Genomic DNA, 64,065 nt, shown 5'->3' with positions numbered 1-64,065 from the left:
TTATGGATTAACAATGGACCAAGAGAAGCCTGTCTGCTGCATTCGTCATTGCTTAGAGGTCCCCGACATCCGCTTCCAATACTGCTGTCTACACACAAAGTGATTTCTTTCTGATGCTATTTATAACAAGGAATGTGACCCTCTGGCTGGGCAGGGCTAAATGCATGGGCGGAACTCAAGGGGGATATTAAAACTGTATTTCTGCTTCAGTCTGGCATTTGGCTTCCCAAGAGTACGTATGGCAATGGGAACTTGGGATGGTTATTTGGGGTACAGCTCTCTGGGGAGGAAAAATGAGCAACATTCTTGAGATGAAATGGCAAATGTGGGAAGATACCCATTTTAGAAAAGGGGGTGGTGGACTTTCTCCTTCTGGGCAAGACTCACAACCTGACTTGATGATTCCCGAGAAACAGAGTGTTTCCGCCTTTAACTTGTTGCGTGCCCTAAGGTGAAATTTTGTACTTCCTTCCTTCCACTTAACTTTGTTTCTTTATAACATTGGGGGAAAGTCACACAGATGCAGAGTTTCCTGTCTTGATGATAGCAGCATTTAATCACATTAAATTGACATAAATCAAATATCCATGCCATCCTGCCTTGGCTGCTGTCTTCTGCTCTACCGGCCCCTCTACCAACTTCAGCTGCCTTTGGTGTTTCCAGAATTGAGAATTTGAACAGAGGCAGTAGCAGTTGCCATGAACCCAGGGGCCTCATTCTAACTCATTTGTTAGCAGAGACCAGCTTAAAATATCTGGTCCCCTGGGGCAAACCATTAACCAGCAAGTCCCAGGTCTGAACAAATTTGATGTTGCCTGAGAAGCGCTACTTGCCACTTTGCTCGCGGCTTGGGGCTGTGGGTGGTGCAGAGGAAAGTTTGAAGGGGTAGTTGATATTTGAAAAAACACCTGGGGGACCCTCGGCGGGCAACTAGCTGTGTTATCCACATTCTAGGGTTGAGTATTGATGATTTCGTGACACAAGCATAATTTAAGACTCTCTAAATGATGCCTTTTCACATCAGGGCTGGAGCGTGCAATGCTCACTTTCCTGTTTTTTTGACCATCCAGTGTCCTCCATGGAATGAGCTCAGGACAGCAGGATTAGCAAATGTTTGCGTAGCTAGTAAAGGTCCAGTGTGGAGCACCACTTGTTAAAAACGTGCACCCAGGTTTGTGAGTGTTTTAATTTACATCATCTGATATGTTATCAAGATGAAGCCAGAAATGAATTTTTATTGTAACCTTCTAGTTCAGGGCAAAGGCCTTGTCTTACTCATCTTTTTATTCCCAGTATCTAGTACAGGGGCTGGCCCAGGGTAGAGCCTCCCAGCCCCTGATAAATTCTTAATCACGCTACAGTTCATTCACTCGTTTGAATGTGGATTGAGCACACATTGTGTGCAAGGCATTGTCCCAGGAGAGACAGCTAGGTCCCTGCTCTCAGGGACTTACAGCCCAGAGGAGCTTCACCTCCAGGAAGCTTCCCTTTCCCCACCATCCCTCCTGGATGTGCCCTGAAGATCCTGCAACTATCCCAAAGACCATACTTACTACAGGGTCCTATAATCACCTGTGCAGATTTCTTGAGTACAGCATGGTGAGTTATGCATCTTTGTAATCTCAGAGTCTAGAACCAAGCATGGTACTCTGAAGGTGCTCCTCAGATGCTAGTTAATCACTGAATCCACACCTTCTCACAGGCTGCACTGAGACAGAAAGAGGAGACACAGTAGAATGTGGTTTATCCCTCAGACTAACCAGCTGCTTGGTAACTGCCCATTTACTGACCTGTAAGTACGTGGTCATTGGACTTTAAGTTCCCTAAGAGTAAGGACCATATCTTACTTACTGTGTTGTATCCTAACACACAGCAATAGTAGGTACTCCATAAATGTTTGTTAGATCATTGAACAAATAAGTGAATTATGAATAAGATGAAAGATGCTTAGATATAAAAATGCTACCCAATTATACTTACAATGATAGAGCACTTAAAGAGTGATATAAGATTATTCTGGTGTCTTTGCCCTGCTGTTTGAGAGATGGTGATGGCACTCCTAATTTAGAGCAAACCTTTATCAGAGGATATATAGAAATCGGTCAATGATTGAACCATTATGGCTCCTACTATCAGATCATACAGTGTAAACACTTTAACCCCTCTTCACTTAACTGACTCGCCGGATTGATGTAGGTCTCTGTTTCTTCTCTAAAACACACTGGCTTGTCACCAGACACCCATTAAAGGGGTGCAGCTGGGAGGGTCTTCAGCTGTGTACCAGAGCTCTGCTCACACCGGATGAACCGTATGCTTTCCAAAACTTAGTCGAGATTGTTCCCGCTCCCATCTCTGTCCATTGTTACTGTTATTATAATTTTACAATTTAATTAAATATTATAAAGCCGATGAAATAGGAATACAAAACAAGAGTCGTTATTTTTTTTTTTTTTTTTTTTTAGACAGAGTCTCACTCTGTTGCCCTGGCTAGAGTGCCGTGGCGTCATCCTAGCTCACAGCAACCTCAAACTCCTGGGCTCAAGCGATCCTTCTGCCTCAGCCTCCCGAGTAGCTGGGACTACAGGCATGCGCCACCATGCCCGGCTAATTTTTTCTATATATTTTTAGTTGTCCAGCTAATTTCTTTCTATTTTTATTAGAGAGGGGGTCTTTCTCTTCTCAGGCTGGTCTTGAACTCCTGAGCTCAAATGATCCACCCACCTCAGCCTCCAGCCGTGAGCCATCGCCCCCGGCCAAGAGTTGTTATTTTCATAAAAATTAAGTTGAATGCTTTGGAGAAAGTTGATAAAATAAATCATTCATAATATTGTCAAATTAGGTGCAAACTAGTCAACTCTAAAAGTTTGGGGGCAGAAAAATCTATTAAGGTTCTGCACTCAAAATTGGAAAATGTGAATAATTTATGGAAACTGTGCAAAAGAGATAGAGTAGAACTTGAAACAGCAGATCCATGTTGAAATAAAAAGCCTTAAGGCCTAAACCAAAAATAGACAAACGAATCTATATTACATGTTGTAGAAAAATATTTAACGCTTATAAGTATCATATCACTTTTTACAATCCCCTCCTTTAGCCTCCTACCCTGATGACTGGAGTGATATAGGATGACCCTGGCCACATTTCCATCTTACTATTTTCTCTAAAATTCTGGATAAAGTAGAAGAGTCTAAACAACTGTAAGGCATTTAGGGATCTATTACCTTTTTCTTCTTTTTTTAGTGTCGTAAAAGCACTTTCCTTCAGGCATCTTTCAAATGCATTACTAAATACTAAAACCCAGTGTGATATAACATGGTGACAATGATTTACGCCCCACTCCTCACTTTGGTTAGAATGTTGGAGAGATTCAGTCAAAAGGATACTAAAGAATTTTGTGATAGAAACTTGGTGAGTGATTTGCAGCTTTAGATTAATTTTGTGATTCTCCTGGCGATTTCAGGGAAAGGCTTCCGTGGATCCTGACCATGTGATAATAATAGAGGACACGAAACAGAAGGTATTAGGTCAGCAAGGAAAAACCAGGACAGCAACCTTAACTTGTGTGAGACAGGGCCATTCGATACAGTATGGCTGCCTTACATTACAATTCTGTTTAGTTGACAAAACAAACAAACAAGTCAAAATTGAAAAACAATGACTGTTCTAATACTATTCAATCTCCCTTCCCCTGACCCTCCCTTCCCAATTGGGGGCCTTGGTGGCTGAGCTGGGGTTGGGCTTTTGTCATTGGGGAGCAGCAGGTCTCCCCAGGGGACTGTGCTTCAAGGTGGAGAGACTAGGAGACTCTACTCCTGCGGTGAACCAACGCCTGATCAAGAAAGCTGGCGAATCCAGGCAAGGCATGGGGGCCACACCAGAGAGAAGGAATTAGGGGCCTAGGGCTGCTATAACAAGGTCCCACACATGGGGTGGCATAAAAAACAGGAATTTCTTGTCTCACAGTTTTGGAGGCTAGAAGTTTGAAATCAAGGTGTCTTCAGGGGCTGGTTTCTTCTGAGGGCTGTAAGGAAAATCTGTTCCATGCCTTTCTCCTCACTTCTGGTATCCTTGGCTTGCAGGTGGTATTCTCCTGTACCTTTTTTCTTTTTTTTTTTAGAGATGGAATCTTGCTATGTTGTCTAGCCTGGTCTCGAACTCCAGGACTCAAGTGATTCTTTCACCTCGGCCTCCCAAAGTGCTGGGATTATAGGTGTAAGCCACCACACTCAGCCTAATGCATCATTTTAAACACACCACAAATTTGCATCCTGAGTTCTTTTAAATAGAACATACACAGTTCTAATTTATTTGGTCAACAAATATTAATCAAGCACCTGCAAAGTAGCAGGCACGATTCTAAGAACAGTGGCAAACAAGATGAAGCCCCTGTCCTCCTAGAGCTTGTTATAGTCTATTATTGTCGGAGGTACACAATAAATAAAACTATATAAAATTGAATTTCAGGTCATGATAATTACTATGGAGAAAAATAAAGCCATAATTATTCGTTCAATATCTGTCTTCTCTTTAGGTTATAACCTCCCTGGTCATGATGTCAGTGATGACGTCTATCTCAAGGCTAGAGCACAGCAGGCTTTTGATAAGGGTTGTTGGATGGATGGACAGATGGACTGGTAGATGAAATTCAACATTCATTTTAGATTTCTTTTTTTATTTTATTTTTCTCACCCACGGACACAGGTCGCATTTAGATTTCTAAGAAGCCATGCACATCCTTCACCGAAAATTCATTGGTTCAAGCATACAGTTAGTTTCCTTCACTGTGTGTCTTGCAAGAAAAAAAGGAAAATTAAAAAAAAATAGTACAAACATACAGTTAGTGAGCGTCCATGGTGCCAGACACAACACTAGACCCTCGGAATAAATATGAATAAGTCCTTGCCCTCGGGAAGCTCACACACAGACTTCTGGAGAAACGATGACGCTCTCATGAAGGTATACATGTGGTGCTCTGTGCTCAACCGGTGGCGGGGGAAAGGGAGAGTTTGGGGGCATGGTGGTGCCAGAAGAGGGTCCCAAAGGAAGTGAAACTCGAGCTAAATCTTGAAGGGACTGCCAGGTACAGAAAAGTATCCCAGGCAGGGGAACGTGCGGCAGGCGCCTAGAGATATAAAAAGCCAGGGAACACCAGGGCAGTGTTTCGGCAGGACTGGAACACAGCGAGGAGCGAGGGGGGGCCGGCGCCAAATGCTGATCCGGCTCATCGGCGCATGTCACCTCTTTCGCCGCGGAAATCTGATGAGCTTATGAGACGTTTTCTAAAGGTCAGCAGAGCTGAATGATTAGGGACATCGAAGTCGTTAAGTAAGATGTTGCCTAGGAACCTTGTTTGGCACAAAAGCATCCTTTTTCTCCACCCGTTGCTTTGTCTCCGCCCTGGGGTATCAGGTTCCGTGTCCTCCTGTGACTGAGGACCGCAGAGCCGTCCTCCCGGGGCGGGTGCACGGGAAGCCGCGCTCGCCGTCTGTCCGTCCAGCGACAAGTGTGCTAATCCCAGCTTCAGATCGGCTCTGCTCCCCACGCGCTGCGCCCGGCCGCCGCAAACCGGCTCTGCCGGTTTGTCCTCGCTGCTTCCAGAAAGCGGACACTTTCAGACCGGCTGGGCCGCGGTGCGGGGGAGGAGCGCTCTGCTGTCCTCCGTGCGCTGCCTGCACCGAAATGCAGCTTATCCTGAGGTCACTTGTCGTTCGCAATTCACAAAGGGGAAGAGCATCTGAATGAATTTTCTTCAATTGGGAACCCCCAAATTTAACTGTGCCCTAGTATTTCTAAATAATGTTAGCTTTTTCAATCTAAAAGAAATACATACACCTTGCAGAAAACACAGATTAAGAGAAATATAAAGAATAAAACGTAAATGAATCATGTAGAGAGAACTATTGTTAATATTTTGGAATATTTCCTTCTAGTTTTTTTTCCCGTGAACACACACATATATACAAATATAAATTCACATACTCGGCACCCACCACGGTGTCTGAAACATCTAGGTACTCTATAATAAAGTTTGATGAATAAATGAATAATAAATATAATTTTATTTGTATACATCTAACGTCATACCTGTATACAGTATGGAATTTTACTTTAAAAAATCTTGCTCAATATATGATGTGTATTTTTCTATGTCATATAGATTTTTAAAGCTTTTTTAAATGAATGCACTCATGCTGTTGTATAAAATAATGCTGACTTAAATGAACATGCAGTACATAACCCTGTGTTTGCATCTCTGAAGATTACCTTATGCTAGATTCCTAGCCATGAAATTAGTAGGTGAAAGAGAATAAACGTTTTAAGGTTCTCAGTGTCACAGTGTTTTCAAACTTTTCAAACTCAAGTGCTACTTCACGTGGAAACCCAGGCGGACCTCTGAGAGCAGCGGCTTGCCCACCTGCTGGGTGATCCTCCTGGGTGGACCTTGGCCCCATAATCTCCTCAAACCGAGGATAACCCTCCTTCTCCTGCATCTCTGGGTCATCCCTGGGCTGGCCTGAGCTGGGTTAAGCTGCAGCTCAGCCGCTCTGGTCCTCCACAAAGGCTCAAAGCAGAGATCTAATCTTTGCTGTGGCATTCCATTTAATTCTCATGTAAGCATTGTCTCTCATGTCTTTCTACTTCCTCTAACCATATCCGTTCTATACTAATTCTGTGTCAGGAAGCTATTTCTTTTTGTTTGTTTGTTTTCATACTGTGTGCAGTTTGAGATGGGATTTAAATAGATGGCTTTGTCCTCCCTCTAAACATAATTTGTATGCAAAAATATCGTTTGAATTATATTGTGTGTCTTTGGTAAAAATATGATATATGCCATTTCTAGTGCATTCATCAAACATGGATGTGGTACTGTGTTATGGACTGGAAACGCTTGTTTGCTTGTCCGTTTGTAATGACTAAAACCCTGCCTTACAGAGTTCAGATTCACCGCTATGACATCTTTACCTAAATGTTACTCCCCTGGAAGCTTTCCTTGACCATCCTATTTATATTTACAACACCCCTTCCTCCTCTGCTTAATTCTTTTCATAGCAGTTATCATCACCTCACCGACTATGTATTTTACTTATTAGTCTTGTTAACTATTTGTCTCATTCACTAGATGTATAACCATTCATTCAGTATATAACAAACACCTGCAGGTACCTAGAAATGTGCTAAGTATGGGGTGGGGAACTAAAAACAAAAAGTGTAAGACTGCTTTCCAGGAGCTTATAATTGAATTCGAAACATCAAACAGTTAAGCAAAGATACAGATCAGGGTATAATCTTTATGATTTTCTGTTGCCCAGGCTGGAGTGCAGTGGTCATAGCTCACCGCATCCTCAAACTCCTGGACTCAAGCCATCTTCTTGCCTGGGCCTCCTGAGTAGCTGGGACTACAGCCTCAAGCCCAGCTAATTTTTCTATTTTTAGTAGAGGGGGGGAGGGTCTCACTCTTGCTCAGGCTGGTCTCGAACTCCTGACCTAAAGCGATCCTCCCTACTCTGCCTCCCAGACTGCTAGGTTTATAGGCATGAGCCACTGCGCCCAGCCAACAATAATTTGTTAAGATTAGTCTGGTGGGCAAACAGTGAGAGTGAAAAACAGTGAGGACAAATAGGACGGATGGAACTCTGGTCTGAGAGATCAGCTGGGCCTGAGATGGGAAGGGACCAAAGGACGGTGATAAATGAGAATGGACAGAGAGGGTGAAGAAGGCACCCAGTCAACACACACTGGCCTCGACACAGGTGATTCTCAAAATAAAATGTTTAAGATCATTCGCCATTAAAGAGGGCCTGGTTAGTGGGTTACAGGAGACCCTGAGGCGGGCTGCCTAAATGGGGGAGAAGGGGTAGGAGATGCACAAAGCAGAGGGTAAAGTCAGCTGAGTTATTCTATACAAAGTAAAGCCCATTTAAAGAGCCCGGATAAAGAGGAATAAAAATGAGAAGAGAAAAAAAAATGAGGATCGCTAATTTTAGATAAATCCCATATGGGTTATGCTCTTAATTTACTTAAACCAGATGGCTGGGCCCAGGACCGACTAATTTATCACCATCCTGTCATTCCAAGCCAGAGCCTTCCCCAGGTTCCTAAGCAACTCTGAAGGGAAATGTCAGATTGCATGAAATTTCCTGAGCAGATCACGTGACCCAAAGCACATCCCACTGAAAATGATTCGACTCTTCAAAATCGCATGTTCCAGACCAAGCTGCCAGCTCTGCTCACTCCTGGCTTGTGGCAGGTGCATGGGCCTTCCCATGTTTGCAGGCATCGTGGTGGGAGTTCTAGGAATAAGAAAGACCAAAATAAAGGGTGGGGAGGTTTAGAAGAAAGCTTTAGAATTTGGTATTTCTGATTCTCTCTCATTGTACTATGTCCTTCCCAAAATTTTCTTATAAAGGAAGGAAAGTAGCAAAGCATTTTTTTTTTTTAAAAAAAAGCATGAAAATTTCTGTGGCAATTAAGCAGCAGCCTCTGAGTCAACAAACCCCATCTAGTATGAGATAACATGAAAGGACTGGAAAAGGTCAGGCAGGATCAGGAGCTAAGCTGGTTTATGATCCAAAGAGGAAAGTATAATGATGTAACAAAAGCAATAATGAACATTTTTTGCAGTGGAGTCAGTATGTGCCAGATTATGTAGGAACTACTCTTCCTCCCGTTTTATAGATGAGAAAACTGAGGATTTCTAAAGGATTTAAGTCAGGCGTCACACCTGTTAGGTACCCCTGTTATGGACCAGTTCTGTGGATCTTTCAGAGTATAAGAAAGTGATTGGTCAGAAAAAGGAAGAGCACCAAGCAGCAAATACTAGAGTTTGAGCACGTAAGGTGGTTCCCTGGGGCATGTCTCATGAGCAGAGCATACGTACAAAGCTAACAGAACAAGTGATTACCAAGTGCAGCAGGAGCATGTGCCAAATTCAATGGAGCGCCCTGGACTGGATCCTGGAACAGAAATAGGACATTAGTGAAATCTGAACATAATCTATGGTTTAGTCGATAGTAATGTACCGATGTTAGCTCCTCAGTCGTGACAAATGTACCATAGGAATGTCAGATGTGGGTATGGGATATAGAACTCTCTGTACTATCCTATGATGTTTCTGTAAATCTAAAATTATCCTAAAAAGCTTATTAAATTTTTGAAGAAAAGAGAGTATCTGTAGTGTGTTTACAAACGTTCTTCGGAGCAGTACTATCTAAAATGGAAACAGCGACGGTAGCACCACACTTTTGTGGCCGGTCATATTTCGTGACAAACAAGATTATTACTAATGACAATCACAGTAACTAACATCACTGCGCATTTAATAATATTTTAGCTTCTGTCCCAAAGATGTGACACACATGCCCGCATGTCACCTTTCAGACAACATTTGTGAACTAAGTAGTTGCTACTATTTTTCCAATTTACAGATGAGAAGAGCTCTTAGAATAGTGCCTGGAATCTGGCAGGTGGTCAAAAAATTAGATCATTTTATTATAGAGGCTAAGAAACGAACCCAGCTTCTGAGCAACAGAGTGACAACTCAGACCCTAAAAGGCTTCTAACCCTAGGCTTGCCACACTTACTATGTGACCTTGGGCAAATTTCGAAACTGAAACAAAGCTATTAATAACCAGTATCATGGAATGGGTTTGAAAGTTTGTTGAAAGTTGCATAATATCAATCTAAATCTATAAGAAGACAATTACTTATTAAATATCTCAAAATTGTTGAATTGAATTTCATTGATTAACTTGAAAATACCCAGTTCTGAGGCCAGGCGAGGTGGCTCATGGTTGTAATCCTAGCACTCTGGGATGCCGAGGCGAGAGGATTGCTTGAGCTCAGGAGTTCGAGACCAGCCTGAGCAAGAGCGAGACCCCATCTCTACTAAAAATAGAAAAATTAGCCGGGCGTCATGGCGCACATCTGTAGTCCCAGCTATTCGGGAGGCTGAGGCAGGAGGATCTCTTGAGCCCAGGAGTTTGAGGTTGCTGTGAGCTATGATGATGCCACTGCACTCTAGCTCAGGCAACAGAGCGGGACCTTATCTCAAAAAAAGGAAAAAGAAAAAAAAACGGGAAGTAGAGGCAATCAGGGAAACCATTAACTCCTGGCCACCATGGGAGCTCCAAGGAAAAAAAAGTGTTTCTAAATATTCCTTGGAGTCAAATGACTACAGCGCACTGGACCAGGCAGATTCCCATAAGCAGAAGATCTGAAGAGGGGAGAATGGAAGTCGCAAATTATGAAGATAGGCCTTCTGATGACTGATGCCCGGGGTGAAAATACAGGGCGGGGAAGAAGGCTGGTGGCCAGCAGCCTTTGCTCATCCACATGTGACGTATTCAGCTCGATCCCACAGACCTTGATTTAGCATTTTCTTGATGTCAAGAATGATGCTAATATTCAGACACCATGGTGTGCACCTGTAATCCTGGCTACTTGGGAGGCTGAGGCAGGAAAAAAAAAAGTAACGATACTAAGCTCTGGGGAAGGATACAAAAGCGGAAAGATAAAACAACACCTAACTTCAATGAGTTTACATCATCTAGTAGTATATTTCATGAAAAAATACAGCAAACACACAGCATGTGGCACAGTGGAATACCTTGAATTTGAATCTCAAGTGTATTTCTTACTACATGTGAACCCCACGTTATAGCTCTCTTTGGACTTCAGTAGAAATAATGGTAATTAACATTTGTCTGGAAAGACTGTTGTGATCACTGAAAATGAGATGGTAAGTGTCTGTAAAGATGTCTGACCCAGAAAGTATAATAAAAAGGAGTCCCATCATAAATACGTTTCATTTTACATCCCCCCTCCTTTTTTTTATTTTTGCCCTCAGTAACAAGAAAGAGAAATCCCTGACTTACACCTCTGTTCACCCAACTCTTCATTCCAAACTCAACCTTAGCCTCAGCGGTTGCAGCAAAAGTGAAGCCACAGCAGAAAAGCAAAGAGAAGAATTTTTGGCATTAGAGATTGCAGAAACCCAGATCCCAAGAAATATAAGGACTATTGGGGGAGGTTCAAGAACTGACTTTAGAACCTTGCCACGTTATTCCCCCTCACCCCCCATCCCCCAGCAAGGCACGAAGATGGGGTGCTGTTGAAATCCAATTCACTCGTTGCCGATACAAAGCAGCTTAGAGCCTGAAAAAAACGGAAGCTTTTCTAATCCATCTGCCCAGACGGGGAGCCACTTCTAATTTGCACAAAAGCAAGAAATATGCCAGCAGCAGCCTTGCCTCTCCCCACCCCCACACCTGCCCAAAATGTGACATCCTTGCACTTCTTGGTCCGAAAGAAAAAAGGTTGGGAAAATAACAAACCGGTAAGTCTGGAGTCATGTATTTATTCATTTTTTAACAAATATTTATTCAGCCCCTACTGTGTGCTCTGGAACATTTTCTTCTCCCTGGATCCCTGGGGTTGCCTTTAACCTCTCTATCCCACTCTTGCCCACCCTGCAGGTCTCCAGTTTATAATCTATTTACTTTACTGTTCCATAGCCAGGGCCCCACCTTCTGGTATGCAATCTGCCTTCCTTTTCCTCCAGAATGGAATATTGTTCTACACTCCTTTCTGCCCCAGGCTTTACCTCTTTCTTCGTGGCTTAATTTCAACGCCCTTAATCCCGTCATTGGTCAGCTCCTCTTGTAGCCCTTCCCCAGAACCCTGTCACTAATATCCGGTCTCCACTCACCCACACAACAGCCCCTGAATAGAGCAAACAGGGCTGAAAGAATGTAACCCATTTGCCTGTGGTAACCCAACTAGCGAGTGGTCCAATACAACAAATTCTGTAAAATGGTAACAGTTACAACAATAGCTGGCACTCGAAATTGAGATGATGGACAGGTTGCAGTTAGGAGTAATGACCAAGTCTAAGGCTGGACCACGGGCCTGAGTGGCACGAGGTAGGGGAGGGAGGAAGGTCTTTGGAGGAGAGGAAGCTGAAGAACACCGAGACCAGACACTGTGTTGAAAAAATAATCTGCAAGAATAAAACAATCACCCAGAAGTATGACAGAAGTCGTGTGGGCGAGAGGAATTCGGAGCCAAGATCTTTAAGGAATGAGGGCGTGTGTTGGAAGGAGGTGCTAGAGGACTACAACCCGGTGGGGGACAGGCTGAGGACACTAAGCAGCGGTGGTGGCGGAGCTGAGGAGTGGGAGGCAAAATGGTCCGGAAGCAGGAATGAGGATGCCCACCCCATGCAGGCCTGAGATCTGAGGAGCATGAGACAGAAAAAGGCCACAATCTGGCCAGGGAGCCAGTGTTCTTGGAGAAGCAGGTTGCCACTGTAGCACGAAGGCAAAGAGGACGTTCAGAGAAGCGTGGTATGGAGAGAATGCTTCCGAGGTCACTGCAGAAAGATTTCAAAAGTTGGGGAGGGGTAAGATATAGGCTCAGAATACATAAGACTATGGGGCATCAGAGTGCAAAGGATAAAAGATGACGTAGAAAACAGGGCTGACATAAAGCGGGAGGAAGGACATGATGGGCATTAGTCCCAGGATCCCGAGGCAGATAGCAGTGACACAGCTGTGAGTATTGGGGGCGGGAAGGTGAGGGTTTGTCAGGAACACTAGGAGTTCTTGCCCATTGCAAATTCATAATCTGTTGGGGAAACCCTTATACGGTGACAGAATAATGCACTCCAGATACCGTTGGAAATCACAGATTATGGAAACCTATAGGAATGGCATCCCATTCATACAGGGAGGGCCATGAAAAACTTCAGAAGAGAGAGAAAGAGACAGAGGGAGAGAATGAATATAGAATTCCATGAAACTATTGCCACCACTAGAAAATAATTGAGATCCTTCTCCTATGGCAATAAGTCTTTGTATAAATGGATTATAAATTGAAAAGGTTGTGTAATATCTTATATTCACATTATTTGAATAGTCTTTGTTCTTGCCAGAGTGAAATTTATTGCTTTTAGCTAGAGGACTTTGCAAGATTTACACAGCACAGGATGAGTATATTATCTTTAATGTACGTTGTAAAATTCTAAATAAGTGTAAATTAGAGATTTTCTGAATCTAAAAGTCTAATTCTTTCTCTATCCCTCTATTACCTGAAATATCTGAAATTACCTCCGGTATTTGGGATGATGGCTACAGAGAGAAAATTAAATCGGTGGAACCTTCCCTGACTCCCCTATCTAAATTAGCTATACTCCCTTTATGTCAACATTTGTTGAGCACCTAAATGTATCTCATATAACCCTCATAACAACCCACAAGGTAATAATTTCCACTTTACAAACAAGAAATCTAATGTGCAGAAAGATAAAATAACTTGCCAAGATCCCACAGCTAGTGAACAGCTGAAGCAAGATTCACGATTGTCTGTTAAAGTAACCACCCTTTCCCATAGACCATGATACAATTACATTTTCAAGAGTTTAAAATGTGAAAAAAAAAAAGCTATTTGTGTTGTCCACCCCAGACAGTAATTCACTTACCTCTTCTAGTAGTTTCGAGGGAGAACACTAGTTGATCAGACTCGTGAAGCTTTTTACATGGTCGTTGATACACAAAACAGATTAAAATATAATGTAAACTTATCTCCCTCTCAGAATTCTACAAATTGCAAGCTAGTTTAGCAAGGCAAAGCCTGTCTGTGTTGAGTAGAAGCAAGAGATTGGAGACAGTCTGATAAGTTTGGCCAGCCAGAAACCCCTAATGGGACCACTCATAGTATCATAACCGAACAGCTGGTGCTGAAAGTGAGCTTAGTCTACAAAGCATCTTCATTGTAAAAAACAAAAACAAAACAGCATCTGTCAACCCACAGTGATGGACTACTATTCAAATGTAGAGCATTTATTCATCTTAAAATGAATCTATGAGAACATGTTTTACAAACACAAAAATGTTAAATCAGGGGTCATTGGAGACTCAGGTAAAAAATTTGAGGAACCCGGCCGGGCGCGGTGGCTCACGCCTGTAATCCTAGCTCTCTGGGAGGCCGAGGCAGGTGGATTGTTTGAGCTCAGGAGTTCGAGACCAGCCTGAGCAAGAGCGAGACCCCATCTTTACCAAAAATAGAAAGAAATTAATTGGACAGCTAAAAATATACAGAAAAAAAAAAATTAGCCGGGCATGGTGGCGCATGCCTGTAGTCCCAGCTACTTGGGAGGCTGAGGCAGTAGGATTGCTTGAGCCCAGGAGTCTGAGGTTGCTGTGAGCTAGGCTGACGCCACGGCACTCACTCTAGCCCGGGCAACAAAGTGATACTCTGTCTCAAAAAAAAAAAAAAAAAAAATTTGAGGAATCCCTAATGCATGTTAGATGAAACCCAGGGTTTTGCGAAACAGTCTAAAATCCCAAATCAATTACGAATTACTAATCAGTATCCCTTAGCATGGCTGTGCTATCTATTATTTAAACCATCCCCTATGTGGAGTCATTTGGGTATTTTCTATTTTTCTTCAATGTAAATAATGCTGTAATACCCTTGTGCATATATTTTGACATAATTCTTTGTTTTTGTTTTTGTTTTTTGAGACAGAGTCTCACTCTGTCGCCCCAGGTGGAGTGCAGTGGCATCATCATAGCTCACTGCAACCTCAAACTCCTGGGATCAAGAGATTCTCCTGCCTCAGCCTCCCAGAGAGCTAGGATTATAGGCATGAGCCAACACACCTGGCCAATTTGGCATAATTCTTTGATTATTTCCTTAGAATACATGCATAGAAATGCTGGGTCAAAGCATAGACACATTTTTGAAGCATTTGGTAGATATTGGCAAAATGTCCTCTAGATATTCAAATGCAGGGTTGAGATTAATAGCTCAATGAAGTTTTCCAGGATTCTTCTCAGAGTAACCAAGAGGAAAAGGAATAGATTTAGATCCAGAATCCTGCGGTTGAGCCCAAGTTTTACCATTATTAGCTGTGCAACCTTGGGCAAGTTGTGTAATCCTTCTGTTCCTCGTTTCCTTACCTATAAATTGGGTATAATATCAGCATTCACCTAACAGGGTTGCTGTAAGAATGAAATGGCTTAATGTTTATAAAGCTTTTAGAACAGGGTCTGGCTCATAGGAAGCCTGTCATAAATATTATTAACATTATAATTATCCCTGGTTCTTAGCCTTGGTACTTCAAAATCCAGTTTAAAAAAAAAAATTAGGGAATCAATATGTTTGCCTTTTCTGTTTTTTTTTTTTTAATTTCCCAAATAAAAATTTTAAAAACCTGGTTTTTTCTACAATAACAAACATCTCCTAGGAAAAAAATGATATTTTATTAACACTAAACATTTAGGGAGAATATATTAATAATATCAGGATATATTTAGCTTTGAGAGAAATTTTTTATGTTATACTTATTTTTTTCATCTCTCCTTGGAGTAGTGAACATGTTATCTGTTCACTGTGTTTAAGAGCCACTTAGCCCTATTTTCCAAAATGCTTACATTTTTATTTTTTACTAATTAATTGTTAAATGTTTTTCATTTATAAAAAATTAATCATAGAATTTAGATAGTAGCTTTTGTAAACACTGTGAATAAAAGATAACAGGATTATAAGGTCAGCTTACTGGCTTTGCAGAATGCCAATAATAGACAAAAAAGAAACATTCTTGCATATGATTCTGGGGGAAAATAGAAATAAAACTAAAAACTATTCGTTGGCCAGGAAACTTGGCATCCTTACTTTTATTGTGATAGAGAAGTCCCTAAAAGCTGGTGAAGTGGAAATGAAATTTCTGAGCACCTAAGGGTCAAAGCATTTGTGGAGGAGCCAGGAATCTAATTAACTTGAACCTAGACCTGGAGAGGAACACAGAAATGCCCAGGAAAACCACAAGAACTGTACTGTTGATTGATCAATCTGCAATTGTCTTCATTTTAAAAACAAATTATTTGGGTGAATGAAAATTGCTTTTGCATTATTTATTGCCCAGTGTTCTATGCAATCTGCTAGTTGTCAGGTATGTATTTAACAAATATCCAATGATATTAATAATAACAATTAGCATTTAATAAGAGCTTACTATGTGCCTTGCCCTGTGTGTTACCTCATTTCATCGGCACAGCCATTTTTAGTGATAAGTGGGTATTGTTATCATTTCCATTTTAAAGATGAGGAAACTGAGACCTAAAGAAGTTAAATAATGTTACACAGGTGAAGCCAGACCACAAACCCAGTCTGGCTGACTCCAGCAGTCTTACTCTTAACCACAGTGCTACACTGCCATTCTAGACTCTGTTTTATTATTTTGAAAAGTTAAGGAGAAAATAGAATGCTTCACCCTAACAAAAAGAAAAGAAAACATGGTACTAGTGATCATTAAGAAGCATCCTAGAAGACACCCAAACTGAAAGAAATATTCAATCCCAGGCCAGGCTCCCAACTTGTCCATAACCCTTAGCAGATCCTAGCTGCGGCTTGCTCATCTCATCTCTCTTTTTTTGTAAAGCAGTGATGTCCAAAGTTCTGATCAACCAGGAAATTGTAGGAGTAAAAGATTCAATTGATTTCTTCTTTCCTTAAACTGAAAGTTGGCTTCTAGTTAATAATTCAGATGGTAGGAAGGAGTGTGGCAAAGAGAGAAGGCACTAAGTCTCTTAAGTATTATTTTAGAAGATTAGCAGTCACTTTCATTTATTTTATTAGTTATATATCTAGTAAGGCCAAATCAATTACAAGCACACATGAAAGAAAAAAATTTCACAATGAATTACAGTACTGACCATCAAGGACTGTGAAAAAGCTGAGATTTTACCCTACTTGCAAATTGACAAGTTAGCCTACCAATTTATTCTGGTCATTCTGGTAGAAGACATGATACTCCTGGGTCAGACACAAAACCCATCAATACCAGTAGCCAGAGTACCAGTACTTCTTGCACTAGTTCTCAGAGTCTGTATCCCCACAAAGTGACATGAAAGGAGCCAGGTGACATCTGCACAGGCAGTGGTTTGCATTACAACAAAAGAACCCTGCAGCTTTAAAACAGGCTGCAAATAAGCCTGTCCCTTTGTTCCAAAAGGAAGTATTACCTTTGTCTTCCAAAGCTGTTCACTGTACAAACATCCTTGCAAAGATAGTCTGGAACAAATGTAGTCAGTGACTGTTCACAAAACATGCAAAAATCTGAGAGAGCTATAGAAAATTGTCTCCCCACACTGATCATTCTGCTTGTTAGAAGAATATTTATTTTGGAGACTGTATCTTGCTTAGATCCATAGATTTTGATAAATGTTTTAATGCCAATAAATTATACACCAGGATCTTGGAATATTCATTTCATCGAAAAAGTCAGTTGTGCCACCACACTTGTCATATTTCCTACAGATTCTAATAAGCCAATGCAGACTCTAGTAATAAAATCTCCACACAATATAAAATACAGTCAGTGGAAACTGACCTAGAGCATCCCAAAGTTCACATGCTCTAAATGTACAATGTAGGCATTTATACTAAGAAGACTGTTGAACACAATACTCTAGAGCAAAACGATCTCAACAACAACTATTTTTAACACATTGACTGCCACACTAGAAAAAAAATTTTTTTTTCCTTGAGGCCACAGTGTTTTATTAGGGAAATAGAATTAAAACTTTGAAAACAAAATGATCCTTTCTAATTGAATGAAAAATTTGTTATTTTTTATTGTTTTCTGTGCATGAGTGATATGCAACTTGAATAGCAGTGAAGAGACATGTCAGTTACATAAGCTACATATGCTTCATGAGGCCCTGGGCTCAAAACTAGGCTGAATTAAATACAACTCACGTGGCAGTTAATGTGTTAAAGTCTGAGTCTTAAAGTCTAGATTGGATGATGCTGAATCTCCATTTGCTTATTCCTTAGCTTGTGAAAGATAAATTAAAAGGAAAAGGGATTTTCTCTCTTAGGACCAGTTTTCTTATAAGAATCCAAAATTTTTAAATTATAACACATATTTCCCCAGCTCACCCTCTATTTGAATGGGAAATTAGATTTGAATTTTACAATGATTACACATAGTACTCTTGAAATAAAAGTCCTATAAGCATATCATTTTTTCATCATAGACCAAAATTATGAAATGGTGCATAATTTTCCAATAGAATAAAATAATGATGATATCTAATTGCATTCAAATCAAACTAAATTTTACGCATAGTACATTCATGTTAAGATGGAATGGAATAGGATCTGTAAAATAGGTAGTAAAATACTAAGGTATATCAGTCCCGTTGATATTTTTGCAGACTTACCACAATCCTATGCCTAGCAAAGTACCTGGCACATAGTAGATGTCAAATAGTTGTCCAATTAATAAAGTAATGAATGAATGTACAAATAGATGCACACAATTCTCACGTTTTCTTAGTGCATTTTCCCCAAGGAGTACTATTTCCTTTTCCTCTAATCTATTAACACTGTCCTTTCTTGTATAACTGCACTCGTTGGTCCCTTCTTCTCAATGGCTCACGTGAGTCTGCAGCTGTGTAGAACGATCTTTTGGTCATAGAGAGCTAATATAATGAGATTCAGAGATCCATGTTGAGAAAATACCTTTTAAGTATTTCTTTTGTCTCCTGTGATTTTAGGTAAAATCAAAAAACAAAAAACAACCAATTAAGCTTAAAGTGTTCTGTTCCCCACATCCATGGATTTATGGTTGAATGCCCTTCAAAATATTTTCCTTGTCTTTGCCCTGGATCATTTGAATGTTACTTTATCGAAGTCTTATAGTTCCCCACTTACTCCCACGCTCCATGCACTGTTCATAAATTAATACAATAGCAAAGGTTTGCTGCTTCAAAATAAGAACACATTGACTTTTACTGAAATTCAGTCCACCTAAGCATAAACAACAAAACACTGACCAAAGGACACAAGAAAATGCAGTGTGACTAAAGAACAGCATCTCATATATTGCTTTTATAATGTTGGTGTGGCAGAGTGCTGTATATCGGTGCTTCTGTGGTTTTGGAAACACAGCCCTAGGAAATGTGAAATATAATTATGTCTCCTAATTTCAATAAGGCTTGCTTTGACAAGTGGCTAGAAATAAACTCAAAATGTGATTGAAAGCCAATTTTTGCTGTTTTAAAAAAAACATAACATTCAATCAAATCAGGAGTTGGTTTTAAAAGAAATGTCATTCTCCTTCTTTGAGTCTCATAAAAACACACTAAAATATACCCACCGGAGAACACTTAACAAGAGCTAGGCTCTAAAGAAATTAAAGAATCTGTAGAAAATACAGTGGTGCACCTGAAAATATTCTCTCCTTTGTGTGAAATTCAATTACATAGAAAGCAAACAAATGGAGCAAACAAGGAAAATGGCACATGAGATTTTTTTCAATTACTATAAACTGCACACTCTAAAACAAAAGACCATTTATGCAGCCAATTGCATCTAATGATGTGCATTGTTCTCCCATCAGGCTATTTCTGATGTTAAAAATGCTTTCTCTTGGAGCCTCACACCACTAAACCCAATTATTAACTCCTTTATCACAAGAAGTTATCTCTCCCCATAAATGCAAACTAAATGATAACCTTGTTCTTATGTAGATCTTTTTGTCAAAAAACTTTAAAACTTTGACAATACTAAGACTCAATAAGATATTTATATCTTTCTAGAAATATTTTACTGAGCCTACTGCAACCATTCTAAAGCAGAAAAAATAAGAAGTATGACGTCTCTTTGCTTTAACTAAACTATTACTAATACATTGTTTTAGAATAAGAAAAAAAATCTACTATAATATACAGGTTCGAACCTCCTAAAAAAATACCGAAACCTAATCTACCAGATTAATTCTCTTAATCCATTTTCTGCTGTTATAACAGAATACCACAGATTGCCTCATTTATAAAGAAACAAAGTTTATTTGGCTTATGGTTCTGGAGGCTGGGAAATCCAAGAACGTGACAACCAGCATCTGTCAAGGATCATCCCACGGAGGAAGGGTGGAATGTGGAAGGGTAAGAGAAGAGAGAAAAAGGGAGTTGAACTCCTGAGGCAACTAACCCACTCCCATGATGAGGGTATTAATCCATTAATCCATTCATGAAGTAATCCTGGACTTGTCTCTAAAAAAAACAAAAAATCCATTCATGAAGGCAGAGCATTCACAATCTAATCACCTCTTAAAGGTCCCAACTCTCAATTCCATTGCACTGGGGATTAAGTTTCCAATACATAACTTTTAGGGTACACGTTCATTAATCTTCTAAAAAATTACAATACTAAATTTCTTCTTTGGACTCCTTGAAATAACAATCTCCTTTTATATTTAAAATATGACTCACGTGGCTGAGTGCATTGGCTCATACCTGTAATCCCAGCACTTTGGAGGCCAAGGTGGGAGAATCACTTGAGGATAGGAGTTCAAGACCAGCATGGGCAATACAGCAACACCTCATCTCTACACAGTTTTTTAAATAAATAATTGACTGGGCATGGTGGCATGTATCTGTAGTCCAAGCTACTTAGGAGGCTGAGGTGGGAGGATCACTTGAACCCAGGAGTTTGAGGCTGCAGTGAGCTATGATCACACCACCACACTCCAACCTGGGTGACAGAGTGGGATCCTGTCTCTAAAAAAATAAAATAAAATAATAAAATATGACTCATGAACAATTAAACTTTGGCTGCAAAAGACCAAAAAATCTTAACCAATCTCTGTGAATGGCACATGTCCAGGAGAATGATACCAAGAGAGGTTGTCTTAATTTAGAATATATATATACACAAGTTATATTATCTTACTAGAAGATACTAGCAAAATTTTGGATTATTTTTACATCAAATGACAGCAAGATGTTATGACCTTGCAACCTGAGTTGTTTTTGTTTGTTTGTTTGTTTGTTTGAGACGGGGTCTCTCTCTGTCACTCAGGCTGGAATGAAGTAGCACAATCATAGCTCACTGCAGCCTCGAACTCCTGGGCTCAAGCAATCCTCATCCCTGAGCCTTCCAAGTAGCTGGGACCACAGGTATACACCACTATGCCTGACTAAATTTTTCTTTTTACATGAAGATTGGGGTCTCACTATGTTGCCGAGGCTGGTCTCAAACTCCTGGCATCAAGCTATCCTCCTGCTTCGGCCTCCCAAAGTGCTGGGATTAAGTGTGTGGGCCACCACACCTGGACTGATGTTTTGCTTTAAAGTACCAGCTCATGTGTAAGGTATCCAGGAATTCTACAGAGCCTTTCTGTAGAAAGGTTTGTTTACTCCAGGTGGAGGTGGAAGTTGCTACTGTCAGAGTAAGAGGTGCAAAGTCAGAACCACAAACATGCATCCCACTGTTGAGACAGATGCTTAGTGTCTACCTGAACTCATCAGGAAAAAACCCAAGGTTAAGCTTGAGATAGTAAAATGGTATTCAAGAAAAGTAAGTGCCCTAGGTCTTGATGCTAAAGATGAGTATTTTGAAGTTACCTCAGTGGTGTTTCTTCCACCTCTTATCCTTCTGCAACCTCTTTGATCTCCATGCCCACCATCTATTTTGAACACAGAAGCTATTGAACACATAAGCTGACTCATAAGCTATTCCTTTCTCTTTATATTCTTTGGTACTGGGCAGAATTCTTTGTCTCTAGGATCCACCAACATTTTTTTTAACTGGACCTTCTCCCTCCCAACTCCTCACGATTTTTATTTGCATTTCCTCAAGCTCACTATCTAAACCTATATCATTTGGACTTAGATATAAATGACTTTCTACAGATGCTCTGCCCCTCCCGGGTAGATTTAACTGTTTTATTAGGGAACAATCCCTTGAGCCAAAAGAAACTTAAATATCAATGACAAGCTGGTGGTATTTGCATTTCTCCTCCTACATTCAAAACACACTCCACCACCCCGCTTCTCCCAGGCCTCTAAACAGTACCTTCCATTTGTGAAAGTTTTGGGATCCCACCTACATGTACCTGAGACAATGGTACAACAGGCCTCACCACCTGCCAGTCCTCTTTCTGGTGACAATAGAGTATGGTAGAAAGAGCACTGGGCTTCAGAGTCAGACAAATCTGGAATCCAATCCATTTGCTAATATTGAGTCTTGAGCTAGTTCGTTCATATCTCTCTGAGCTTCAAGGGTCCTTATCTGTAAAATGGGGAAACAATACCAGCCTCCAGGGTTGTAGTGAGGATTAGAAAACATGTGGAGCTCCAGCTGGAATACGTGGCACAGAAAGGTAGTCCTGAGGAATCTTCCTGGTGGGGGAAGTAGAACAGAGAAGTGGAAGTTTGAAGGCGTGAAATGAAGTATTTGCGAAGTCTCTGAAAACTTCGTCTTGAGCCAGTCCTGAACGTCACTATTAAGGAGGGGTATTGTTTTGTTCATGAATTCATTTATCCATTAGCCACAATTACTGAGCTTCTCACCTAGGCCAGCAAATGGGACAGTCTCATCCATCACTAACTATAAAGCAGAGCACAGGTGCTAGCGCTCTCAGGGAAGAGTGAAGGGCAGGCTGGAGAGGACAGTCAGCAAGGTCCCATACAAGAGGGAATGTTTCAAGTTGAGTCACATATGGTCAGAGAGGGGATTCTTAGAAGGACGGCAGAGGAGTTTCAGGGCCACATATGAATGGTTCACACTGGTCTCTTTAGGAATAAGTAGTAAGGAGCAAATGCACCCCTTCTGGAGACTTGCAGAGTGGCGATGTCCATTGTGGGTGCATTCCAGCTACAAGGGGTTCCAGATTTTCTTTCAGATCAGCTGGACTATAACAATGTGAATAGCTTTAAAGACCACCAAGTTGAGGGGACAGCTTATTTAGAAGGAAGAATCTGCAAGCAAGAGAGTAAATATGTTTACTATATCCTTCCAGATGGGATGAGGCAATCAGATTCATTGTATACTTGATAATATGAATAACCAGTCTAAAAGTTTCAAATATAAATTAGAGTGGATTAATGAATAATAGAGTGATGGCTTCTTCTGTTTGATTCTATATATTCCTGATTGTGTTGTTGAGAAGAAGAAGAAGGAGAAGGAGAAGGAGAAGAAGAAGGAGAAGGAGAAGGAGAAGAAGGAGAAGGAGAAGGAGAAGGAGAAGAAGAAAAAGAATAGTAGCTACTATATCCTGGGTATTTTGTACATTTCAGAAAATGATTTCAGTGCTTTACATTTATTTTTTACAACAACCTTACAAGATAGACAGTATTTAAAAATCCCTACTTTACAGATGAGAAAACAGAAACTGAGAGGTTAAGTAAGTAGCTGAAAGCCACACAGTAAGTGGCAGAGCTGAGTTTCAGACCCAGAACTGTCCACAACTCCAGAACCGGATTCTATACTACTGCCTACATGCTCACTGAACCTCTAAATGGCTCTGTGGACATTCCAAAAACAGGAACTTATCCAAGTGCTCTTTGCTTTTTCCTAATATCTATTATGATAAAAATATTACTAGCACTTACTATACCACTGATAAATTTTTATATCGTAAGAGTTTTAGGTCTCAAAGGGACCTTTGAGGTATTTAGTGAACACCCACAATTCCACAAATAGGGAACTGAGCTATCTCAAGTTCAACTGAGCTATAGCTAAAGCACCAATGATTCTTTTAAAAATGTTAGACAGTATAGACCTCATTGTGTTTATATATATATATATATGTTAATGATGATAATTACAGTTTGAAATTAAATGATGATGTACTAAGAAGATACAGGTATCAGCCTATCCAGGATTTTGACACAAAAAATTGGGATGTTTTCAAACCTTATTTATTAACTTTGCTGTTGGTCCACATGACCAAAAGCAAGTGAAGGTCTGGATGCTGGCTATTTGGCTCTCCCTTAATCTTGCTTATTTATTTATTTATTTATATCATTTATTTATTTTGAGACAGAGTCTCTGCTCCATCACCCCAGCTAGGGTTCAGTGGTGCCATCATAGCTCACAGCAACCTCAAACTCCTGGGCTCAAGCGATCCTACTGCCTCAGCCTCTCAAGTAGCTGGGAGTACAGGTGCTGGGACCACCACGCCTGGCTAATTTTTTCTATTTTTTGTAGAGATGGGGTCTTCCTATGTTGCTAAGGCTGGTATCCAATGCCTGACTTCAAGCGATTCTCCCACCCCGGTCTCCCAGAGTGCTACAATTATAGGCATGAGCCACCATGCTCCACCCCCTTAATCTTTCTTAAAATATCAAAGGTATATTTATTTTTAAAATATCCTTGGTGGATAAATTTTTATTTAAAAATCTAGTCCTCCAAATTGAATTTATTTTTCCTCTGAAGTAGAAGAAGCAAAACCTTTTTAAAAGTAATTGAAAATAAAAGCATTGCCTAAAAAGCAAAAACTATTCAAAAGTCAAGATTATAGGATAAGGCCATCGGCTAAAAATAACAAGAGACAGAAAGTTTGGCTTGTGGGTTTTTACATTGTTTATTTTTTATCCTCCCATTCTTAATAGGATCACTTTTTTCCATAACCAGTTTACTGATCATTTGGAAAGTTTGTTTTTTTAAAAAAACAGCCCACCTATTTCTACCATAAAATGACAAAATAAATTTTTCCTCAGAAGAAAAAGTGTTCAATCTCATTAATAATCAAAGAAATACAGATTAAAATGAGATATCATGTCATAAACTATGAAATTGACTAAGATCAAAGATTTCTCCACCCACCCCCAACTCCCAGTGTTGGTCATGGTGTGAGAAAACAAACCTATGTGGTGTTTTTTGTTTTTGTGTTTGTTTTTGTTTTTGAGACAGGGTCTTGCTGTGTTGCCCAGGCTAGAGTGCAGTGTTGTGGTCATAGTTCACTGCAACCTCAAACTCCTGGGCTCAAGCGATCGTCTTGCCTTAGTCTCCCAAGTAGCTGGGACTACAGGTACATGCCACCGTGCCCAGCTAATTTATATGGCATTTTGACAATATTAAGAAATAAACTATGGCAATCTTTCTAGGGACCATTTGCAAACATCCCTTAAGATGTGCATTTATTAGATATAGCAATTTCACTTCTAGGAATGTAACCTACAGAAACAATGAAGCTTCATGTGCAAAACTTTACCTATAATAATGTTGATAACAGGATTGTTTGTAATAGGAGGGAAGGAAAGAAGGAAGGCAGACAGGTAGGGAGAGAGGAAGGGAGAGAGGAAGGGAGAGAATAAAGGAAATCAAAATCTCCATCAATAGGAATTGGTTAAATAAATAAATATGGTACAGGACATGCATAAAAAGCAATATTATTTTTCTACTGAAAGTGATGTTGTGAATAAATATTATTGAAATGGAAATTGTACACATGTTACTAGGTTTAAAACAAACAGATTACAAAATTTTTCTCTTTTTTTGTTACAGTTTTGTTTTACAAAATTCTGTGTAACTGTATGTTTCTATTTATATGACTTTCAAGATCAGGTAAAACCAATAAGTAGTGATAGAAATCAAAACAATGGTTGCCAGGGAGGGTGGAAGGAAAGTAAGGCTGATTTGGAAAGAAGTAAGGGAACTTTCTGGAGTGATGGAAATGTTCTAATATGACATTCTTGGTGTATGACTTGTCGGGGGTGGGACAGCAGGATGGGTATCCATTTGCCAAAATTCATCATGATGGTCACTTAATGTCTATGAGTTCCATTTTGTGTCAATTATATCTCAATTTAAATAGGTTACAAAATCACCAAGTGTACAACATGATCTCAATTTTGTAATAAAAACAATGTTTCTATTTGTACACACAGAAAAGGATTTGGAGAGCATCTTAGCCTGTTTTGTACTACTATGAGAGAACACCACAGACTGGGTAATTTATAATAAACAGAAATGTACTGGCTCACAGTTCTGCCAGCATCTGGCAAGGGCCTTCTTGCTGTGTCATAACATGGTGGAAAGGCAATAGAGAGAGAGTGAGAGAGCGAGAGGGGGCAGAACTCGTCCTTTTATAAGGAACCCACTCCTGCAATAATGGCATTCATCCATTCATGAGGGATCTGCCCCCATGACTCTAAACGCCTCCCATTAGGCCCCACCTCTCAGCACCACTGTATTGGGCATCAGGTTTCCAACACATGAATTTTGGGGGACACATTCAAACCACAGCAGAGAGGGTTTTGGGGTGGTGGGTTTGTAAATTTTTTTTTTTTTGCTTTTTTTCCCCTAACTTGTCTCAACAAAGCATTATAACAATTAAAATAAACATAAATATATAAATTTATCCAAATATGATTCAACGAGCCTCTCTTGCCCTTAATCTAGATATTCCCTCGCACCACATCAAAGGGTAGTACACAGATCACCCAAAGCATTGTGGAGATGCTCTGAAGTTCCATGGAGGGCTACCAATGGGGTCCCATCCCTTGTGGAGGTCTCTCATTATATGCACTTACTGGGCATTTGTTTTATTCTTTCAGGCAGCTCCAAATTCCAAAGTTAAACCAAAAATTTGATCATTTCAAGGCATACTTGAAGTAGATTTTATTTCTAGAGCCCAAATCCCTCTCAGGCCTAGAGGAAAAAGCTTCAAATTCCTAAAGGCAATGCAAACGCTTTTGGGTCTGAGAAGTAGCTGTTCCTTTGCATGTGTCCTGCCAATCTTCTAAGAATGGTTTTGCCATTAGTTCCAACCCCACAAGCAGCCCCACCACCTCCAGCAGCCTATTACAGAGAAGTCAGCCGGTCTTCATGTGACAGGGAAGCCTTCTATGCCAGGTATGCTCACAGCCAAGGCTGGGTGTCTGCCACCTCATGCTGGTGGCAGCTCATGTTCACATGCAGCCACGAATCTCAGCACAGGCTGTTGGGTGGTTAACCATGCGGGCACAATTACCTACAAATGATCATGGTGCAAACAATGGTGGGGCAGTTAGTTGAAGGGTGGGAGAGAGAGGGAACAGCAACAAGAAGATAAAACATAATTACACTCCTCCTCCTTAAAACCCCTGCAGGATGGATACAAATTGAGAACTGAGGTAGGTGAGAATAAGTGAGAACAGAAATCTGGCTTTTCCTTGGAATACAGCCACAGAAGCTGGTTCACAAACAGTTGCAAGAGAAGCTCACCTCCAACAACCTGGCTTGGATCTAGGCCAGAGTGGAGCCAAATATCCAAGGGATCTGTATCTCTTGCCCACCGGACAGCTTGACAAAGATATCTATCCCATAGGGTCATCAGAATCACCTACTCTCAAACTGAACTCAACGTCCTTTCCTTGCCCCCACCCTGCTATGTCTTTTGCAAAGCCCACATCTCAGTGAATGACAACCAATCGATCCCTTTACCAGAGCAAGAACCTAGAAGCAATTTTAGACTTCCTTTTTCTTCATCTACCACATAAGATCAGTTGCCGAGTCTTATAGATTCTATCTCCTAAATATCTTTCTGATCAGCCTTCCCTCTTGTTTGTGCTGCCAACTGTCACAAAACCTGTTTTTCACTTTGCTGCCCAAACAACCTTTCTAAATTGCAAATCTGATCATGCCACTGGCCTCTGCCAGTCTTTCCCTGGCTCTCAATTATGTTCCCACAGGTTCTTGAGACAACGTGAAATGCCTTCACTACCAGGCACTTACATGTGTGAAGCCATAGGGTTTAATGTAGCAAAGTAGGAGGCTGCATGGACCTGGAGAAGACCTGCCCCACCTAAAGGCATTCAAATCTGAAACTGTTTAGAAACAGCTGTGCTGGCCCAGTGAAACTCTTTCTAAGGTCACTTTGATATTCCTAGGCCACACAATAGAGTTCAAACTTCTTAGACTGCATCTAAGTCTGAGATGTGGCTGGTGCCTGCTTCTCTAGCCTTGTCTCCAGCTACCCTCCACAAGCAGCCTTCATTTTCCTGAAGGTTTTTTTTTCACACAGTGATGCCTTTGAACATGATCTTCCCTGTCTGGGCCCCTCTCCTTCTTTCCCTACCTTGCCTAGAAACTCTCATTTCAAGACCTCCTCTGCCAGCTTTCATGGAGCCCCAGGGAGAGTTGTACCCTGGACGTGCATTTGTTATTGTTTTCCTTTCCAAGTTAGCAAATATTTATTTTTCTTCCCTGCAAGTAGTACTTAGGGGGCTTGCCTTATAATGGCACAAATTGCATGTTACAAAATAAACAACAAAGGCTGGAGACGGTTTTCCTCCCCAACATTTTAAATGATTGAGAAAATATTGTTTGCATCTCAAAATATGAATTTTACTTTTTAAAAATTTGGGGTATCCTTGGAGAGCTAGTAGAGATTTTAGGAGGACCTCCAAATATGGACTGCCCTATGTCCTTAGCCAGCCTTTGCTCACTAAACCTTTTATTGAATACGATATTGCAACAATCTTATGCCAGAAAAGCTTCGTTAGGCTTTGATCAAGTTCACAAAATGTTAACAAAGTATATTAATCATTATCATTAAATTTGAGTTGTTAAAAAAAAAGAAAGAAACTGTTACATGCTCCAGTGCCTTTTAAAAAAAATCACTCTGAGAAATAAAAGGGAACTCAACTTCACTGTCACTACTGGGTCACAAGCTCCATTGGCTGAAGTAGTTGAGTTCTCAGCTACATGAAATAGTTCTATTTCTCAGAACTTGTCCAAAAGATCTCTTCTGCCTGCAGGGATGGAAGTACGAAAAAAAAAGAATCTTTCCTATACCTTTAAGTTTGACCTGCCTCATTTTTTCCCTCCCTTCCTATCCATTGATTTAAGCCATCAAGGAAGTAGGGAAATAAAATAGGGAGTCGGCATGGGAAGGATGAAGGGGTGGGCCTTCATGGGGCTTTCGAAGGCTCTCTGCTTATAGTGGCTGAGGTTAAATGAAGTTCACCACAAAGCTGCAGTAACTTCCCCACTTCCTACTTTGTACGCTAACAGGCTGAGCTCTGGTTTAACTCAAAGTTGAGTGGTCTGGAGTGAACTCATTCGTTGTATACCAGTTCCTCCCAGAATGTTATATATATTTTTTATCATTATTATCGAGATTATAAGTGTTTTTGCTCTCATTAACCAATCTGAAAGCAATTCACTTAATATCTGGCTGAAAAAAACACAAAGAAAACCGTATTTTAATAAAAATGAACATGCTCATGATAGAAAAATTGAAAAATACAGGAAAGTATAAAGGAAAAAATCTCTATAGTTTATCCAAAGATAAATGTTATTAACTATTTTTTCAATTACTTTATTAGTATTTTTACGCAGTTGTGACTGTATTATATTTACAACCTTTTATATTTAAAAAACTGGCATTATAATGAGCTTTTGCCTTGTTTTCAGAAACTACATAAGCATTGTGCATTTTTCGTTGTTGTTTTTGGTTTTGCTTTTGATTTTGCTTTTTGAGACAGGGTATCACTATGCCCAGGCTAGTCTTGAATTCCTGGACTCAAGCAATGCTCCCTCCTCAGCCTCAGAGTGGCTGGGATTACAGGCAGGAAAGCACCATGCCTAGCTTTGAGCATTGTTATTTATAGCTACATAGTACTCCTTGAATTAGATACATTGTGATTTATAGAATCATTTTTCTACCACTAGGCATTTCGTTTTTAACTAAACATATTTTGGATATTAATATGGATTTCAACCTTTTAAAAGCTCTCAATACCAGCAATGAGTAAAAAAGAACTCATCAAACAAGGTACATGTAGCAGTAGTTGGGAAGTATTTTAGACATTGGCTTCCTTTAGCCAAGAAAAACATGTATGATATAACTGAATTATGAACAAAACCCTGAAATTTCCTCAAGAATAATATAGTTCTAAAGCCTACGTTCGACTTGAAGATTGGACTTGTTCTAGAAAAGCCTTGGGTAAAGAAAGGAGTCTTAATAAGGAGGATAAATATACAAGAGATGGTATAAAGACACAAAGCTGGGAAAAGAGAAAAAAACATAGGCTCTTCTGTGGCACCTGGCAGAGTTTGCCTCTCATCGTTGCCTTTGATGGTGATTGGACTCTGGTAAGCTTACCACAAATCCTTAAATTCCAGGTGGAACACTTTCTTAAACAAAGAACTTAAACAACCATTTGCTAACAGTGATCTGCCTACTCTAAGTGTCTTTTCACCAGATCATTCATCTTTTTCTGTGCTATTTGGATTTTGCCAGCAACAGACTGGTCAGCCAGATGTTATTTTACAGAGTTCACATGGCTGGAATCACCACTGTGAGTATCCTTTTAAAGTGATATAGAATTTAGAATCTTCCTAAAACCTCATTTTTCTGAACTTTTGTAGTAATCTGGGGAAGACAAAATGCTACATTATCCATTTGATTTTCACTTAAATCAATTTTTTGTCCTAGAAAGCTATCTTAAGATTTTGATTTGTTCTAAATGTTTTGCCCAAAGTGTTTCCAATTATTTATCACACTTTGTCTTCACAAAATTCTGAGAGATGAGGAAGGCAGATGTTATCACTTCCATTTCAGAGAGAGGAAAACAGATGAAGAGAGTAAAGGCACTGCCACCAGAAGCCAGGTGTCTTGTCTTTTGGCCCAGTGTGCTGTTCCCTACCAGACTAGACTGTCACTGTGGCTTTGACAGATGGCATTGTTAGAGAGGCCATGGAAACACAGCTTGTGCTTCTATGATCAGACATCTCAAAATAGTTTTATACTTCAGTTTCGAATCTGGCCATATAAACCCTGCATATTTTCTTCAAGCATACCTCAACCTAGTCTACCTTACAGCATCTCTAAGTTTCTCCAGGTGTGGATTTTTAAAATTTCTTATCTATTTAACCCACATAGAAGTAGGAATCAAAGATAATTTGAGCATTCATTTTTACAAATATTTAAAAGGAATAAAGAGGAATCTTTACATAAAATAATATATTTGAAAAACTGGTTGATATTTAAATGGCAAACAAAACTAGGAAACACACGTGTCTCTTAAATGTGGAAAAATCTACACTATGTGCAGTTTAAATTAAATAAGTGAATATTTATGTTAACATTACCAAATTCCATCAAATAGGATAGAACAATGCTTTTTTAAAAATGAGTAGGTATACAGAGGCTCAGCCTGAAAAATTTAGCTATATACAATGCTCCTGTGTAAGGATGTTTTCCTTTTTAAATAATGTGACTTTTCTATAAACCTATAATGCAGAAGATTCTTGGAGAATACACAATGGAAACAGGACAAGTCTACTTTATATCCATACTTCAATGTATTACTGATTTTTTTTTTAAGTGGGAAGGCAAATTAATATTGAAAGCTACTTTCATTAGGGATGTGTGTGTATGTGTGCATATGCATGTGTGTTATTGTTGTCGAAAAGTGGTATCCAAGAAACCTCAACTAGCCTATGAATGTGGTTCCAAGTTGGCACTTGACAATATTTAGTTTAACATTTTATACTGCTATTCTGCTTGATATTGTTTCATGTTTCTCCAAAAGACTGCAAGTGTCTTAAGGTTAAGAACTGTCTTTTAGTTCTTCTGTATCCTTCACAATGCTTCCCATAATGTTTGTATTAAGCTTAAAGAAATAAATTCATCCAATGTTCCATAAGAATGAGTCCCACTAACCATCCAATCTTTGAAAGAAATTGTTCTTATTCCCTGAATTGTAAAACTGAATGTTAATTATTATTATTTTATGAACATAGTGACCTTATAATAATCTACATTTGTATGATATGGTTGCAAACATTATTATTATGTGAAAAAGAATAATTTGTGTGTGTGTGTGCTTGTTCTCTAAAAATGTTGATGCTCCAGACATACTTGTATAAATGTAGTGAACAGGAGTAAGTAAACATTAGAAATCAAGAGTCCATCACCCCTGAATCTCTTGTAGATTGATTAGAGGGTATGGAGAAACCTCTTGGGAAGGAGAGTAGAGTTATTATTTGGGAGCTATTTGAGAGCTCAGACACATTAACTTACACTGGAATATATAAGTAAAACTTGTCTTGCCCAAATCTAAAATCAATTCTTTTTCAAGCAACAGGTATTCACTCAGACTGGCTTCCTTGTGTTCTTTCTGTTCCTCTCTCCCAGTGCCAGACAATGTTTCTGCCCGTCCATGTGGATTCTGATTGACAAGCTCATGACCAGCTCATGACTGTATCTTATTCTTGAACCCTGCACTTGGATCATCTGACAGTGTCACCTGATTCCAACTTTGACTCTAACTTCCTAAGGACAGATCCAGATGCCTATTGCCCTTGTGTGGGATTTACAGGTGGATCCATTTAGGGTCATCATTCTTAATCCTTTTGAGGGGTCCCCCCAAAATATTATGAAAGCTATGAATTGATTCCTCCAAAAAATGTTTATCTGTACACAAACATAAAAGCTCACATACAATTGCAAGAGGTTCATGATCTTTTAGAGGGCCCTTTTGAGGGACTTCTGCTGGTAGTAACCTATAGTGTAAAAAAAAAATCACAAAAACAATGCACATTTATGTAATTTATGATCAATTTTTATACCTACCATTGAATACTTTCCTTTCAGCTTTTAGATGGATGGGAGAAAGAGGTAATCTAAGATATCCAGAATCAAATTAATGAGTTTATATGGTTCTTTTCTATGTCTGGTCAAGTAAGTTTCTAAACAGTTATTCTAGACTCTAAATACTTATATCACAAGTGTGCACAACGTATATTCTAACAGTGTGAAGATTTATTTCCATGTCTACATAAAATATGGAACGTCTTCTTCTCTTCTCCTTTCTCCCTCCTTCTTCCTCTCCCCAATTTTCCTAATGGTTTACAACTTAATTTTTAGAAACATTTTTATTATAGAAAATTTCAAAGAGATGCAAAATATAGAATGCACCTCTATGTAGCCATATCTCAACTTTAACAATAATCCACTAATGGGCAATCTAGCTTCCTCCACACTCCCATTTTCCCTGCCCCCAACAACCTAGATATTTTTGAAGGAAGTCCCAGACATCATATCATTTCAGCTGCAAATATTTTAGTATATATCTCTAAAAGGTAAGGATTTTTTTTTAAACATCATCACAAACTGCACCAAAAGCAACAATTGCTTAACATCATCAAGTATTCAGTGTTCGCATTCCCTTATTGTCCTACAAATGTCCTTTAAAAAATGTTTTAGGCCAGGCACGGTGGCTCACGCCTGTAATCCTAGCTCTCTGGGAGGCCGAGGCGGGCGGATTGTTTGAGCTCAGGAGTTCGAAACCAGCCTTGAGCAAGAGCGAGACCCCGTCTCTACTAAAAATAAAAAGAAATTAATCGGACAACTAAAAATATATAGAAAAAAATTAGCCGGGCATGGTGGCGCATGCCTGTAGTCCCAGCTACTTGGGAGGCTGAGGCAGGAGGATCACTTGAGCCCAGGAGTTTGAGGTTGCTGTGAGCCAGGATGACGCCACGGCACTCTAGCCCAGGCAACACAGTGAGACTCTGACTCAAAAAAAAATGTTTTAGTTTATTTGAATATAGACCAAAACAAGGTCCATATTTTGCAATGATTAACATATCTCTTATGGGCAAACATTCCCCTTTTTTAGCATTTACCATCAAATAAAAAAATGAATAATTGTTATGTAGCAAAACCCACCATTTCCAGATGAGGCAGGAGTTCAAAATGCTGGCCTGAAGAAAGCTATGAAAATGTCAAGTCATGCCTTTAGGAGGAGATAAGTACTTGGCATATACCTTTCCCTGAATGATAAAGAAGGAAGTCCTGCACTTGTAGTAAACATATTCATTAGCCACAGGGAACTGTATATAAACATGATGCTTATGAAACAAATGCTCTGCAGTACATAGGAATCGAGAAAATGGAAATAAGTTGTCAATCTGAATAATCATCTCTTTATTTCAATGAAAAAGAGGTTTCTATATCAGTCAAACCAAAAAGTTTGCTGTCAATGTTTTGTCAATGCTGGTTACATTGATTAGTCCTTTTTAGGATTTTTAATCCTAAAGCTTTAATTTCACTTAAGGTTTTTTCATTTTCAGTTTGCTTACTCCATTCTTGTATGTGAAAGAAGAAAAATTCACTTTAGACTAAATGAAATTTTAATGAAGACTTCCACCTCCATCTCTCACCTTAAAAGCTTCTCTTCTGGATCCCAACTTAAAAAAAGAAGTTCCCTTTTCATTTAAAAATTAACAGAAACCCTTGTGTTAGAATATAACTAACATATAAAATAATAATTACCATGCAGTAGAAGCAGTAGGACAGGCTCACAGCAACACAGCGCAGGAGGTAAGAACTTGGGCAGCAATGAGAGAAGGCTGCCTGTTTCTTAGCCTGCAAAATGGGAACAACGAACAGCAGCTGCCTCTTAAGGCCGCTGCTGGGATCATTCAAATGAGATCATGTAAAGTACCCAGCACTGGCTAACACTCAATAAAGAACAGCTATTATGATCATTAGAAAGACAGAGAAAGGGATCATTTGTCATTGTCTCCAGTTTTACCTTGAGACGGAACTTACTTTATGGTAACATTCTGAGTCAGTTACAAGAGAAGGCAACAAGTGCTGTGCACTGCAGGAGATCCTGTCTCTTCCAAAATACTCTGCTACCATTGTTAAAGGACCAGCGGTGGGATGTGTGTGTGGGGGGCGGGCAGGGAGGAGTACCCTATACAGCCAATATTTCGCTGTTGTCCTCTGAAAGTTTGAAATATCTGAAAATAATATAAGAAATGGCTCTTTGCATAAGTCCTAGGTAAGACAATACGGTGGTAAGTGAACTAAACAGAGAATAATCTGAAATTGGACTCTGATCCCCAAGTGAACCAGCCGGTGTAGCCCAGTCCTTACTGGCTCCGCAGAGGAAAAACAAGCCTGTGTCTATCTCAACTGTGATCTAGCTGGACATGATCTAAGCTTTGAACAGTGCCTAAGCGCATTTCAGATGCATAATGCGTGTTAAATACTAAGCAGGGAGCTTTGGTCTGGGGCAGCGCACCCTGTTACTAAGGAACTGACATAGGAAAATAAAGACCTAGCATTGCAATTTGGCCTTTCCCTAGTCTCTTATTTGAGACAAGTTTTCTTTTCTGTTAGGTTTCTCTCAAATAATTGCAAAAAACAAAATAAATAAATAAATCAAGTATGGAGGGGTGAGGTGGTTATTTATATTATCGAGTCATTCTTCAGTTTAAATAATTCATTGCATCATTTCTTTTAAATTAAGACCCATCTATAGTGTTAAAATTTGTAGCCCTCTCAATTACTCTTCTACTCTTTGAGGAAAGGGAAGAGGAGGAGAAATGCCCAGTGGAAATTTCCCTGTTAATGATATCTTACATTATTCTCAATGCTTTACAGCGTTAAAGTACTTTCAGACTCACTGCGGTATCTTAGTTAAGTCTTGTGCAAGATGCCATAAATCATATTACACTCATTTGAGAGGTGCAGAAAGCCAAGGCTCAGAGACGAAGCAAATATAAATAGCAGTAATTGGTACATATATATAAATACAGTAATTGGTACATGTGGGCCGTGAAGCCAAGATTTTTTGACCAAGTTTAGTGTCCTGAATGCTGAATCAAGTGGTTCACATTCACTGGTTTTGGGTTGCTATTTTACTTCCCTTCAGCAATTCGGTTCAAGGCATCTTCCCCTTTCCATCTCAGTTAATTATGATTCATGCCTCCCCTCGTGTAATTAATAAATGGGAAAGACCTGAGTAGACCAACATTCAATCACCTAGTGTTTATTAAGCACCAACTAAAAGCCAGATCTTCTTCTTTTTTTATTTTACGACAGGGTCTTGCTATTGCTCAGGCTGGTCTCGAACTCCTGGGCTCAAGCAATCCTCCGGCCTCGGCCTCCCAAAGTGCTGGGATTACAGGCATGAGCTGCTACACCCTAAAAGCCAGATCTCTGAAGGGTTTTGAGCAGAGGAAATGGAATCTTCTTTGTCATTTTAAAAGCTCACAGTGAGATTAATCACTTTGTCAATGTGAACCAATTATCTAAAAATAATAATCACGTTTTAGCCATACTGGAGTCCCCAGCTAGATGTGTACTGCCCATGTTTGTAAATTCTGGAAATAGTTAAACTTTCAAGTGGTTTCACCAGACTTCAACAATCCTCCTGCTTCAGCCTCCCAGAATGCTAGGATTATAGCTGTGAGCCACAGTGCCCAGTCCTTGATGAGATTTCCAATTGCGGTGAAGCCTTACTCCTTAAATCATTTATTCAATATTAACTCATTCTTACAAACTTACAACTGCTAGGCTCTGGGGTAAGAAGACGAGTTAGATGCAGCAGCCCCAAATCTAAATGAGGTCAGAGTCTAGAATGAAAAGACCAGTGCCCCGCTCTGAACTCTCCAAGGGTCTCCAGCCTCTCAGTGTTCAGAACTCACAGCCCCTTAGCCAGAGGTGGGGCCAGCTTCCCTCCCACTGGCAGCCACACTTGGCCTTTTTCTTTCATTTCTTAGAACTCTTCTCACTCCCTCCCCCATTGTGCTTTGCATAAATCCCAGTTCCCTTGGCCTTGAAAGTTCTTCTGCTCCGGCTTTACTTATCTCCTTCTTCAGCCCTCAGCTCCTGCTTGCCTCCAGGAAGATTTTCTGACTTGCAGATCTGGTTAAACCTCCCTCTGAATCCCTCTACCACCTTAGACCTCATTACGTATGCAGTTTAACCTGTATTGAGTGATTGTTTAATATTTGACCATCTGTTCTCAGGAGTCTAAGTTCCTGGAGGGCCAGGGACTACCTGGTTTTGTTAGATGCCATTGCCTGGCACACACAGTAGGCCCTCCAGGAATGAAAAAGCAACCAACAAACGGCTGGGCCAGGATCCAAGCAGCCTGGGCCTCTGTGAAAGGCAGGATGGAGTGGGTTGGTGGTTCTCTTGAGCTTCCTTAACATTGGCCCTTCTGTAACACTCTGAAATGTAGAGGCTGTCCATCCCAAGTCCCCAAGCGACTGTAAGCTCCCAGATAGCAGAAATTCCATTATGTTTAGTGTTGTGGCCCAGCTGTGCCTGTTACTTAGCTTGAGATACACACAGAAACCACTTAGTAACTACTAGCCATTGCCAGTATTAATGAATATATTCCGAACGGTGGGACAAAACGAGGGATGTTACAGACGGCGTGGAAGAAATGTGTAAGCCTGAGCTGACTCTTGAAAGAACACAAGCCACCCCCCAACTAAAGATTAAAAAAAAAAGGGGCGGGGAGGAAATTTGCCTTTCCTCATCCGAGAAAACAGAGAAAGAAAGAAAAGAAAAAACCCTTAATCAATGCCTTAACCTTTCTGAGCCTTCACCTTCCCCTCCCCGTGCTACACAGGCGAATTCTGGACGTGCCTACGGTCACCGCGAGGTCTCTGCAATCGTTGCAATGCCTCCTGTCATTTCCTGACCAGGATGCAAATTTGCAGAGGATTTATGCAGTTAGAGTCCCTCTCGTAGATGGTATTTAGGGCCCTCCTGGGAAAAGTCGAAGGTATAAGCAGGGAGGGAGGGGAGTCTTGGCTTCTTTCCATTCACAAGCATTCTTCCGGGTACGGTCACTCCACGCTCTGCGGGAGAACTAGCCCGGAGGCCCCGCCAAACACAAGCCCCGGAGCGCGCGGCCCCGCCCACCGGGCGCCCGAGGCCCCGCCCCCACCGCAACGGTCTCGGCGCGCAGGCGCGGTGGCGCGCGCGCGCGCGCGCAGCTGGGGCGGGCCGCGCGCGGGCCCCGCTTAAATAGGGTCGGAGGGGGTGGCGCGTAGCCGCCGCGGTGCTGCTGCTCAGGGCGCGGGGTCCTCGCAACTGTCTCCGCGCGTCGCGAGCTTCGCTCTTCTTCTGGCGGCAGCGGCCGGAGGGAGCGGAGGCGAGCGGGAGGCGGGCTCCATGGAGAGCGGCGGACTGCGGGGCAGAGGCGGCACTTCCATCCCGGCTCCCGGGCTCCAGTAACCGGCGCTCGCATCCCGCACTGCGTCCAAGCAGCCGCTGGCTGCGGAACCGACTGGTCGACCTCGCCGCGCCTCCCCGCGCCGCCTCTTCGCCGACCAGCGTGCCCGGCGCCCCAGCGCCGAGCCTCGCCCTCGCCCCACTCCCCGGCGGGGTGGCGGCGGCCGGGCCCCCGCGGCGGCGGTCGGAGCAGCAAGAGCCCGCCTCTATGATGAAGTTCAAGCCCAACCAGACGCGGACGTATGACCGCGAGGGCTTCAAGAAGCGGGCGGCGTGCCTGTGCTTCCGGAGCGAGCAGGAGGACGAGGTGAGGGCGACCGGCGCGCACGCTGCCCTCCGCGGGGCGCCGGGGCTGGCCGGGGGCAGGCGCTGCTTCCCCTTCCCTTCCCTGCCGACCCTCCGGCTGCTGGCCTGGGAGTCATCGGCTCCCTCCCCCATGGCCGCCCTCCTTCCTTCCTTTCTTGGCTTGGGAGTGGAGACAAAGGGGCTCGCCCAGCCCTGCGCTCTCCGTCTGGGCCCTCTTGAGGACTCGAGGCCGGGATGCCGCCGGCCCCCGGCAGGGTCCCGGGCCGAGCGAGTGTTGCCTAGTGGGAGTCACCATCTTAACGTGCGAATTGAGTTTGAAGCCGGATAAACCTCGAGCGCTCACAGAGAGGGTGGAAATGGCGTGAGTGTTGCAGCTCGAGCCCATCTGCCTGTTGTACATTTTCCTTCCGTATTATGGCAGTTTTCGGGCTCGGAATAAGTCTAAGCGTGTTGATGGACTAGCAAACAGTCCTCGTGCTTTAAAATAAAACCCCTTCGGTCTAGTTTTGTCAGTTTCACTTTTTAAGTGGATCTATCACCCTACTAGCGGTTGGTATAATTGCACTTATTTTTTTCAAAACGGCCTTTTTAAAGTTTTCTGACTGCATGAGGATGGTTTGTGAAAAATGCAGTAACGCCACAGGGGAGGAGGTGGACTAGAGAGATTGGCAAAGTTGCCATTTCAGACAGTAATCTCTCGCTCTCAGCATATTTATAAAAGCTTCTTTACTTTGCTGTATGACTTAACATCTGGAGAGGAGCAGGCTTTCTAGTTCTAAGAGCAGTCAATCTTGTGTAATTTACCCATGTGCATCGAGTTGAGAGTGTGAGACCCTTGGGGTTTCCTTGTAGAGCGATTTTTACTTATTTCAGTTATATTTGTTTAATTAAAAGATGGCTCACTGTTTTAAATGTGCTTAGGACAATAGTAGGTATTTGGTAGATAATGAAAATATTTTAGCATTGCCACTCCTAAAATGATTAAAAAAGGAAAAAAAATTAACATTGTGAATTCTGCTTCCATAACCAACTGTGTCTAATAAAGTACTAGGCTAAAGCTGGAGATAGGAATTTAATGGCTTCCTTACTGCTTAGTCCCTGCAGTTATGATGAGTGTGACATAGTATACATTTGGTGGCGTAGTTGTTTCATGTTAACAAAAACCAAGTGCTTTAAAATTGTCCTTTTCAAACTGGTTTTGCTTTATTTATTTATTTATTTATTTTAAGAAAGCCCTTTAGGTTAGCTGACTTGTGCTTAGTTCGGCCTTTAAGTGTTAGACCTATTCCTGAAGGAGTTTCCAGAGAAACAGAGTCTGTGTCTTTAACATAGGTCTACTTAGGAGAGCTAGAAACTACAGAGGGAAAGGTTTTTAACATATACAAAATGAACAAAGTGAAGGGCTACATTAGGACAAAGCAAACTTGGAATATGAAAGAATATAATAGCCTGAAGTGATCAAGATAGGTCAAGGATCTTGTCTGACTTACTCATCATTGTATAATCATATTCTTAGTTGAGTGCTTATAAGGTGCTAGGCACTGCCAGAAGAAAGTTTGTTACATTTAATCCTTTTAACACTTGGAGGTAGTGCTGGTTATTACCATTTTTATAGATGAGTCAGTTGCGGAGCATAAATACTTTGCGCGAACGATACAATTAGGAAATAGTGGAGTCAGTATTTAGGGTCTAATCCTTACTCCTGATTCTGGGCTCTTGGCACAGGGCCCAGCCCATCACAATTGGATGCTCATTGTTGAATGAGTGAGATTTTTGTGAGGCTAAACTTGGAAGCCTTTCTGAAAGTGGTGACTGTAAAGTCTTGCCATATGTGAACTTGGAATTCAGGTTCTGTAAAAATGTAAATCCTTAGGGGAAAATGGGGGTGGGGTGGGAGGAAATTGAAATGATCTCTGTTGTGTGTACGGTGTAAATCGATGTCTGACAGGAGCACCAGGAATTACTTTAGCAGATAAATGGATTATTTTTGTGCTTGGGAATTGTTTCTGCTCTAATAAATACTTTCATAGCCTCTAGTTGAGTCAGGAGACTTAGTGCCATTAGATAAGATGAAGTAAGATTTGGGGAATATATTAGCAAAATCCATTGTATAAAACTTCAAATCTGATAACCTGTAGGTTGAGAATCCCAGTGAATCAGCTTGTTAGAGGATGTGATCTGAGGGATGATTCTGGAATTCTCTAAAATGCACAGCCAACTTTAACATCTGGTTTGGCTCTTCCAGAGTCTTCATTTCTGTGGTTGTATATAGTTGAGGCTCTGTTACAAGATAATTACAGAATAAACTCTATCAGCTTTCCTAGACATCTTACTGTTTTGCTATTAATTTGTTTCCATTCTGTTGAAATTACATTGCCAGCCTTCCAAGGATGGGATAGAAACCAGCTTTAACCCACCTCTCTTTAGCTAATAGGTGAGAAATGTTTCCCTCTACTGGGTTAACAACACCTAGATCTTGGTTAGGAGATTTAAACATGTGTTTTGTTTGAGGATGAATGTTTAGAGATATAAATTGAAGTAAAAGTAACTTCCCTCTAACCCCAAGAAGCTATGTGGTGGCTTCCATCTGGTTCTCCCTGAACTGAAGTTCTCAGTAAGTCCTTACTTTTTATTTATTTATTTATTTATTTATTTATTTTTTGAGACAGAGTCCCACTCTTTTGCCCGGGCTAGAGTGAGGGGCTAAAGTGAGTGCCGTGGCGTCAGCCTAGCTCACAGCAACCTCAAACTCCTGGGCTCAAGTGATCCTTCTGCCTCAGCCTCCCGAGTAGCTGGGACTACAGGCATGCGCCACCATGCCCAGCTAATTTTTCTATATATTTTTAGTTGTCCAATTAATTTCTTTGTATTTTTAGTAGAGACGGGGTCTCGCTCTTACTCAGGCTGGTTTCAAACTCCTGAGCAGTCCTTACTTTTTAGAACAGGTTATTCTAGGAAAGAAGGTTCTAACATCAGACTCTATTTTCTTTTGAGGTGGCTTTGTATTTTTTCCTATTACCTTTTTCTGCCCTGTGGGGTAAGTATTAGCATTTATACAGGAAGAAATTAGGTAACAGAAGTAACTGGTTCCAAGGTCACCAAAGCTGGCAGATCTTTTCGGAGCCCTAGTCCTTTGTTTCTAAATCTTTTTGTTTATTTGACCCACCTCAAGCTAGTTATTTCTGTGGTGAACCACCCTCACTTTTGGCAGTTGGGCTTCCAGACAAGTCCATAAATAATTGTGCCATAGAGTGTAGCTGCGGTACTGTGCTTGTGCAGTGAGAGATGACAATACCTTTACAAATGAGTGACCAGAAATGGGTTCCGTTGAACACATTTGCATATATGGTGGTTTGAATAGGGGATGCAAAGGTGAAGTCTCAGCTCCTAAGGAACACATTCTGTAGTGGGAGGTTGGACAAATGACTGACATAAAGGGAAATAAAGTAAGGGAAAAGTGCTGTCAGATGCTTTTGACATTGGATCCAATGTGAGTCATATGGAAGTGGATTTCAGCAGCAAAGAAAGAAGGGACCAAGCATCCCAAATAGAGCAAGTCTTGGGGCTGTGGTCTTGTTGGGCTGCAGCTTAGGGTAGCATAGAACAATTAATAGTTGAAAAACATAAAACACCTTAAATGTAAGGCTGAGAAGTTGCTAGGCAAGAAGGGAACTCTTGGTTTTGAACAAAGAATATTTAGATTTTAGATTTATTCAAGCTTGAGAGTGATCTGGCAGCAAAATAGTATAAACTACTAAATGGAGAAATAGAAATGACTTGATCCTGAGCGGAATCCAGGCACAGTTGCAAGAGAGAGGCATTGACAAATCAGTCTGAAGAACTGACCACTCCCTTGCATTGGACCCAACACTCTAATTAGCTTTTAAGCTCCCTGAGCCAGGGGCAGTATCTTCTACAGATGGTCTGTTAGAATGCTGAGTGTATATGCCCGAAAAATCTTGAGTTCTACAAAATCATGCAGTAAAACTAAGACTTGATGGGAAAGATAGTCTCAAAACCTAGAACTCAAAACCAGAGCTCCAATAAACAATAACAATCCTAGTAAGAAATATTAGTACAATTAAATCTCCACTAGCATTCTTACATCTAGAACCAACAGTCCACCCTTTTCAGATGTATACTCTGGAGCTCATAGTTCTTCAGAGATTTAAGTCCTTGAACATATTTGCTTCAAATGGAGACCTCTTTTTATCAAAATTGAATACTGTCCAAAGATAGCCTTTTAAAAACACAGGGAGATGTCACCGACCTCTTCATCTGTACTTCCAGCTCCCAGACCTAAAGAAGGTTTTCTTAGGCCATTAAACCAGCTGCTTCATCAAGAGAAGGCACTTCTGTAGAATTTCCATCTGTTTTTTTTTCCTAGGATCTTGGTATATCTCAAGGCTTTCTCTAATTGTGAAAAAGCTATACCCCATCACTTAAAACATTTACGTGCTAGGAGAAAACATGATCAACCTGACTTACCACGTTATTGATAGTACTTTTAGCTACCAATCCCATATAATTTCATTTGGTTTCAACATAGTTTAGCAGAAGGAACTGTTATTCCTGGTTCTCGGTGCCTCTGTAGTCCAGGCCAACTGATTTGCTTAATGATAGCAGTAGGTAGCTGGTTAGCATATATCATAACCATTCTTTTAACCTGTGATCTTTTAAAATGTCTGTCTGTGCATAGTGGGTGTTCCTAATAATGCTGCTGGCCTAATTTTGGCTATATTCCTATGAAACAGTTAACTATAGTAGAGGTAGGTTAACTCTGACTATTCATGGTATCTTGAGTCATGATAATGTGAGGAGAAAAAGCAACCCCAAAACAGCTTCTATAATAAATAGCTACAATATACAAAATAAAACTCTTCATTCTTAGATTTAGGGATCATGTGAGAGGTTCTCTGAATGGCTCCCCCACTTCCCTACCCTGGAACAGAAGTGGTATCTGTGGTGGGTAGTTGTTCCCGGTGGCAGGCAATGACCAATAGCAGTTTTAAGGGTAAAAGCTGAAACCACAAATGGCAATTTGAGGCCACTCGGTAGAGAGGATTAACGATCTCATGTACCTCCAGCCTCTGAAGGCATAACTGCATTACATAGACCTTGAACACATTTTTTAGTTTGCACACTGGTAAACTTCCCCAGTGAGGAGGACCTGTTCAGTGATACAGGGTGTAGAGTCAATACAGTAGATCATTCCAATTCCCAAAGTTTTATCCCAAGTTGAAGCTTATCAATACATAATCCATACTTAAAGTGATAGATACTGCTAAATAACATTAGGTATCTGGGAAAAGGCAAGTGTGAGAAATGACTCTTTCGGTAATGCCAGATGAATGGTGTTTTATTCCGGTAGTTGTCTGATATGTGGCAAGAGGGAATAAGGTCCAATAGTGTAGTAGAAGGAATGCTTAGATGAAGACGGTCACACTGAATAGAGTAGGAAGAAGTGTCTTTTCACCCCAATCTTAAAGCTTTGGCTTTAGGATTTGAGAGTTACTCAATTCTGAATTTTATGATTCAGCACTTGAAATTTGCAACCTCGTGGGATGAGTAGCCTCCTTTTTATGAGTCTTTCCTTGGATCGCAGTCCTGGCTTATCTGGAAGGTTGAATGTCTACTTTTATCTTTGTCATCTTATCACTAATGTGACAGACTGCCATCTTGATGGGTACAGAAAATCTAATATACTCAGAAAGCTAGTTGTAAAAGAATGTAAAACCCGTGAATGACCATGCATGGCTGTCAGTTGGTGGAGTATGTTCTCCTGAATGAGCTTTTATAGTACGTCTTTGTTACTGCAATAATGTTTTTAGAGCATTAATTAGCATGATAACTATATTATAGATCTAGTAGATTTGAGGATGTTGTAGAAATGTTTAGGAAGCTGTTAGTGTACTTCTGGGGGTATGAAATAATAATGCTTTGGAATATGGTTTTGTAGATTGAGATTCTTCCAGTGTTTGTGGGAGGGGCTCAGGACCAGCTACCTATTACCTGAAATCAGTATTATTGCAAGAAAAACAAACATTGAGGTTGCTGTTACTGTGATTCAGTAAATGGCTTCACCAAAACAAACCAAAAAAAATGGCTTACAGTAAATTGTGCTGAGGTTCCATTTTATATTTCTACATGTGTGGAAGATATTGATAGTTCACTTTGCCCATGGAATTTTAGTAGAAGGGGTATAATGAAGCCAAAAACATAGGTACCCAGTAAAAACACTCACTGTGCTCAGTACTCATATCTAAAAAAATTCATGTAAGAAGCAGTTTCCATTCTTGACTATACCAGACATTTTCATCAGTCTCAATTTTTTTGTGGAGCACTTGAAATTTATAGTAACAGAAAGGTGTGTTGTATCTGTTTAATGTTGGAAAACTATAGTTAATCACATCAAATCCTTTATTATTTGCATGCTTTTTACAAAACTGTTCTTAAAGCTGAACTACTTTAGTACAGTAGTTCTTTAAAAAATGTAATCCAGAAAAGTCTAGATTGTTGGTTTTCATCTTCAGCAAATTCCAAGTGACTTCAACAGAAAAGCCTTAATTTTTTGCTTGCATTCTTGATAGTTCTGGAGTGACTGTGGCACACTTCAGTGCAGCTCACCACCACCATCCCCATTTGCTCTTCTCTCTTTTTTTAAAATTATATATTTAATTTTACCCGCAGCCACGCCCAAGAAGCCTTGAGCAAGTGGACTCAGCATTTGCTCTTTTCTAATCCTAGGCTGTTTAACTTGGTGAAATCCTTTCCCGGAAAGAAAAATGGTCATAGTAGCCATAATACTGAACACTATAAAATGCTATGTAAGAGTAAAGTTGGCTTTCATATTTGTGATCTTACTGCTGTGTTAGCAACCCTCTGAAATAAAGCAGGTGTGGGGTGCTTAGAAAATTCTGAGTCACGTGTGTTCATCTTAATCCCAACCCCCTACTCAAAACAGTCATTTTGTCTTCTGTTGTCTGCCTAACTAAAATATAAACACCATATCCAACATGATAGCAACTTTTCATCATTTGTATCAGTCTAGGGCTGGAGGCGCTTTCTGTGCTTCCATATAGCCTTTTGTCATGTGCATGACAGATGCCAGATAATTGCGGGATTGCCTTGCTGTCCCACTAGCTGGCCTCAAGTTAAAAACTTGGTTCACTCATTTTTATTCAGGGAGGGAAGATGAGGTTGGTTTTAATTATCCTTGTCTCTGAATGCAGTTCAGATCCATTTCTTCCACCTGGGCAGACCTGTGCCATAGTCCTATCTATTCTCTGGTCCGTGGAGTGCATCCCTCAGTTCTTGCTTTCTTAATGATTGCCTTCCCCTCCCTCTCCCAAATGTGGCCTTGCCCTCCCTTGAACTGCCTAGTGAAGTACTTGAGATGAACAGGCAAGTACTTGATGTTCAAATCTGTACCATGACCTGTGTATCAGATCTCTTAAACTAGTAGTTTAGATGGCCAATCATTCCTATACCACAGGCACTAAGTTCTCATTTAAAGTGATCATTTTTTGGAAAAATACATTTGAAGTTAATGGTTTGGTCAGATTGAATCTTTTTGGAATGTCAAGGGATTCTTGCACGATAAATTCTTGGATTAGGCTAAATCACTTGTCCAAAATTTATATAAATCTGTTTCCATAAGGCTGCCTAAAAAGTAATTTATGAAGGGGAAATGTTGAACCATGGAGAGGTTCCATGACTTTTGGAAGAAAAGTTTAGTTGTGTGGATATCCTATAGATAAAGGTTTGGTTTTAAATTTTAAATCTGAAGCTTAAATGTTAGTTCAGAAAAGCAGACATAGATTATATTAATGGATTTTTCAACATTATTAATCATATGTAATTTAGGTCTCACAGACTGTCTTGGAGAATTGGGAACATAATAGTCATTGATACGTGACAGTTTGAATTCATTTTTCAGGATTAAAACATTTTGAATGTGGATGATTTTGAAAATCCCCAGTTAACTAAGTGAGGATGTCCTTTTCAGGTGGCTAGCCGCTTGCATCATCCTGTCCCATTATAAAGGTAATCAAGGAAGTTGCTTAGAGAACATAGAATTGTGTAGTAAGAATTTCATCTAGGCAGTAGAAACCAGGTTATCCCTAACCCATACCTAGGGACCAGACAGAAAGGTTTCCAACTGCAATCAGGACCAACACTTGCTATTACTGCCCTTTTCCAGTCGTCTTCTTCCTTTTTTTTTTTTTTTTGGAGACATAGTCTTGCTCTGTCATCCTGGCCAGAGTGCAGTGGTGTCATCATAGCTCGTTGAAACCTCAAACTCCTGGGCTCAAGTGATCCTCCTGCCTCAGCCTCCCGGGTAGCTCCCCAGGTAGCCTCCAGGAGTTTGAGACATAAGTCTTGCTCTGTCGCCCTGGCTAGAGTGCAGTGGTGTCATCATAATTCATTGCAACCTCAAACGCCTGGGCTCAAGTGATCCTTCTGCCTCAGCCTCCCAGGTAGCTTCCAGGAGTTTGAGGCCTTGGGACTACAGGTGCGTGCCATCACCCAACTAACGTTTCTATTTTGGCTGCAGACAGGGTCTCGCTCTTGCTTGGGCTGGTCTCCGAACTCCCAGACCCCAAGCAATCCTCCTACCTCGGCCTCCCAGAGTGCTAGGATTACAGGCGTGAGCCACCTCACCCAATGCCCTTTTCCAATCTTTTATAGTAGTTTCATCTGTATTTCATTTGACAGCAGTTTTTGATAAGTCCACTTTCAGTGAATCTTCGCAGAATTTTTTGATAGATTTCTTTCTGTCCTCCTCACTTCATCACTAATTCTCAGTAATCATAAAACAAGTACAACTGGCATAATTTGGGAATGAGCATAACTATCGGTAAGCTGATTCAACACCGTTGGGGGGAGAGTGGAAGGACTATTAAGAGCCGACAGTTAGTGCTTAGGCCAGGGCCTGAAGTGTTTTATACTCATTAACACCCAACAATCCAACAAGGGTAGTTATTAACACTTTTCTGTACAGGCAAGGAAATGATGCGCTGAAAGGTAGCTTATTAACCCATTCTGTGCGCATCGAGGAATGAAACACATGTTGATCATGATCTCCTGTAAAGTTACAAACACCTTCAAGTTCAAAGCTGTATTTTCTGATACTTGTTAGATTTGCTTACTCTGGTCTTTAGTTTCTGATTTTTATACTTAAGCCCTGTTTTCTAATACTTAAGAAAGCTTAAATTTAAGCTTGTCTTACATTTCATTTTAGTTTACCAAAATTGCTGTATTTGGACTTCACCCTCAAAGACAGCCGTTAGTATTTCACCTGAGGCTTTGTCAGTTGATAGGTTAATTTGCATGCTTAGCTGGATTTGCCACTGTTTTGCCAGTTATTTGCTTGAAGGAAGGATGCTGGTGGAAGCGGCAGAGTCCTCCTGTCCAGATCAAGAATGAGAAACAGGAGGGGAGGGTGGAAATGAGAAACAATGGCGACCCCTTTACTCTGAGGTGATGGATTGTCCATAAGCAAAGGTGTGCTGCTTTTCTAATGAGGGAGTTATGTACCTAAATAGGAATTCTCTTCCACCTCAGCATTTTGGGGGTTTGGGAGAAAGGTGGGAGTTGCTGAACCACTGTCATCTGAAACTTGCCAGTTGGGAAAGGTTAAGTTCCTGGTGGCTTACCTCAGGAGGTAAGAGAGGATACCTGTGCTGGCCATGCACTGTTACGGGCCATCAGTTCCACTGGCAGTGGGGAGGGAGCTGGGCAGGAATGCTGACATGCATGTAAAAAAAAAATCAGTACCCACACTGGGGATTAAACTTCATTCTAAACTTGATGTGTTTTTCTAGGGAGAACTATTTAAATTTACTTAAAGGCAATATACTAAGATAATTTTGCAAATATTTTTGTTAGTGAAGACACCTGTTACCTTATAAATATCATTTAGTTGTTTATCATAGCTTTTTTTTTTTTTTTAACTTGAGTGAATTTCAACCTAACCACCTACAATTTCATTTGTGAGATGGGTATATACTACCTGTTTTAGGTATTGTTAAATAAACTCTAGGATACTTGTCTGTGATAATATAGTAGCTTTTTAAAATGGTTTGCACACTTGAAGCTTAATGCTGTTCTTGATCAGGGGCCCATAGACTTTTCCAAATTAGAGGGCCAAATAAATATTTTAAGCTTTGAGGGCCACACAGTCCCTGTCACATGTACTCAGTCTGCTGCCGTACCACTAAAGCAACCATATTCATTATGTAAAAATGAATGAGTGTGTCTAGATTCTAAATAAAATTTTATCTATGAACACTGAAATTTGGATTTCACATATTTTAAAAATACAAAAACCATTTTTGGCTCACAGTCTGCACAAAAACAGGCGGTGAGCTGTAGTTTGCCAACCCTGTTCTAGATCATAAATTATAGATGCCTGTTACAAAAGTGGGGTGACTTTTGCTGATTTATATAGGTTCAAAATATGAAGGGTGCCTCTTTCCACCTAATCATAAGCATAAAAATAGCAAGCACTCTTTGTACCCCACGTTGGCTTTACCTGCATTTTTCTGTTCCCTTCTCACAGCATCTGTTATCTTGTAAGTATTCTTACAGTGTACGGGGGAGGAAACGGTGACCTGCCGATAGTCTTATATCCTTAAATGTGGTGGATTCTATACCTAAAGAAACTGGTGTGATCACAGATCTCCACGTGTACAGCTCTAGGGTTAATAAACCAAGTCTCTGCTTTTATCTTTTGTTAGTATCTAAGCGTTGCAGTTTACTAATTGACTCTGGTGGTTTAAATTATTAGATACAGAATGATTTAATAATGTGACCACGTTAATGTTGAGTTCTGGTTTCAGAAAGATGGTGTTTACAAAGGATGTCAGTTGGCTTTTTTATAGTATAACACATACCCCTCACAATTTTAAGGAAATTTAAAAAATGGATTAATCTAGAATAGAAGTACAACCTTGCAAAGGTTTGAGAATGTTATTTATATTCCTAGTGCCTCTCAGTCTGGAAGTCTATATTTATACTTGTACTCTTGGTCTTCCAGGTGCTGTTGGTGAGTAGCAGTCGGTACCCAGACCAATGGATTGTCCCAGGAGGAGGAATGGAGCCCGAGGAGGAACCTGGCGGGGCTGCCGTGAGGGAAGTTTATGAGGAGGTGAGATCAATAGTAGTTTGTTTTTCCTTTAATACAAACTATATTTTAGAGTTTTACAGGAGAAGCATCTGTGTAAGATTTATAAACAAGGCATTTGCTACGTAACACTGAGGAAAGGCAAGAAGATAGGCAGGCGAACAAGAGTGCTTTTTTATTGCCTGATGCAACATTTTTAAGCATGTGACTGTAGCTAGCATTTTGTAAAGCAGGTAAGGTTTATTTTACCTGCTAGAAAAATACCTAAAATCAATGTATTGCTGCTGTAGGTGAACTAAAAAGAAAAAAATAATAATAAAAAAATAAAATCAATGCAGAAGTCCCCACAGAATTGTATAGCATCCAGCTTCTGTTGATCAGATTTATTATTTGATCAGTGATCGACGTATAACATGGTGGCCTTGCCTCAGAGCAAGGTTAGCATTAACATTCAGCAAGGATGCACAGAAACATTAATCTTGTGCCATAATTCTTTTTCAGATGAACAAGAAGAAAATTGCTTTTATCTTACCTGCTTTGTCTTAAAGTTCAGTAAAATGTGGCATACACTCAGGCACAAAAGCACGCATGACTTGCGTGTCTTCTTACAGTTACTAATAGAAGTTGCTTTTACTCACAGGCAAAACAGAACATAAGTGCCACAGAAAGTTACTGAACCAGCAGTTCTGGGTTAAACGGGAAGTGAGGACTAAAGCTCTCTCACTGGGCTTTGGTGCCTCGTCGTAGGAAAGGTTCCATAGAGATGTGTCTTGAACGATGAGCAGCTTCCTGAGGAGAGAACACATTTTAAGTGGAGGAAATCGCGCGTTCCAATCTGAGTTTGCAGTAGGGATCTGAATGGGAGGCACAGTGACGCCGTAGTCGATCTGTCACGGGGCTGGGTGTGAGTGTGAGGCCTCTGCAGAAGGGGAGCACAGGGACAGAACCCTACCCCTGGGGCTGTGTGAAAAGAAAGGGGAGAGGCTATTTATTACTTCCCACAGAAAAGTCTGTTTTTGTCCCAATTGGTAGGAAGTCTAATTTTCGATCAGTCTTTGCCACTTCTTATACAATAAATGACAATCTGATCCAGGAAGTTGCGTGTGGAACAACTTAAGCCGTGCTTTATAGCAGACCACGGGTTATGATGAATGTTGGCGCGGTCAAATCTCACAGAAGCAGGGAGGTCGTGACTCGGTATGGGGCGCCTATTGTGTTTAGATTTAAAACTTGAAATAGCCAGATTATAACTTTTCTATAAATTTTGTTATAAAAAGGAAAACATTTTACATTTCATTTTTAAATCTTTTTTAATAGGCTGGAGTTAAAGGAAAATTGGGCAGACTCCTGGGCATATTTGAGGTGAGTTACAAAAGTAATCCTCACTTTGCTGATAATAGAATTAATGATTTCTTCCTAAGCAGCCAAATAATCTGGCAGTAGCCTGAACCCCAGACATTTCTCTAAAACTAGAAGTAGGCAAGTCAGTAAAAAGATTCGGAAAAGAGGTAAGTTAAAAGCCACTTAACTTATTCATGTATCATCAGTTTTATACAGCATTATTATGGTAATAATTCTGTTTGACAGTACAGTGAAGCTGATACCGAAAGATTTATCTCTTAGTTCATTTATACTGTTTAGGTGTAGTGTAGACTTTTTAGGAGGCACAGTGTCTTCGCAGTATACCTTATGGAATATACTTCGTATACTTCATATGGGCTTAGGTCTCTCGTGGATTCTGTCTGGAAATGTACCCACTGCCTTAAGTGCATAACATTAGATGATATACATAATGCCTTTATCCTTAAAGGACCATGTGAAGGTACAAAACTCAAGTACACGGAATAGATGCTAAAAGAATAGAATTCTTTCATATAATCCCTTATTACTTACTAAAGGCAGACTGGAATTTACAAGGAGAGAATTTTCAAGTGATAGGCATTCTAACGGGAAGTAAGGAGAAAGGAGGTTGGTTTCTGAGACCCACGCTACTGAAATATATTTTCATCTGAGAGTCAGACCTAGATATATACCAGAAACATGGTGACTTTCCTTTTTTCAAGATACTATTTGAGGGTTAGCTCTGTCTTTCTGTAGAACTATATACGTTTTATTTTTAAGTCTTTAGGAATTCAGAAAAAAATCCCAGTTGTACAACACGCGGTAGAATTGATAACTCTCACCAGAGTACAATAATTGTTCAGAGTAAAGCCCTTTATTTAGGTTCTATTTAAACTTTTCCACAATTCAACACTTGGTTTACCCAGTTAAATAGCACCATCTCCTGGTTAAACTGAAAAACATACAGAGGTTTTCTGTGATTCAAATATTGTGGTACAGATAACACATTTGTCAATATGCAGGTTTTGAAGAAAGAAGGTTTTTGAAGAAAAACTTCTCACATTGTAAAGCAAGCTTATGTAATATGGGAAGTTGACAGCATTAAGTGCTTTACAAATACTACTTAACATAAAGTATCAATGTACCTTTCCCTTTAGGAAATATAAAGGAAAATGGGAGTGCCCCGCCCATTTACCCCATTGATTTTATTTTTTTTTAATGAATTTGAACATAGCATAATAATTATTGATTCACCAGACATAGAAATAAGACAACTTATTCATTTAAAATAATGAAAAGAAATATTTAAATGACAGATGGATGCCTCTGTTGCTGTTTTTATTTCTTCCCAGGCATAATATACTGTTTGAGTGGATTACTCAGGTTATTTGTGATAGGAAAAATCACGTTAATCTTCTAAAGTCTGACCAAGAGCTAAGTGTAACCAGGACAAAGGTGGCCCCTTTATCTTCAGGCCAGTTGGGTGTAATTTTTAATCTAGAGACAAGGCGAGGTGCTGATTTTAATATGGGGAAAATTGAGTTTGAGCATATAGTACTAAAATAATATTCCAAAATGCACCTACCCAGGTATTCAACCCTAGCTGTGCATAGTTCATCTAGGAGCTTTTAAAATATCAACACTTTTTGTGGGGGCCTCACCCCAGAGTAATTGAAACTATGTCTCTTTTTAAAAATCTTTTATCCCGAGTAATCCAATGATGGCCAACATTGAACAGCCCCAGTCTAGGTTAGCAAGGCTGTGCTTTATGCAAATCTTGATGTACCTATCAGAGGAGTGTTCTAAAGCAGTGGTCCCCAACCTTTTTGGCACCAGAGACCAATTTCCATGGATGGGGTGGGGTTGGGGGAGGAGCTCAGCGATGGGGAATGGCTATAAACACAGATGAAGCTTCGCTCGCTGGTCCCCAGCTCACGTCCTGCTGTGCGGCCCAGTTTCAAGCAGGCTGTGGACCAGTACCAGTCAGCGGCCTGGGGGTTGGGGACCGAGGTTCTAAAGGAACTGGGTCCTGAAGGAAACAGTTTTTCCATAGCATTGAGAGGTGGTTAGGATTAGCCCCAGGGAATAGGACCCAGAATAAAAACTACAGGAATGCAGTTCTTTAATATAGATGACATCCAAATCTTAAGATTTTCTTTGTGAAAATAATGTCAAATATACAGAAACCAAAGTGTTTAAAGCTTAGCATTGGGAGCTAATTTAACCATTGGTGGTGATGAAGGTGCAATTCCAATCTTCTGTCTTTTAAATGTTTTGTCTTACATAAACTCCCTTCTGTGCTGGACTACACTAGAGTGTGCTCACTTATGCTGGGAAATATACTATGCTAATCAGCAGTACGCCAGAACTGATTATTTTTCCCTCAAAAATGTGTCCATGGCTAGCTCCTGTAGATTAAAATGTATTTCTTTTTATATTCAAGCAGAACCAAGACCGAAAGCACAGAACATACGTGTATGTTCTTACAGTCACTGAAATATTAGAAGATTGGGAAGATTCTGTTAATATCGGTAAGCTCCTGTTCCTTTTGCTGTCTGAATGCTCTTAATCCAAGTACTTGTATTCTTGTATCCAGTTTCGTCTTAAATTGTTTTTAGTCACTTTTCTTTTTAGAGAAGGGAAGATGAATATGTATCTCCACATTTGAATCCCTTAAAATTCTTCCCCAACATATTGTTGTCTAAGTCATTTTGCGGGGGGGAGTTAACATTGTTAACAGGGTATGGCTTACTTTGTAAAATTGACTGTGTAGTAACCATTGTCATACTGTTCTCTAGGAAGGAAGAGAGAGTGGTTCAAAGTAGAAGATGCAATCAAAGTTCTCCAGTGTCACAAACCCGTACATGCAGAGTATCTGGAAAAGCTAAAGCTGGGTTGTTCCCCAACCAATGGCAATTCCATGGTCCCTTCCCTTCCAGATAACAACGCCTTGTTTGTAACTGCTGCACAGACCTCGGGGTTGCCATCCAGTATAAGATAGAAAGAATTGGGAAGGCCTCTCCCATGTGCAGTCTCATGAGGAGAGACTTCTTTGTTTTCTTCGGCAAACATCTGAATGACGCTTGCAAACTGTCTGAATTTGCCATGCAAGGTTTTCAAACAATTTGCATGTTTTTCAGATGCTTTCAAATCTTCTTTTAAAAAATAGTGTAAAATATTTTAATAAGCCAAAGCCATGTGGAATTTTTTTTAGATGCCTTAACTGTATCCCCCTCCCCCCCCCACCCAGTGTTATTTTGGTTTTTTAACAGCATTTTATTAGTTTTTTTGTCTATTTGACATCAGCCTGTTTTGTCAGATCAAATTATTTGTAGGTGTATTTTTCCCCTCAAATTTTCTCATTCACAGCATTAACATATTCAACAAATCCTTCTGTGGTGGGAATTAGTGAAAAATGTTCTTGATATTAAGGGAATCCATTCATCCCCAAACTTGATTTATATGATCACAATTTTAATTCATAAATTGCAGATTTGGGCTATTTATGTATGATCCAATAACTATTTTGGCGAAGGATTTAATTTGCTATTTTTGGGAATTTCTCGACTCATTCGTCTGAATTTTCACAAATAGTATTATGTGAGTAGCTACCTGATGATGGCTATTGCCCCTGTAACTCTACAGAGTTGGTGAATTTGGGGGAAATAGTTAGTAAAATGCATGTAGTAAATGCATCTTAACGTGAACATTATATTTGCTCACGAATTAGATTCAGCATGCTCAGTTGCCAGGTCCCATTAATCTGTAATCTCTCTTTACACAGAATACCTTAGAACCATATTTCCCTCAATGTAAATTGCTCTTAAAACATATTTGCAGTTTTTAAATTTAGTGACGCCTCTAGAGTTAAAGTTCTGTGTTTACTGGTAACCACAGGAGTGGAGTCTAACCTTAAATGCCAGTCAGTGATGACTGCAACAGTTGAGTAAAATGGCCTTCTTGCTGTTCAGCTGTTACAGACGTAAGATTGTTAGGGCACCTTAGAATGTCTCATCTCTTCTAGGTTGTCAATAGGTACCATACCATTTATCACATAACTAACTTTTGGGGCACTGGAATATATCTAATCTAAGAATTATTTTGTCTTGTACTTGGCTTTATACTCACTTTAAATCAAGAATCTGATCTAAAACACATAGGTACCTTGTCTGAGACTCCTGTACTTCCCCAACGAGGTCAGAATGAGGTGGGTGGAAAAACCTTTGACTAAGATGTGAGGTTGGGGAGAGTGAAGGATCATGTTTTATGTAGACTTTAGCCTTTTGTAAATGTTGTAACTGGTGAGTATAAAGTAGAAAGTAAGTATAATTAAAACATTTGTTCTACAAATGGTTAACCTTTAAAAATATAATTGCTGCTAAAAATAGAGTGCTGTTACACTTAAGGAAAATCGGTGCCATTTTGAAAATGAGATCTTGTGCCATAAATGCAGCTGAGCTAAATATAAATGTTAGTTCACAAATTAATGCTGTCAAAGGAATGAGTAAAGTAGAAAACCTTTTAACCAATGATATTTCGTTCTAAATTATGTAGTGTGATCAAACATGATCATCCAGAATTTTTATATTTTTCTTTGTACAGAGGTTATGTATTCTGGGTGTTTTTTAAAAAGGAAACATTTTAAATCCCACAAATTGACACTTTCTATCTTCAATGGACTAAGATTTTTTGTCAGTAATCTCTGAAATTTCTTGAAATTATATACTTAACACAGCAGAGAAACTGGATTGTTGTGTGTAAGACTGCTTCCACCTGAATGCTGTCACAGGAACTGGTGGGGGGGGAGGGGTTATCTTGTACATGATATTCTTAGAGGTAATAATGCATGAACTTATTTTATAAAATCTTGGACTATGTATTTGACATGTAAAATATGTACAGTATTAATGTCAACCATCTCTTAAAAGTTAGCCTATAAATATTGTTGTATAATTTTCTTTGGTCAGAAACATTTGGACTGAATAGTGCCACTTGGGTCAGGATTTAATTCAGTGCCATTTAGCAAACCAACTGTCTTTAGTCTATGCAACTAGCAAAAATTTGTATAATGCAACAGAATAGTTTCCACACTTTAAATTTTCATGTGAGGGGTTCTTCACTATTCTTCTGGAACCCAGTCTAACAAAATTAGAGGAGAGACCCTAAGGAGATTTCTGTTAAGAGAAAAAGCCAGTATTACCAGGCTCTAAATAGTTGAATCTACTAAAGATAACAAATAGTGTCTACTATCTCAACCCTCCAGAGTTCGTAGAGTGTTGGGACTGTCATATGTCATTTTTTTTGTGGGGTAGTTGAATAAAATTGGGCAGCTAAATTTTTCAGTTCCATGTGCCTCCTAAATAATAAAGAAAATAAGTAGTTATTGTGAATTAATTTGCAGACAAAGTAGAAACTGTCTTGCATGTTTTTTTGTAAAGAGATGACATTTTCCAACCATGCAGATGCCATCCAATGTTGTCGTTCACACCGTTGTATAAAGCAGCAGAACCTAAGGGGAAAAATGATTGTTGTACACACTGAATTGCTTTGCATGGTCTCATTCGAGATAATTGGTGTAAGAATCTTGACTTTTTTTATATTTGGAAATATCAAATAAAAATTGAAATGATCTTGCTGGTTTTTTTTTTTAACATAACAGATTTACAAATAATCAGCTTTCTGAAAATTTGGATAAGATACATGATTTTGACTTGGAATGTATATTTAAAGTAAATATCCAGGGGAGAGCTATACCTTTCAGTGCATTACTTCCTTAACCATAGGTTATTTTTGTACCATGTTCAAACATTCAACCTAACTGCATTCATCCTCCAAGTGAAAACCTGTCTGGCATTCTAAAGTAATTTTACTGCGCTCCCATTGATAATCATACAGACTATCTCTTACGAGCAGTACATTTGTATGCTTCATTTATGATCATTTATAATTACTAGTGGAATTGCTGGGTTAAAAGGAACTGTCCACCACTAAGATATCAGTACTCTCCTGATGGATACTTCCCATCTTGTTGCCTGTCTAATGGTGTAGCACTGCGGTCCCCAAACGCTGGGCTGCAGCCCATACTGGTCCATGGCCTGTTAGGAATTGGGCTGTTCCCCCCTTCCCTGTCCATGGAAAAATGTCTTCCATGAAACTGAGGAACTGGCCGCACAGTATTTCCAGCCACTCCCCATCACTGCCTGAGTTCTGCATCCCCTCCCCCCACCACGTGGAACAATTGTCTTCCATGAAACTGGTCTTTGGTGCCCAAAAAGATGGGGCCAGCTGCTGTAGCATGTGGTTGTCTTATTTATTGCTCCTCTCCCCTCCCTGATGAGGTGTTACAATTATCTTAATGATCAAGAGCTCCTGACTTCTAGAATTCCTTTGTTCTAGTATGTTGCAGATGATACTTTACACACTACTGTCACTTTAATTATTGCAGCTGTGTTTTAAAGGGTAACTAGCTAGGCACACAACCCCTATTACTTTCCCAAAATAATACTCCACCCAAGACGAATTTTAATGTAAAAGTTCTGTTCAAATGCCATTTCGATTAGGAGTAAGTTGGAAGAAAAGAGAAGCTTGGCCCTTCCCAATGTTGTCTTCACATTGGAGCACAAGAATTCTGTGCAGGTCTCTTTAAGCAGGATTTTTTAGACAGTCACACAGGACTAAACACGAGTTTATTAAAGTATTATTTTTAATGAATTGATTATCGCTACAATGTTGCTATGCAGGTGATTCTATCTCAAATGGAGTTTCCAACCAACTCGGTTCCATAAATTCTTATGCAACGTTTAACAGCAGCTGCACAATAAACCAGTGTCGTCTTTCCACCTAGTATTGGTGATAACAGCACAGAACAAGTTTCTGCCCTCAAGGAGCATATATTCTAGTGGGGTAGAGAGACATAATGCATGTAGGTCTTTGTTTTTACATCCTTAAAGTACCTTTCAAGGTTATAGCTTTTTATTATACAGACTTACACCATCTTCAAAAGCAATAATTTCTTTAAAAAATATCACCCTCTACCAAATACTTAGCAACGTTTTACACGCAGCTGTATGGTAAAAGGTTGAAAGGTAGTCTCAGCCCTGGTGCTACTTTCTCTCCCCCTCATTTTTAAGACTTTTCCTGACTGGTGCCACTGGCTAAATTCTAGCTGAAAGATGAGAAAGCCCATAAGGCCTACCTTAGCAAAACATAGTAAAGACCTGAACACCCAAAGGTTCCATGTCTTTTGTCAGGAATGAGTCTTTAATTCCTCCACTTTGGTGTGATTTGAACAAATTACCATCCCTGAAGTTACACTTCTGCATTTTGTAACATCTGACAAAACACCTCCCAACAATATGTGAATTACCACTCTCTCCAGTCATATTCTTGGTGCTTATCAAACAGCAGTATCAGATGTTAATAAACGTATGGCAATTCTTCCTGGTTTTCTCCATTTTTACTCGTTCATTCCTTAACCAAGTTAGTGAAATACTTTATTGTAGCCACATTTATTTGGACATCAATGTATATCATCATGTTGACCAAGTAATTATACTAGGAATTCCATATACCCACAGGGATGTGGACAAAGGTTTATGTACCAATATAAACACTAGAATGGAAGCCATGGAAATAAAATGGCCACCAGCAAAAGGGTAATGGTTAACTTGTAATATACCCATATAACAGAATATTACAGTCATCAAAAATATTCAGGTAAAAATGTGTAACTGATACAGCCTTTTGGAGAATAATGACTGAGTTAGGACCTATCAACATTTAAAAGGCATGTATAACCCTTTGTCCCTACAATTCCACTTCTGGGAATCTTGTCAACAAATGCTCGGACAAGTTGCGCAACCAAAATGTGGTCACAGATGTGTGTTGTAGAATTTATGAAACTGGTATCAATTTTATATACAAATGGGACTAAATTATGACTATGATTGAAAAAGAACACTATACAGCATTTTGTTTTGTGCACATATTTGCACACACTGAAAAAGTTTAACAAAGGTCACTTTTTAAAAAAGAGCTGTGCAAATCTCAGATTTTTTTTAAAAAGACTATGGTTTTAAAAATGTTTTGAGAAATTATCAATATGAAAAAATGTTCAATCTCAATGTGAAAAAAATTGGACTTGATATATGCTCAATTTGTACATAATTTATCAAAGTATGTATATATTAAGAAAGGGAAAAAGCAAAATTACCACAAACCTTTTCTCTAATCCTTATCTGAGTGACAGTAATGTATCACTTTTGAAAGAGTGGGGAGGGGACACTCATTTGGTGCTAACAAGAGCAGTAATTTCTGCCAAAGGAAGGGGTGGGGAACTATAGCCTACAGGCCCAATCCAGCTCACAAGCTCAGAATGGTTTTTACATTTTAGGTGGTTGACAATAACTTCTGACAGGTGAAAAGTAACAGGACACAGTATGACCATTTGTTTATGAATTGTCTATGGATGCTTTCTCACTACAATGGCAGAAGTGAGCAGTTGAAACAGACCTATGACCCACAAAGCCTAAAATATGTTTTAGAAGACATAAACATGAATTGCAAGAATTTGGCCCTTCTCCCTTGACTACTCATAGTCCTACTGCTTCCTGCTAAAACTTAAGGAAAACAGCACCAAGTTCAAATCCAGTGCAACCAACCTATCCTTTGCCAGGTCTGAGTAAGTCTTGAACAGTCTACTCTTGAACTTAAACCAGAAGACTCTGTAAATTTACCAGGTTATAATGAAACTTAAGTACTGAGATTTACTAATTTAGATCATGGAACTATTTAAAAACCAGTTATGTGGTAGGTGAGAATAGATGATGAGTCTGTTAAAAAAAAGGGGGGGGGATATGCTATTCTACAGGTAGACACGAAGTCAATCTTTTTTAATTTCTAAAACATTGTCCCACAGATACAAATGATTGGCAGAAGAAAAATGTCAAAAGCTCCTTAACGAGCACCAAAATGTACTTCCACAAGATAATGAGATTTCAGTTGATGCTCTGCTACAAGAAACAATCAGTAAGGTCTAAATATTTAGGCAGTTACTACAGGCTTCTGCAATTCATCAGAAACAAAAAATTACATCAATCCAGTAGAGGCTTGACTCAGTATCCAGTCCATACCAATAGGTTCTAATGAAATGAGATCAGCTCAAGCGTGGCAAAGATGAAGCTGCGGGGAGGACCCAAACTCTTATTACATTGAGTTCCACACTTAATAGGAACAATTTTAATCCAGTTCCCAGTTTGGCAGCCAGTGGGAACCTGCCCACTGTGTACCATGAACCTAGAGCAAAGCCAACTCTTGGAACACATCCAATTTCCAACCTCAATGTTGAAATGGTAACTAGTACAGGGGTGAGTGTATAGATAAGGAACTAGACAAAAGTATCACCAGTCCAGGTGGTGGATTAGATTTTTATTTATACCTCTCTAAAATTATTACACTCAACATGTTTTGCTTTTGTTACTCTCATATAACCCCTCAACATAGGCAGCATGCTAACGAGCTAAATAAATGTTGCCCCCAACTCAAAAGTACACATTTTCAATGAAATAATATTTCTCAAATGGACTGATGAATTAGGTGCCCTATTGTGGTATTTTATCTTTTTTGGGGAGGCAGCTTTTCTAGATAAGGTTGCATCTTTAAACCTTTGCTACTTTAACGCTACTTTAACAAAAACTGAGGTGGACAGAGTAGCCAAGATTCCTAAACCATTAAATAGAAAAATAAAATCAATTCCTATCATTCCATTGCACCATTTAGTTCCACTCAGTTAACTGTGTTTATAATGTCTTGTAAGACATGAGATTTCCTTTCCCATTCTCCTTAAAACAAGGCTAAATCATTGCACCTGTGGCTTTTATTAATATATACTGACTTGTATAATACATCTTATTTTTAAATGCTACTGCTGAGATTGTTTTACAAGGACACTCTTGGTCTAGAGCAAGGTTTAAGTTCTATATACCCGTGGTCCCCAACCCCTGGGCCAGAGTGGTAACAGTCCATGACCTGTTAGGGACCGGGCAGCAGAGCTCCACCCCCTCTCCCCCAATTCATGGAAAAATTGTCTTCATGAAACTTAGGGAGGGGGGCAGGCAAGTGAGTGAAGCTTCATTTACAGCTGCTCCCCATAGCTCACATCATAGCCTGAGCTCCGTCTCCCCCCTCTCTGGTATCAAAAAGGTTGGGGACCACTGCTATACATAGTTGGCCCTTCTTACCTGTAGGTTCGGCATCTGGATTCAACCAACCACAGACAGAAAATACTTGGGAAAAAAACTGAACATGTATTTTTTTTTGTCATGATTCTCTAAACAATACAGTGTAACAACTATTTACATAACATTTACATTGTATTAGGTATTATAAGCAATCTAGACATGATTTAAATTATACAGGAGGATGTGCATAGGTTATATGCAAATATTACACCATTGATATCAGAGACTTCAGCATCCGCAGATTTTGATATCCAAGGGAGGTCCTGGAACCAATCCTTCATGGATAACAAGAGATGACTGTACTTCAGATCTAAGATCTTATTAGGTAGCCTCTGAGAAGACTTGAGGATAACTGTGATCTGTGGAAGCAAATCACAGCAAAGTAGTCTACAACAAAATAGTCACACAAAAAACATAAAGCTCATAGCAACACCTCAGGATTTCAGAACAGCCCTCGAACGGGCAGAGTTGATACTCAAGAAGCCACTTATCAACATGTTCAGATTCTTTTCTTCTCTCCCAGGGGTTTGCATATGCTTGTTCCCTCTGCCTGGAGGTGTTCATCTGGCTTGAATCCAGAGCAGCCTCTCCAAGTACTTCCCTTCTCCATGAAAGAGTTGTGACCATTTGTGTGCCCTCTGCCCCATCAGACTATAAAGTCCCCAAGAGAAAGCCCCATGCCATTCATTTACCTAATCATCCCCAACAAGTACTAGGTACATATTAAACACTTTTATTTGAAAAATAAATTTGTCTCTTTTAGCTCAGGGACTACAAAACCAAAGGCTTACAAGGGTAGGTGGGCTGGTAAGGGACTCGAGCCAACTGGCAAGTAAGTAACTGGGTAAGAGGAAAATGACATGGGTCTTGTTAGGGTAGCTGCTACTCAGCTCCTCTCATGCACAAAGGTGAGTCAGGTTCACTGTTGCCAGATCCTCAGATCATTCAAAAGTTACCAGAATTACAGACTTTAACATGAAACTCCCAATTTTTAAAAATACTGGCATCAAATTCAAATGTTTTAACCAACCACACTGTATGGGTCAAGGAAAACAGGCCCACAGGCCAAATGAAGCTGCCAGTTTTCAACCTCTGCCTTAAGTCCTAACGAAGCTCAGTCAACCCACTGGCTCTTGCTTCATCCCACTGGTTGAGAAAGCGAGTCTTATCAAAACAATGAGGACCAACATCAAAACTGCAAAGGAACTGTGATGCCACGAAATTAGGAATTCACTGCATTTGAAACAGTGGCTTATTCCATTTCTGTGCTTCTAAAACTCATAACTCAGTAGACATCAATTAGATATATTTTTGTAGTGTGTGCAGATTTCAGATTCAGATTTCAAATTTCAGATTTCAATCTGAAATTTCTTTTCTTTTTTTTTTGAGACAGAGTCTCACTCTGTCTCCCAGGCTGGAGTGCAGTGGCATCATTATATCTCACTACAACCTAAACTCCTGGGCTCAGGCGATCCTCTTGCCTCAGACTTCTGAGTAGCTGGGACTACAGGTGTGTGCCATTACACCTGGCTAATTTTTCAATTTTTTATAGAGACGGGGTCTCACTCTTGCTCGGGCTGGTCTCGAACTCCTCAGCTCAAGCAATCCTCCCGCCTCGGCCTCCCAGAGTGCTAGGGTTACAGGCGTGAGCCACTGCGCCCAGCCTCAATCTGGAATTTCATAGCTTGTAAATCACTGTGCGATACTAGCTATAACCATGAGCAATGCTACTTACAGTAAATAATGTTGATCTTTATTTAACTGCTTGAAGTCTGGTGTAAGTTCATTCATTTTTTAGAGTAAGATCCCGTTTCCTTAGCTTCGGCCCTTTAAATAGCCCAAGAATTATTATAAAAGACAATTGCTGTTATTAGTTTTAAAATTTACAATATTAGGGTTATTAACAATTTTATTCTGAATTAAACTAACATTTGTTACCAAGCAATGCATTTATTTGGAAGGATACCAGTTACCAGTCATCAAAAGCTTTTGTATGTTGAAAATGTAATTTTAATAGATAATTCTTCATCTTACATAGGAGCACAATAAAATACACCACATTCTGAAGAAACTCCAGAATTATAAGAATAAGAATGAGGAAAATTCAGATGGGCTACAATATCCGTTACCTTAAACTGCAAAAGACAAAGGTTCCAACCTGAAGGTTAACATTTACATATTTATGACTGGCTACATTTATGACTTAAAAATAACAAGAATCAGGAATTAGATATGGAAAGAGGTGGGAAAGAACAGTTTTGTGAGGGGAGGAACTCTGTCAATGAAGAAAAAAATTACTGAATACCAAATTAAAGAATAAAAGGAGCTCCCACAGAAAATATTAGAGAGATGAAAGCAAGATTCATTAACTGAGGATCTGATGCTCTCAAAGGAAGAAACCTTTCTGATGACACTTATGCAAGCTGGTTGCTTGAGATTTGCTCATCAGGTTTACAAGGAAGACTCACAAATGCCTCAGCAAACCCCAAATGATTTATCAGATCGGTCTTTCCTGGTAACACACACCAATGGTTACACATGAAATTTTCAGACAAGAACCAAGAAAAAGGTCATAACCCAAAACTGAAGCAAAAATGTGGCACATGTGAAAGTCCTTACATGTAGGTCACAACTGCTTTCTTTGTTATGACTGTCCTGTACAGTAATTTTCAAACACTGTGGCAAGACACCAATGACCATCTAATCGGACAACACAGACACATTTATTTCGAATTTCTAAGAGGTAAAAAAAAAAGGTCAGATACTGATGATTTATGCATGCTCAGGGCCAGTTTATAAATACTCCATTCACTAATATCTTAACACAAATTTGCATCAGGGAAAAGAAACTGGCAAAATCCATCTCTTGCTATTCAATTTGTCAGCTGGTGAAGACCAAAACAAAACGTTCCATCAGAGTTTTAATTTTTAAATACGATTGTCACATTGGGAAAATGAAATAAACACAGTAAAATAAACTGTACAAAGGCAAAGTAGAATAACAAAAAATATTTTACTAAAACATAAGATTTACAGAAGTTTCCAGACAAGCCATACAAAATGGTCACAAGCTTTTTTTTGAAGGGGGGAATCTACACTCGACAGCAAAGTCACAATGTTATTAGTGAGGGCTGTGATGTTTGTTTAATGTTCCCATTTTGGTTCAAACAATCAAGCTTGTCCATCTATAGCGTCTAAATAAAGTTAGACTTGGCTAGAGAGCATATTCTAAAGAACTGGTTAGCTGCTTTTAACCAATGCAATTAGATCACCATAAAAGG

At 39.9% G+C, this 64,065-nt stretch overlaps 1 protein-coding gene across 2 annotated transcripts; it reads left to right on the top strand.

Moving 5' to 3' along the window:
* The first annotated feature begins 37,566 nt into the window (after nucleotides 1–37,566).
* On the top strand, nucleotides 37,567–56,172 carry NUDT4 (nudix (nucleoside diphosphate linked moiety X)-type motif 4). Of its 2 annotated transcripts, none has more exons than XM_012664038.1 (5): nucleotides 37,567–38,078; nucleotides 49,119–49,229; nucleotides 50,523–50,567; nucleotides 52,993–53,077; nucleotides 53,345–56,172. In XM_012664038.1, exons 1-5 carry the CDS (start codon nucleotides 37,980–37,982, stop codon nucleotides 53,545–53,547), a joined length of 543 nt encoding a protein of 180 aa, XP_012519492.1. In that variant the 5' UTR covers nucleotides 37,567–37,979; the 3' UTR covers nucleotides 53,548–56,172. The 2 variants fall into 2 exon arrangements, with proteins under 2 accessions (XP_012519492.1, XP_012519491.1); XM_012664037.1 differs by having other exon boundaries at nucleotides 52,990–53,077.
* The last annotated feature ends 7,893 nt before the right edge of the window (nucleotides 56,173–64,065 follow it).

This window comes from Propithecus coquereli, unplaced genomic scaffold, assembly GCF_000956105.1.
Source record: "Propithecus coquereli isolate 6110/MARCELLA unplaced genomic scaffold, Pcoq_1.0 Scaffold85, whole genome shotgun sequence".
Lineage (NCBI taxonomy): Eukaryota > Metazoa > Chordata > Mammalia > Primates > Indriidae > Propithecus > Propithecus coquereli.
Note: the sequence above shows the minus strand (reverse complement) of the source record. Positions and strands in the feature narration are given on the sequence as shown.

Coding starts and splice junctions, on each gene's coding strand:
- NUDT4 (XM_012664037.1), top strand. CDS start 37,980: ATGATGAAGTTCAAGCCCAACCAGACGCGGACGTATGACCGCGAGGGC. Junction 38,079..49,118: donor GGAGCGAGCAGGAGGACGAG/GTGAGGGCGACC, acceptor TTGGTCTTCCAG/GTGCTGTTGGTGAGTAGCAG. Junction 53,078..53,344: donor GGAAGATTCTGTTAATATCG/GTAAGCTCCTGT, acceptor ACTGTTCTCTAG/GAAGGAAGAGAGAGTGGTTC.